The 72,089-nt window shown below is 42.9% G+C and overlaps 1 protein-coding gene across 1 annotated transcript; it reads left to right on the plus strand.

Moving 5' to 3' along the window:
- The first annotated feature begins 5,741 nt into the window (after nt 1–5,741).
- On the plus strand, nt 5,742–50,477 carry LOC121515324 (NT-3 growth factor receptor-like). The gene is made up of 17 exons (XM_041796028.1): nt 5,742–5,816; nt 7,081–7,152; nt 7,450–7,518; nt 10,137–10,291; nt 17,458–17,600; nt 20,373–20,517; nt 21,789–21,901; nt 22,036–22,219; nt 33,347–33,367; nt 34,859–34,905; nt 36,612–36,714; nt 37,069–37,257; nt 37,570–37,700; nt 39,782–39,954; nt 42,381–42,624; nt 47,957–48,115; nt 50,048–50,477. The coding sequence occupies exons 1-17, from the start codon at nt 5,770–5,772 to the stop codon at nt 50,231–50,233; spliced, it is 2,181 nt and encodes a 726-aa protein (XP_041651962.1). The 5' UTR covers nt 5,742–5,769; the 3' UTR covers nt 50,234–50,477.
- Nucleotides 50,478–72,089: the final 21,612 nt, after the last annotated feature.

Here is a 72,089-nt window from a genome sequence, read left to right on the forward strand (position 1 = left end):
AAAAAAGACAAAGAGCAGAACAAAGAGAGATGCTTAGTTCTTACTCATCTTCATTAATGTGGTCATAAAAAAAACACAATGCTTATTAATAAAAGATGATGTCCCATTATAGACGACCACAGAGTGTTTGACTCTAACATGAAGAGCTCAGAGGACACCGCAGAGACACAGAGGGACTCTGCGTTCATCATTGAGGGCTCAGAGGACACCGCAGAGACACAGGAGGACTCTACGTTCATCATTGAGGGCTCAGAGGACACCGCAGAGACACAGGAGGACTCTACGTTCATCATTGAGGGCTCAGAGGACACCGCAGAGACACAGGAGGACTCTACGTTCATCATTGAGGGCTCAGAGGACACCACAGAGACACAGGAGGACTAGATACACCAGGAGGAACTCTAAGAAATGATTCTTGAATCTTAAATACGTGAGTTGGATTCAGAAATCTCTGTTATATTCAGTGAAACCAACAATAGAGGATGCGTAGGATGTGGACTCATTAAGTCTTTGGGTATGTTTGGACCTCATCTTTACATCTTTAGAACATTTAATTGTATGTTGTGTTTGTGTCCACGTTGCTGCTGACCTGAACACATACTGAAGTGAAAGTACCTAGCTGGGTTACAAATGTCTTTAAAAAGATCTGCTGAGGGACTGACAGGAGCCAATGATATTTGTTTCTTTAAACCATGAGAAGGACATGGCAGTCAGCCTCCTGTTTTTGTGGACTTTAGCAGCAGTCATGCTGGGTACATTAACTCTCTGTCATCAGTCAATCACTCATCAATAATGTACTATGGTCAGAGACCACCATCACAGCCATCTGTGGGGGCAAGGCCAATCCTGTCAGCCAATCAGAACAAATTATTAACAAAGGAAAGAGGGTGGGGTTAACAGACCGACATTAACAAGGGGATGAACACTCAAACACAATTCACTCAATTTTTTATCCTTTTCATTTATTTCATTTTAGTTTTTAATGTAATTTTATTTTATTTCTTTTATTTTTTAGATGTATTCAGCACAGAGAGCATGTTAATAAAGGTGGTAAAGGAAGCTGTATGTGAGTCGTGTCTTTAGTGGCCGTGTTAAACAGAAGCTGTTCTCTAACATCTTAGAAAGTCTTCTGGATTCACCAAGCTTAGCAAACTTAGCAGACTCAGACTCCACCCCCATCATGTCTGACAACCTGCAGGTGAGACATCAGAGAGAGAACGCTATCGCCAGATTAACCTGACCATGGGCCGTATGCATGCCGCTCAAGTGATCACTGGGCCCCAAAAAAATCATGAAGTTTTATTGCTCCAGCTTCATGGACGTACCCAGATATAGATATTAGAAGTTTTTTATCAACATTCCTCTCCATCAGTCTGTTTAGTGATTCCTTGGTGATTTAACATCAAGCCTTGGTTGTTTGGATGGAGAGGCTCCTTCTTGGTCTGAGATAACTTGAGTTTTACCAGAGTTACCGAGTTTAGATAGCTTTGTGTGTCGTTTCAGCAGGACTATGCTGTCTGCCAGGATGCCTCTGTGCTTACATTGCTGTTACATCATCAGGATGTCTTCCAACAGAGAGATTTAAATTATCTGTCACTGTTCATCATTGCACTACTAGTCCTGATACAAAGGAACAGAGTTACTGTAGCGTGATGCTTAGCAACTCATTACACTACTAATACCATAAAACACAACAGTTACTGTAGCATAATGCTTAGTAACATATTAACTCCAATACTGTTAAAGGATGGAACAAAAAAGTCTACCAGAGGGCATTTTGATTGTTTTTTACAGAGACACGCAGCAGTTTTAGTCTGAGGTAAAGACATCATCCAACATTCTCATAAGACAAAACAGTCATGGCTATTTGCCCTCTCAGGGCTTCCATACATCAGAGATTTTATTTTTTTTTATTTATTTTTTTTTCAGGAAAAATTCTTGACCCATATAAACAGCTCTGTGACCCCTGGGAGGGCCCTCACCTACTCATTGAGAAGCACTGCTGTAGACAGCTCTCTGAGTTTAATGTAGAAAACAGAAAAAAGTCAAAAATGTGGTCATTTGATCTCTGACCTGTAGGGGGGGCTGAAGCTCAGATCTCAGTATTTCTTTCCTCTCTCTCTAACGTCTCTCACTCTCTCTCCACCATTTTCTATCTCTCTCCCCACCATCCTCTCTCTCTCTCTCCACTATTCCTTCTCTTTCTCTCAACCAACCTCTCTCCCTCTCCCTTGTCCTCCCTCTCTCCCTCTCCCTCGTCCTCCCCCTCTCCCTCTCCCTTGTCCTCCCTCTCTCCCTCTCCCTCGTCCTCCCTCTCTCCCTCTCCCTCGTCCTCCCTCTCTCCCTCTCTCTTCAGCTTCATCTCTCTCAGAAGAGTCAGACGGGTAGAGATGATGTAGAGATGGAGGGATGAAGGGGACGGTGAAGAGGAGGATGATGATGATGAAGAAGATGTTAAACGATACAGACGGAGACTCTGACTGCACACACTCATCTCTTCTCGTGTCTCTCGTGGATTATTTTCTGGATTTTTTCCTTTTTTTTCCTCTGCAGAGGAGCGGGAGATCCGTGACTGGAATCATCAGTGCACGCGTGCAGTGACTAGTGATATGTGTGTTTGGAGGGAAAGGTGAGAGCAGCCTTCGCACTCTCACGTGTGTGCACAGAGGACTTTACTGGGAGGCTGTGAGGGATTTGGGTACAGCTGGCTAAGTTGGAGTCGTGACAGTATGGAGGGCTTCTCCGTGCTTCTCTCCCCTCCCCGCTGCCCGACTGTGGGCAGCCTCGTTCGGCTCGTGCTCGTGCTCAGCAGCCTGTGTTTCCACATCTCCCAGAGCTCCGTGCTGGATTGCCCGCCATCCTGCTCGTGCTCCCCCGCAGAGATCTTCTGTAACCGGTCAGACAGCAGCTCCATCTTCCCCCTGTTCAGCTCGGCCAACAGCAACGGCAGCATCGAGGAGCTGGTCCAGAACATCTCCTCCATGTGAGTCACTCCTCTGTGTGTGCGTGAACAGGTGCTTTACTACAGGGCAAAGGGGCTCACGTGCCCCAGAAAGGCTAGAGAGGTGAGCTAAATGTCAGAAACTTCATATTCCAGACCAGGATTTAGTGTGTAAATCCGGGTCCAAGACTGAAAAGATAGACTTAAATCATTCATAAAGTCCCCGAGGAGGACCCCTGGCCAAAAACACGATACAAGACCCCCATAAAGTCTCACATGTCTTCACTTCAATCTAATGATAGCACAGGAAGTCCCAAAAGACAGACTGGTGGACGACTTACTAGAACTGGACTAGAGCCAAGCTCAGGTATTAGGATGAAGGACTCTGAGACCTGGACTAGAGACACATTCAGATATCAGGATGAAGAAGTCTGAGACCCGGACTAGAGGCATGTTCAGATGTTAGGTTTAGGGAGTCTGAGTTCTGATGAAGAGCTGGTGTTTTGGGATTTTAGATTTACCGTTCTGGTTCGTCGTACTCTGAACAGAGAGAACATTTGGTTATCTCTCAGTGACTGGTTTTAAATTAACAGATGCAGGTCCCTGGTCCATGCTTGGGGTCCTTACTTTTCTAAGACAGCCCTCATGGTAGTGGGGGCGCACACTGAAACTTCTGATCTTCAATTCTGTCTGTCTTTCAGTCCATGGGTTAGGGTTAAAAGGTGGGTCCTTTAGTAGAGAAGGGTTAGGGTTAAAAGGTGGGTCCTTTAGTAGAGAAGGGTTAGGGTTAAAAGGTGGGTCCTTTAGTAGAGAAGGGTTAGGGTTAAAAGGTCGGTCCTTTAGTAGAGAAGGGTTAGGGTTAAAAGGTCGGTCCTTTAGTAGAAAAACTTTTTTTTATTAGACCTTCGTTTCTCTCATGACTTAAACCAGCTAAGAGGACTATAGCACTAGTCTCCTCAGTCAGGACGCTCCTGGTCTGGTTCCTAATCAGACTTGGAGGTTCAGTGTGTATTTATTTGTCCTCTCTCAGTCCAAGAACTTGTGAACAGCACATCTTTCAGTGAGCTCTTCTTTCAGCACTCTTAGTGTTGTTGTCTCAAGTTTTATGGACTAGATCGCACAGGTAAAAACTAACAGTATTTCCACACTCACACATTTTCATACAGTATCTATTCATATTTATTTATATGCTTTTAAATCAAATATTCAATCTTAGTACATCCATGAATCCATGTACAAAACTTTTCTGTACGTAGGGCATAGGGTTCTTCTGATTATTCTGAGCATTCTTTTTATATTATTATTATTAATATAATTATTATCATTGCAGTGTGTTTTATAGTGACGGGATGTTTTGAATGAATCATACCAGATCAGGACTAGACAGTTTAAAAATGCCAGACTGAAATCCCTAGTGGTTTCCAGTGATTCTGTTAAAAGATATTTAAAAAATAAAATAAAATAAAATAAATAAATAAATAAAAGAAAGAAAGAAATCAAACATGAATTTTGATTAATTAAAACTTCACTGCCAGAGTCTTAACAAAAATGCTTCATATATATTTTTCATATAAAACATCGATAAACATGTCCTGTAGATGTTTAAATAACTGGAATTGCATCATTTAAAAATATTTAGAGCAAAAAATGTTATTTTTTAGTATTGGACTGTAATTATGGAATGAAAATCAGGGGTAAATTTTATGTCAAATAAAGTGAATACTGATGTAAAAATAGGTCAGACTCTGAGGTCACCTTCACTGCCATCCCTCACCAAGTTTATATGATCAATAACTTCATCAATAACGTTATCATCCATTATTACCCATTATCAGCCATTATCCACACATTAACGTCATTGTATGCTGATGGTGTGAGGTGATGCATACTGGGACACCCCCATCCCCACCAACCCACCCCATAGTTGGCCAATTTCAGACCGGGAGCGTGTTTTTCTGCTTGCATGTGCCACGCGTGTCTGCTCCTGCTCCTGTCAGTGCGGCTTTCACGCAGGGCGTGAGTTTGCTGTGTGTGCTGCATCTCCCTGCTCTCAAAGCTCTGTCCTTCATAACTTTTACCTGAATAAACCCCCTAAAAGCTACTTGATTCAGTGTATAGAGGAAGTGTGTCGGGAACCTTTCAAAACAAAAGCATTCTGTACAAGTGAAAGGAGTTTCTCTAAAGAAATACTAAACCGAGCTTTTAATTTGAAAAGCACAAACCACAAAAGCACTTAGTGTGTTTAACTTTCCTGTGACATATTCTACTAGTCTGGAGACAGAAACTCTCGCAGATAGTAGATCTTAAGAGAACAACTTTATTGAACAAGTGCATTTAAGCTTGTGGCCTTCCTCATGGTTATCAAGAAACACAGTGTAAACATATTCTATGTGTATATGTGTTAGAACAATGTAAATATGGCTCTCCATTTATCATTTTCCTCTTTGAAGTGGTCCATAGCCGCATGCTGTTCACGGAAAAAAATAAGCGAGATTTTGAATCTCTAAACTCTAAGCGCCTGAGCCACCCTAGGCGTGCGAGACGCTAGCAGTCTGAAAGCCCTGACTTGTTAACATGCAGTCAACCTGAAAATCCAAGTGAGTCGAAACGCACGTGTCACACTCCCAGTCTGAAGCAGGCTTTCTGAACCACATTTCTGTCATGCATGGATCAGAGTCAGGGTTAGGGAAGTAAGGCAAACCAGACAGAAGAATGACTGGGTGATTTCTAACACAATCACTGTAACTGAGCAATTATTGATCACTAATAGATTGATTCCAACATGTGCTCATGAATTCAGATACATCGAGAACTGGACAGGTCTGCAGATGTTACGAGAAATGGACATGGAGCTGTACACGGGGCTGCAAAGACTGTAAGTACCAGAAAAACCTCACATGTATTTAACAGAAACCACAAAAACAGATGGCAAAAACATGTAACAAACATGTAACAAACATGTAACAAACAAATCACAGAAACCTCAAAGACACAGGGAGAGAACATGTAACAAACATGTAACAAACATGTAACAAACATGTAACAAACACTCCACAGAAACCTCAAAGACACAGGGAGAGAACATGTAACAAACATGTAACAAACACTTCACAGAAACCTCTAAAGCACAGATGCAAAACATGCATCTTACATATAGAAAACAGATACATTTGCAATTTTGACAATATGTCTGACCTCAGGTACAGTCGTGGTTATGGAATGATGTCAGACCTTGGGTATAATCGTGGTTATGGCGTGATGTCAGACCTCGGGTATAATCGTGGTTATGGCGTGATGTCAAACCTGGGGTATGATCGTGGTTATGGCGTGACGTCAGACCTGGGGTATAATCATGGTTATGGCGTGACGTCAGACCTGGGGTATAATCGTGGCTATGGCGTGATGTCAGACCTCGGGTATAATCGTGGTTATGGCGTGATGTCAGACCTGGGGTATAATCGTGGTTATGGCGTGATGTCTGACCAGGGGTATAATCGTGGTTATGGCGTGATGTCAGACCTGGGGTATAATCGTGGTTATGGCGTGATGTCTGACCTCGGGTATAATCGTGGTTATGGCGTGATGTCAGACCTCGGGTATAATCGTGGTTATGGCGTGATGTCAGACCTCGGGTATAATCGTGGTTATGGCGTGATGTCAGACCTCGGGTATAATCGTGGTTGTGGCGTGATGTCAGACCTGGGGTATAATCGTGGTTGTGGCGTGATGTCAGACCTCGGGTATAATCGTGGTTGTGGCGTGATGTCAGACCTGGGGTATAATCGTGGTTGTGGCGTGATGTCAGACCTGGGGTATAATCGTGGTTATGGCGTGATGTCAGACCTGAGGTATAATAGTGGTTATGGCGTGATGTCAGACCTGGGGTATAATCGTGGTTATGGCGTGATGTCAGACCTGGGGTATAATCGTGGTTATGGCGTGATGTCAGACCTGGGGTATAATCGTGGTTATGGCGTGATGTCAGACCTCGGGTATAATCGTGGTTATGGCGTGACGTCAGACCTCGGGTATAATCGTGGCTATGGCGTGATGTCTTACCTGGGGTATAATCGTGGAAGATGGTGGGAGTTTGTCTTTACATAAGGAGCAACTTTCTCACCGGTATCTTTCTGTTCCAGGACGATAACCAGGAGTAATGTACAGACGATAGACGATCGCGTTTTCTCCAAGAACCTCCACCTCCGCTACATGTGAGTTTTCAAACACCAACAATCAGGTTATTGATCGTTATTAGGTGATCAGATTTCCTCTGAATGCCTCTTTCAGAGTGGCTTTTTTTTTTTTAACACAATTATACGAAAGACTCTTCATATGTAGAAGTTTGATAATATGAATATGAACACTTTCTGATGACTCTGTGTTGACACCACTGGTTCTTCACTCTTGTTTCCTCTCTATTAATAGATCAACAACGTTATCATTTTATAATTACCAGTATGTTTCCTTTCTATTTCCTACCACAGTCTCTTTGTTTTTCTGTTTGTCAGAAATCTGTCGAAGAACCCGATCAGCTCGCTGTCCTGGCGGATCTTCGAACCCCTGCAGCTCTTTGAACTGTAAGTCTAATGATGAAACATAACTGCACCACATTTATGTAAATGTCCTGGACTCTTCCAGTTGTCAGTAAACATTTTGACTTTTTTAAAATTTGATAAACATGCAGACTACTGCATATTTTCTTCATTTTAGTGACTGACCTCAGAAACACACAGGAACATCAAACTTCAAACTCTGTTTTTATCTAACGTTTGCTCTTTGTCTTAGCCGGTCCTATCCTATCCTATCATGGTTACAGCTCACCGGCGAGGTTGTTCAACACACCAACATGAGAACTAGGTGCACAGAAATATGGTGTAAGGGTTATACCAGTATAAATTTTGATAAGAACATGTTGGTAATTTGTTTTCAAAAGGGGTTTTAACTTACATGTTCCATTTAAATAGGATCATAGGATACATAAATCAGAAACAAGTTTTAATACAGGTCAATAAGCCCTTTGTAGATAACTGTATGAGAGAGATGGTACATAATCAAGAATATTTATTTATTTATTTATTTATTTATTGTTTTTGCTGCTTTTTGTTGATCACTTGAACTGCTGCTGCTCTAAATACAAAAAACGGTGGATTTGTGTATTAATGCAGACACTGCTGTCCATGGCGCTGAATTAGCTCATACCAGATTTTCAGTAGAAAAATCTGACTGTTCATTCTTCTGCATACACTGCCCATTCAGAAATCCAACCATGCTTTCAAACATTCAGTGCATCCCAAGTCCCACACTGGATTGTGCACATGTGGATTTACCTTAGCAGTTTCTCTGTCTCAAGCAAACCACTGTAAGGCCATTCACTCTTGAAGTTGTTAGTATCTTTGTCCATTCACTCACTCACTAAAGAAGTAAAAGGAAAGACATAATACCAGACTTTAAATCTAACAAATTCTCCTGCAGCAGTGTTTGGTCCAAACATCAGGACGGAAAATTGCAGAAACGGGTTCACTATGTGCTGTAGTAGGTCTAATTATTACCAGTCTAATCTTTGTGGCTTTTGTACTGATATTTCAGATTTATCTTTACCCCTGTTTTGGACTGTTCATTACACATTTTGTTTCAGTCTATCAAAAGACAGTAATACACAATTAACAATAAAAACATTGAACAGCAAGCAGAATCAGATCATTAAGAAACATCAGAAACATCATAATGTACATAGTAAACTTAGCAACAGCATCAAAGTCTCAAAGGTATCTTCTCTCTTACAGAATATTATTATCATTCAATAAACTATATATATTGAGTTTATTGTTCAGTTGTTGTGTTGGGATTACCATGGATCTACCATGAGCAGCCATCAATCAATAGCTGACAAACTGCACAAACTTGATCGCTCTAAGTCCCTGACTTTGAGTCTTACTTCCCGCCGGACCAAAGACAAATTATCTGATCTTGCTTATCACAGACAAATTACTTTTAAAATTCTTCCAGAAACCGTTCCCACGGTGAAAGCTCACAGAATAATTCTCTTTGGCCGAGGCCAGATCACCCTAGGGTCTGCCCCAGAATTTCTCCCAAACACATCCAACTCAAACTACAATCCAGTTCCCAATCAGAGTATTTAAATTAATTTAAATATCTGTAATACTGGATTAAGCAGAATTTCAATTTTGCCTAATCCAGAATTTGGAGAATTACCATAAACGCATAGCATTAACAAAATTTGTGGAAAATTGTCAAAGTATCAAAATTGCACTTTGAATTTAACACCAATTTTTTAGAAGTTTATCTACATTTAGCTTTAATTGGGTATAGCCAAATTATAGACTGTTCTTTTGATCTTGTCAGACTCAGACATGGTAAAGGCAAAGGATAAAAATTTTGCACACTTACCAGTCTTTGTTCTGTTGAGATCCTGTCCGTGACGCCAATCTGATAAAGAAATATTTCATAAATACTCCAAAAACTGTGGTGAGAGAAAGACACGAGAGACAAGATGACTTAAGTTGAGCTGTTTACAAGTCTCGGCTGAGGAGAAACAGTGACATCAACACAGTGAGAGGTTGAAGCCAGATTTCCCACGAAGCCCAAAGTAGTTCACACTCTTATACCTTTGGTAAACCTTAATCTTGATCATAACTCAAGATATGATCCACAGACTCTGACATACTGGAGCCAGACTGTCTCTGTCTAAAGTTCACAAACAGACAGGCTGTGAGGAAACAATCCTTGACTATAGGAACAAACAGCATTTTATCTAACTCAAGAATGTGAGTTTAGACTATCAACCCAGGAAGAGAAGAAGAGAGATGCCTAGAGTCTCCACTCCTGACCATACAGTGTGACCTGGGACTTTGAATTAGCTTAACAGAAATCTATGAATCATTAGATATATAAGGAATATTGGAAATTTCCTTATCTGTGCTAAATCTGCTGAATTTACCCGTCACCAGAGTCACATGCCGCTGTCCAGGGTGCTGAATCTGCTTGAATTAGACTGTCAGTAGAATCAGATACTGCTGCCTATGCTGCAGAATGAGCTCAAAGCAAACTGTCAGCCAATTAATTGCTGCTAATTAATTTGACCTTCACCATGACTTACTATCTTTCTGTCTGTAATCAGCTGCTCACTCTGATTCTCTCTGGGATCAACTGATTACCTGTTTCTTTCTCTCTGCAGTCACCTGGAGGATGTGACGTTCACCTGTGGCTGTAAGATTCGCTGGCTGCAAATATGGCAACAGAGAGGGGAGGCAGGGCTTAGCAGCCAGCAGTTATACTGTTCTGATGACATCATGAGGATCCCGCTGCAGGACATGAACGTCAGCAGCTGTGGTGAGACACACATGACCACTTCATTAGGTGCACCATCATTAGTTTCATGCAAGTAGGTACACACAAGGTGATGACTGGTTGAAGGTTACAGCGAGGGTCAGAGGGGAAAGGAAAGGGAGTATTGAAAGTGCTGTGGCCGTTGTTAAATGCCATGAAGATTAAGAAGAACACCAGTTCCTGATACGGTGACCTGGCATCCATGGATGAGTTTTTTGGTGATAAACATTAAGACTGAACAACAGAAACAGGAAACATCAGCGCTGTCGGGGTTTAAACATAGTCTAGCTCAAATGTTAGTTCTACATAATAAGAGAGTTGACTCTACCGACAACCAAAATTAAAGGTATAAGACTAGCTAAGACAGCATCAGCATAGGCTTCGTTGTAATGTCAGTTTTACACCGACGTCCTACTGGGTGTGAAAGTCCCCTGTGAGATACAGGTGTCATGCTAAATGAAGAAACCCATGTATAATGCTACACTGCTCCCTCAAAAGGCTGTGTCCTCGAAAGGCTGTGTCCTGTAAAGGATGTGTCCTCGGAAGGCTGTGTCCTCTAAAGGATGTGTCCTCTGAAGGCTGTGTCCTCGAAAGGCTGTGTCCTCTAAAGACTGTATCCTCCACAGGATGTGTCCTTTAAAGGATGTGTCCTCTAAAGGCTGTGTCCTCTAAAGGCTGTGTCCTCCAAAGGCTGTGTACTCTAAAGGATGTGTTCTCTAAAGGATGTTTCCTCTAGAGGATGTGTCCTCTAAAGGATGTGTCGTCTAATGGCTGTGTCCTCTAATGGCTGTGTCCTCTAAAGGCTGTGTCCTCCAATGGATGTGTTCTCTAAAGGATGTGTCCTCTAAAGGATGTGTCCTCTAAAGGATGTGTCCTCTAATGGCTGTGTCCTCTAAAGGATGTGTCCTCTAATGGCTGTGTTCTCTAAAGGATGTGTCCTCTAAAGGATGTGTCCTCTAAAGGCTGTGTCCTCTAATGGCTGTGTCCTCTAAAGGATGTGTTCTCTAAAGGCTGTGTCCTCTAATGGCTGTGTCCTGTTATGCCTGTGTCCTCTAAAGGATGTTTCCTATAGAGGATATGTCCTCTAAAGTATATGTCCTCTAATGGATGTGTCCTCTAAAGGCTGTGTCCTCTAATTGATTTGTCCTCTAAAGGCTGTCTCCTCTAATCGATGTGTCCTCTAAAGGCTGTGTCCTCTTATGGATGTGTCCTCTAAAGGATGTGTCCTCTAAAGGCTGCGTTCTCTAAAGGATGTGTCCTCTAAGGGCTGCGTCCTCTAAAGGATGTGTTCTCTAATGGCTGTGTCCTCTAATGGCTGTGTCCTCTAATGGCTGTGTTCTCTAAAGGATGTGTCCTCTAAAGGCTGTGTCCTCCAATGGATGTGTTCTCTAAAGGATGTGTTCTCTAAAGGATGTGTCCTCTAAAGGCTGTGTCCTCCAATGGATGTGTTCTCTAAAGGATGTGTCCTCCAATGGATGTGTTCTCTAAAGGATGTGTCCTCTAAAGGATGTATCCTCTAAAGGCTATGTCCTCCAACGGATGTGGCCTCTAATGGATGTGTCCTCTAAAGGCTGTGTCCTCCAATGGATGTGTCCTCTAAAGGATGTGTCCTCTAAAGGATGTGTCCTCAAATGGATGTGTCCTCTAAAGGCTGCGTCCTCTAAAGGTTGTGTCCTCTAAAGGATGTGTCCTCTAAAGGCTGTGTCCTCTAATGGCTGTGTCCTCTAAAGGATGTGTCCTCTAATGGCTGTGTCCTCTAAAGGATGTGTCCTCTGAAGGCTGCGTCCTCTAGAGGATGTGTCCTCTAAGGGCTGTGTCCTCTAAAGGATGTGTCCTCTGATGGCTGTGTCCTCCAATGGTTGTGTCCTCTAATGGCTGTGTTCTCTAAAGGCTGTGTCCTCTAAAGGATGTGTCCTCTAAAGGCTGTGTCCTCTAATGGCTGTGTCCTCTAAAGGATGTGTTCTCTAAAGGATGTGTCCTCTAATGGCTGTGTTCTCTAAAGGATGTGTTCTCTAAAGGATGTGTTCTCTAAAGGATGTGTCCTCTAATGGCTGTGTCCTCTAAAGGATGTGTTCTCTAAAGGATGTGTTCTCTAAAGGCTCTGTCCTCTAATGGCTGTGTCCTCTAAAGGCTGTGTCCTCTAATCGATGTGTCCTCTAAAGGCTGTGTCCTCTTATGGATGTGTCCTCTAAAGGATGTGTCCTCTAATGGCTGCGTTCTCTAAAGGATGTGTCCTCTAAGGGCTGCGTCCTCTAAAGGATGTGTTCTCTAAAGGCTGTGTCCTCTAATGGCTGTGTCCTCTAATGGCTGTGTTCTCTAAAGGATATTTCCTCTAGAGGATGTGTCCTCTAAAGGCTGCGTACTCTAAAGGATGTGTCCTCTAAGGGCTGTGTCCTCTAAAGGATGTGTTCTCTAATGGCTGTCTCCTCTAATGGCTGTGTCCTCTAATGGCTGTGTTCTCTGAAGGATGTGTCCTCTTAAGGATGTGTCCTCTAAAGGATGTGTCCTCTAATGGCTGTGTCCTCTAAAGGATGTGTTCTCTAATGGCTGTGTTCTCTAAAGGATGTGTCCTCTAATGGCTGTGTCCTCTAAAGGATGTGTTCTCTAAAGGATGTGTTCTCTAAAGGATGTGTCCTCTAATGGCTGCGTCCTCTAAAGGATGTGTCCTCTAATGGCTGTGTCCTCTAAAGGATGTGTCCTCTAAAGGATGTGTTCTCAAAAGGATGTGTCCTCTAATGGCTGTGTTCTCTAAAGGATGTGTCCTCTAAAGGATGTGTCCTCTAAAGGCTGTGTCCTCTAATGGCTGTGTCCTCTAAAGGATGTGTTCTCTAAAGGCTGTGTCCTCTAATGGCTGTGTCCTGTTATGCCTGTGTCCTCTAAAGGATGTTTCCTATAGAGGATATGTCCTCTAAAGTATATGTCCTCTAATGGATGTGTCCTCTAAAGGCTGTGTCCTCTAATTGATTTGTCCTCTAAAGGCTGTCTCCTCTAATCGATGTGTCCTCTAAAGGCTGTGTCCTCTTATGGATGTGTCCTCTAAAGGATGTGTCCTCTAAAGGCTGCGTTCTCTAAAGGATGTGTCCTCTAAGGGCTGCGTCCTCTAAAGGATGTGTTCTCTAATGGCTGTGTCCTCTAATGGCTGTGTCCTCTAATGGCTGTGTTCTCTAAAGGATGTGTCCTCTAAAGGCTGTGTCCTCCAATGGATGTGTCCTCTAAAGGATGTGTTCTCTAAAGGATGTGTCCTCTAAAGGCTGTGTCCTCCAATGGATGTGTTCTCTAAAGGATGTGTCCTCCAATGGATGTGTTCTCTAAAGGATGTGTCCTCTAAAGGATGTATCCTCTAAAGGCTATGTCCTCCAACGGATGTGGCCTCTAATGGATGTGTCCTCTAAAGGCTGTGTCCTCCAATGGATGTGTCCTCTAAAGGATGTGTCCTCTAAAGGATGTGTCCTCAAATGGATGTGTCCTCTAAAGGCTGCGTCCTCTAAAGGTTGTGTCCTCTAAAGGATGTGTCCTCTAAAGGCTGTGTCCTCTAATGGCTGTGTCCTCTAAAGGATGTGTCCTCTAATGGCTGTGTCCTCTAAAGGATGTGTCCTCTGAAGGCTGCGTCCTCTAGAGGATGTGTCCTCTAAGGGCTGTGTCCTCTAAAGGATGTGTCCTCTGATGGCTGTGTCCTCCAATGGTTGTGTCCTCTAATGGCTGTGTTCTCTAAAGGATGTGTCCTCTAAAGGATGTGTCCTCTAAAGGCTGTGTCCTCTAATGGCTGTGTCCTCTAAAGGATGTGTTCTCTAAAGGATGTGTCCTCTAATGGCTGTGTCCTCTAAAGGATGTGTTCTCTAAAGGATGTGTTCTCTAATGGCTGTGTTCTCTAAAGGATGTGTTCTCTAAAGGATGTGTTCTCTAAAGGATGTGTCCTCTAATGGCTGTGTCCTCTAAAGGATGTGTTCTCTAAAGGATGTGTTCTCTAAAGGCTCTGTCCTCTAATGGCTGTGTCCTCTAAAGGCTGTGTCCTCTAATCGATGTGTCCTCTAAAGGCTGTGTCCTCTTATGGATGTGTCCTCTAAAGGATGTGTCCTCTAATGGCTGCGTTCTCTAAAGGATGTGTCCTCTAAAGGATGTTTCCTATAGAGGATATGTCCTCTAAAGGATATGTCCTCTAATGGATGTGTCCTCTAAAGGCTGTGTCCTCTAATTGATTTGTCCTCTAAAGGCTGTGTCCTCTAATCGATGTGTCCTCTAAAGGCTGTGTCCTCTTATGGATGTGTCCTCTAAAGGATGTGTCCTCTAAAGGCTGCGTTCTCTAAAGGATGTGTCCTCTAAGGGCTGCGTCCTCTAAAGGATGTGTTCTCTAATGGCTGTGTCCTCTAATGGCTGTGTCCTCTAAAGGCTGTGTCCTCCAATGGATGTGTTCTCTAAAGGATGTGTCCTCCAATGGATGTGTTCTCTAAAGGATGTGTTCTCTAAAGGATGTGTCCTCTAAAGGCTGTGTCCTCCAATGGATGTGTTCTCTAAAGGATGTGTCCTCCAATGGATGTGTCCTCGAAAGGATGTGTCCTCTAAAGGATGTGTCCTCTAAAGGATGTATCCTCTAAAGGCTATGTCCTCCAACGGATGTGGCCTCTAATGGATGTGTCCTCTAAAGGCTGTGTCCTCCAATGGATGTGTCCTCTAAAGGATGTGTCCTCTAAAGGATGTGTCCTCTAATGGATGTGTCCTCTAAAGGCTGCATCCTCTAAAGGTTGTGTCCTCTACAGGATGTGTTCTCTAAAGGATGTGTCCTCTAATGGATGTGTCCTCTAAAGGATGTGTCCTCTAGAGGATGTGTCCTCTAAAGGATGTGTCCTCTAAAGGATGTGTTCTCTAAAGGCTGTGTCCTCTAATGGCTGTGTCCTGTTATGCCTGTGTCCTCTAAAGGATGTGTTCTCTAATGGCTGTGTTCTCTAAAGGATGTGTTCTCTAATGGATGTGTCCTCTAAAGGCTGTGTCCTCTAATTGATTTGTCCTCTAAAGGCTGTGTCCTCTAATCGATGTGTCCTCTAAAGGCTGTGTCCTCTTATGGATGTGTCCTCTAAAGGATGTGTCCTCTAAAGGATGTGTTCTCTAAAGGATGTGTCCTCTAAAGGCTGTGTCCTCTAATGGCTGTGTTCTCTAAAGGATGTGTCCTCTAAAGGCTGCATCCTCCAATGGATGTGTTCTCTAAAGGATGTGTCCTCTAAAGGATGTGTCCTCTAATGGATGTGTCCTCTAAAGGATGTGTCCTCTAAAGGATGTGTCCTCTAATGGCTGCGTCCTCTAAATGATGTGTCCTCTAAAGGCCATGTCCTCTCAAGGATGTGTCCTCTAATGTCTGCGTCCTCTTAAGGCTGTGTCCTCTAATGGCCTTGTTCTCTTATGGCTGTGTCCTCTAAAGGATGTTTCCTCTAGAGGATGTGTCCTCTAAAGGATGTGTCCTTTAAAGGCTGTGTCCTCTAAAGGGTGTGTCCTCTAAAGGCTGTTTCCTCTAATGGCTGCGTCCTCTAAAGGATGTGTCCTCTAAAGTCTGTGTCCTCTTAAGGATGTGTCCTCTAATGGCTATGTTCTCTAAAGGATGTGTACTCTAAAGGATGTGTTCTCTAAAGGATGTGTCCTCTAATGGCTGCGTCCTCTAAAAGATGTGTCCTCTATAGGCCATGTCCTCTCAAGGATGTGTCCTCTAATGTCTGTGTCCTCTAAAGGCTGCGTCCTCTAATGGCTGTTTCCCTTAAAGGATGTGTTCTCTAAAGGATGTGTCCTCTAAAAAGGCTGTGTCCTCTAATGGCTGTGTCCTCTAAAGGATGTGTTCTCTAATGGCTGTGTCCTCTAAAGGATGTGTTCTCTAAAGGATGTGTTCTCTAATGGCTGTGTTCTCTAAAGGATGTGTTCTCTAAAGGATGTGTCCTCTAATGGATGTGTCCTCTAAAGGATGTGTCCTCTAAAGGCTGTGTCCTCTAAAGGCTGTGTCCTCTAATGTCCGTGTCCTCTAAAGGCTGCGTCCTCTAAAGGCTGTGTCCTCTAAAGGCTGTGTCCTCTAAAGGCTGTGTCCTCTAATGTCCGTGTCCTCTAAAGGCTGCGTCCTCTAAAGGCTGTGTCCTCTAAAGGATGTGTCCTCTAATGGCTATGTTCTCTAAAGGATGTGTTCTCTAAAGGATGTGTCCTCTAATGGCTGTGTCCTCTAAAGGATGTGTTCTCTAAAGGATGTGTCCTCTAATGGCTGTGTCCTCTAAAGGATGTGTTCTCTAAAGGATGTGTCCTCTAATGGCTGTGTCCTCTAAAGGATGTGTCCTCTAATGGCTGTGTCCTCTAAAGGATGTGTTCTCTAAAGGATGTGTCCTCTAATGGCTGTGTCCTCTAATGGCTGTGTTCTCTGATGGCTGTGTCCTCTAAAGGATGTGTTCTCTAAAGGATGTGTCCTCTAATGGCTGTGTCCTCTAAAGGATGTGTCCTCTAATGGCTGTGTCCTCTAAAGGATGTGTTCTCTAAAGGATGTGTCCTCTAATGGCTGTGTCCTCTAATGGCTGTGTTCTCTGATGGCTGTGTCCTCTAAAGGATGTGTTCTCTAAAGGATGTGTCCTCTAATGGCTGTGTCCTCTCAAGGATGTGTCCTCTAAAGGATGTGTTCTCTGATGGCTGTGTCCTCTAAAGGATGTGTTCTCTAAAGGATGTGTCCTCTAATGGCTGTGTCCTCTAAAGGATGTGCACTCTAAAGGCGTTTTGAAACCAAGTTGATGTTTGTTTCTTTAAAAGGAAATCTGACTCCCTCTCACTGTTGATTATCAGAACAAAGCAAGGGATGGATCTAAGGCAGGGCTTTTATGGCCTGTTAGCCTTTACCTGTACCTGTATCTGTAGCTAAACCTGAACCTTTACCTTTACCTGTAGCATAACCTGTACATTTACCTCTGCCTGTCTGAATATTTAGCCTGTCTAAACATACGAATCACTTAATAATAATTATTTCTGTTGTAAACACGGACTTTTGAGCATGGATTATGGATGAGAATTAAAAAGTGCCTCTAGTGGACACAAGAGAAACCGTAGCTTTTAATACTTGAGCCCTGACTTTATTATTTATGTACAGAGGGTTGATGGTTAGTACAAAGATGTGAATAAATATAAGCTTACATCTCTCCCTCTTGCTCTCTCCCTCTCAGACCTCCCAGAGATCAGCGTCAGTCACAGTAACCTCACAGTAATCGAGGGTGATCGAGTGACCGCCATCTGCAACGGATCAGGGTCACCTTTACCGGAGGTGGACTGGCCCGTTAAAGGTCTTCACTCCATCAATGCACAAGAGGTACATGCTAATAATAATAATAATAATAATAATAATAATAATAATCTTATTTGTGCAGCACTTTAAAAACATGTTTCAAAGAGTGAAGAAGGGTTAGGGTCAGAGTAAAGTATCAAAACACAGAGACAAAATAAACGACAACCACAAAAAAAGTTTGATTAAAACAACTAACCCAGTAAACACCATGTCAAAAAGTCACACAGGAGATGAATAAAACATGATAACTCAGAGTTTTAGGCTACACACCTTCCAAAGTGCAGTGTACAGGGGTGTGTTGGTCTACATTGTGCTTTCTCGAAGCTGCTGGATGAACCAGACACAGTGGGGATGGATTTAAAAGCTTGATTACAGATGGTGCATTTTACTCTTCGGGGGGGCTACGACAAAACCCCAATTTGATAGGTCATGTAAGTAATGTATATCAAAAGATGTTACTACACCATAAGTTAAGTTATACACTGTGTTCCAAATGATTATGCAAATGATATTTTTCTCTGATTTTCCTAAATAATCAAGGCAAATGACAGTCAGTATAATTTTCAAGTCATCAACTGTTAGAGCATAATTTACATTTTATTGAACAAACCTCCCAATGACAACTTTTATTTTTAGATAAAAACTGAAAATGCACTGTTCCACATTATTAAGCACAACAGAGTTTAAAACATTTTATAGGTTTTAAAGAAGTGAAAATGGTCATGTGTTGAATCTGCAGCATCAGGAGGTCATATTTACTGAAATCAAACCTATTTCAATCAAAAACATCTGAACAGGCCAAGTTCCATGTTAACATAGGAGCCCTTCTCTGATATCACCTTCACTATTCTTCATTCATTGAACTTGTGAGTTTTTGGAGAGTTTCTGCTTGAATTTCTTTGCAGGATGTCAGAATATCCTCCCAGAGCTGCTGTTTTGATGTGAACTGCCTCCCACCCTCATAGATCTTTAGCTTGAGGATGCTCCAAAGGTTCTCAGTAGGGTTAAAGGTCAGGGGAGGATGGGGGCCACACCATGAGCTTCTCTCCTTTTATGCCCATAGCAGCCAATGACACAGAGGGATTCTTTGCAGCATGAGATGGAGCATTGTCATGCATGAAGATCATTTTGCTACAGAAGGCACGGTTCTTCTTTTTGTACCATGGAAGAAAGTGGTCAGTCAGAAACTCTAGATACTTTGCCGAGGTCATTTTCACACCTTCAGGGACCCTAAAGGGGCCTACCAGCTCTCTCCTCATGATTCTGGACCAGAACATGACTCCGCCCCCTCCTTGATGATGTCACAGCCTTGCTGGGACATGGTGGCCATCCACCAACCATCCACTACTCCTCCATCTGGACCATCCAGGGTTGCACGGCACTCATCAGTCAACAAGACTGTTTGAAAATGAGTCTTCATGTATTTCTGGGCCCACTGCAACCGTTTCTGCTTGTGAGCATTGGTTAGGGGGGGCTGAATAGTAGGTTTATACACAACTGCAAGCCTCTGGAGGATCCTACACCTTGAGGTTGGTGGGACTCCAGAGGCACCAGCAGCTTCAAATACCTGTTTGCTGCTTTGTAATGGTATTTTAACATCTGCTCTCTGAATCTGATGAATTAGTCCGTCAGAAACCTTCCTCATTATGTCTTTATCTGCAGGAACCCGTCTGTGCTCTGAGTCAGACACTAATGTCTTCACAGTATGATGATCACGATAAATTTTTCATGAAATATCTCATGTTTTCATTCCTTGTCCAGGACATTTCACTATGTGAGGCTTTTCATCAGAGAGAGATCCTTTTTCTTTCCCAGATTGCTGAAACCTGTGGCCTGATTAATAATGTCGAACATCCTTCTTCAGTAGTTTTCCTTTAATTGGGCTCACCTGGCAGACTAATGATCACAGGTGTCTGAGATTGATTTCAGTGATCCAAAGAGCCCTGAGACACAAAACCATCCATGAGTTAAAATGTAAAACAAAAAAAATGAATGTTTATGAGACTAAAATCCAATTTGCTGAATAATTTGGGATGTGGTGTATTAGAATGCCTTTTTACATCTGCATCTATTTGGTTGGTGAACAAATATCAAAATAAAATTGCTATAATAAGATAACGCTTATCATAGTCAATTTATGTTTTTATTAACACAAATCATAAATCAACTCAATACATGACAATATTATGTTAAAGTGCTGACAGAATGTTTATTTTAAATGGAAATGTTTACGAATAAACTTGAACAAACAAAACCCTTGCGCCCCCTGTTGTCTAGCAGCCATTGCTTGATTATCCATGGGTGTGTACCATAGGTATCATGAATCTAACCAATCAGAACAACTGTGGGAACAAAGTGTGCATGTGGAGAGACATGTTGGTGTTTAAACAGCTCGTTCTAGTTTTTACTGAAGAATAGACTAAACTCCAGCTCAGTCTTTAACCTTCCTAACCTTTTATTTAGCACACAGAGCAAAAGCAGGACACTATGAAATATGAAGAAAGAGGATTTCGCTGAAACATTCCCACAACATCAGAAACCATAAACAGATGTAGTGAAGACTTCTGTTTTCTCAGATCTCTCACTCAGATCAAGCTTCCTGCCTGTCAGCCCTGGGTCGTGTATGCGATGTTGACGGATTGCTGGAGCAAGCGAGCATGGCTATCGACCTTCACCTTTGTCATTGTTGTTCAAAATTCTGCTGGAATGGCCCCCCACTGAGCTTTATGACCTTCTCATTTGTCTTTGCTGGTCGTTGGGTCAGCCTCAGTCATGGTGTTTTGTGCGTGTCTGCAGGATCGACTATACGACAACAACACTATCCACTCCATCAACATCACGCTGGTCAATGTCAGCAGAGATGACAACAACTTCCTGTTGACCTGCAGAGTGACCAACATGGTCGGTATGACCAACGCCTCAGTGCAGCTCACCGTGCATTGTGAGTACACACAGACACTCTTTAATTTCATGTTAAATATTTAAAGGTCACATATGCAAAAATTACTTTATCAGGCTTTTCTAATAAAAATGTGTGCCTGGAGTCTTGTTTTCTTAATTTTGCATTTCTGTGTTTGCAGCATATTTCCTTTGAAATTTCTGAAACTTTTAACAGAATGGTCATTTGTGGCCTTTTTGGATCCAGTAGGAAATATTTAGTTCTTTTATGCTGGCTTTTGTCATAATCATCCACATTTGACTGTTAATATAATAATCCACATTATTGTTGTTTTGTTATTATTATCATTATTATTATTATTGTTGTTATTATTATTATTATTGTTGTTGTTGTTGTTGTTGTTATTATTATTATTGTTGTTGTTGTTGTTGTTGTTGTTGTTATTATTATTATTATTGTTGTTGTTGTTTTTGTTGTTATTATTATTATTGTTGTTGTTGTTGTTGTTGTTGTTATTATTATTATTATTATTGTTGTTGTTGTTGTTGTTGTTATTATTATTATTATTGTTGTTGTTGTTTTTGTTGTTATTATTATTATTGTTGTTGTTGTTGTTGTTGTTATTATTATTGTTGTTGTTGTTGTTGTTATTATTATTGTTGTTATTATTATTATTGTTGTTGTTGTTGTTGTTATTATTATTATTATTATTATTATTATTATTATTGTTGTTGTTGTTGTTGTTGTTATTATTATTATTATTATTATTATTATTATTATTATTGTTGTTGTTTTTGTTGTTATTATTATTATTGTTGTTGTTGTTGTTATTATTATTATTATTATTGTTGTTGTTGTTGTTATTATTATCATTATTATTATTATTATTATTGTTGTTATTATTATTATTATTATTATTGTTTTTATTATTATTATTATTATTATTATTGTTGTTGTTGTTTTTGTTGTTATTATTATTATTGTTGTTGTTGTTGTTATTATTATCATTATTATTATTATTGTTGTTATTATTATTATTATTATTATTATTGTTGTTATTATTATTATTATTATTATTATTATTATTATTGTTGTTGTTGTTATTATCATTATTATTATTATTATTATTGTTGTTATTATTATTATTATTATTATTGTTGTTGTTGTTATTACTGAATTCTTTCATGTTTAATGCAGGCTTATCTTGTGCTCTAGAACTTTGATATCTGGTTGTTTTTACTGACATGATTTAATTATTTCTAATCTTCTTAACAACTCATGATCATGTGACCTTTCATCGGTGGTTGCCTCAGTCCCTCCAACCATCGTGAAGCTTAAAGAGCCTGAACGTCGCCATGACACATGCATCGAGTTCACGGTGAGGGGGTCACCACACCCATCGCTGCGTTGGTTCTACAAAGACAAGGTGACATTCATCAGTTCAGTATTGGTTGACTTATCTCATTGTAATGATTGATCTTATCATATTATTTTTTTATCTTATTGATTTGAATGGATGTTTTGCATTGATTGATCGGTTCTGCTCCTCTCGTCTGTCAGGAGATCAGTCACACAGAGTACGTGCGTCCCGACATGGACATCTATCAGGATTACATCGAGGGCTGCCTCACCTTTAAAAACCCGACTCATCATAATAACGGAAACTACACGCTGGAGGCCACCAACTACCTGGGCTCAGCCAGCAGCACGGTGTACGGCCACTTCCTGGACAAACCGTTTGAAGGTCAGTTTTAGTCAGCGGATGCTTTCATGTTTTACCTGCTGATATGAACCTGTCTATTAAACTTGGTTGCTGAATGGCCTTTCTTTATCAACCTGGTGGAGAAATCAGAAATGATCTTAAGGCAAGGTTATGATTTATCAAACATGTATATCTGGCCAGTCACAGCATGCGAAGGGTGAGTCATTGATAAGTGCAACAACTGAAAATCATCTAAATAACAGACCCTTACAATGTTAAAAGAGGAACTATGACTAGCAAAAATACTTCCATAAAGTCCACTGTATAAATGGCAGTCCAAACTAATGTATTCTGATGCCATTAAAAATCGTTTATTTAACAGGAATAGCTATGTGTGGGCAAAAATGTGAGAAAAATGGTGAAAAAGCAGTAAAAATATGGCAAAAAATAAGTGTAAAAGTGACTAAAATGGGCAAAAATGTGAGAAAAATGGTGAATATATATGTGTATATATATATATATATATATATATATGGGGGGAGATCGTTTAATTCTGGACCTCACTAATTTTGAAACCCTGGCTACAGCCCTGACCATCCCCCCGATTTTCTTTTACAACTTGACTACTGAGTATAATGATAGGACACTATGATGAAAGGACACAATGAATAAAGGACACTATGATGATAGGACACTATGAATATAGGACACTATGATGAAAGGACACTATGAATATAGGACACTATGATGAAAGGACACAATGAATAAAGGACACTATGATGATAGGACACTATGAATATAGGACACTATGATGAAAGGACACTATGAATATAGGACACTATGAATATAGGACACTATGATGAAAGGACACTATGAATAAAGGATACTACGACGATAGGACATTTAGATAATAGAACACTATGAATATAGGACACTAAGATGAAAGGACACTATGAATATAGGACACTATGATGAAAGGACACTATGAATATAGGACACTATGAATATAGGACACTATGATGACAGGACACTATGAATATAGGACACTATGATGAAAGGACACTATGATGATAGTACTCTTTTAATACAGGACACTATGAATATAGGACACCATGATGAAAGGACACTATGATGATAGGACACTATGAATATAGGACACTATGATGATAGGACACTATGATGAAAGGACACTATGATGACAGTACTTTTTTAATACAGGACACTATGAATATAGGACACTATGATGACAGGACACTATGATGATAGTACTCTTTTAATACAGGACACTATGAATATAGGACACTATGATGACAGGACACTATGATGATAGTACTCTTTTAATACAGGACACTATGAATATAGGACACTATGATGACAGGACACTATGATGACAGGACACTATGATGATAGGACACTATGAATATAGGACACTATGATGACAGGACACTATGATGACAGGACACTATGATGATAGGACACTATGAATATAGGACACTATGATGAAAGGACACTATGATGACAGGACACTATGATGATAGTACTCTTTTAATACAGGACACTATGAATATAGGACACTATGATGACAGGACACTATGATGACAGGACACTATGATGATAGGACACTAGGAATATAGGACACTATGATGAAAGGACACTATGATGACAGGGCACTATGATGACAGGACACTATGAATACAGGACACTATGATGAAAGGACACTATGATGACAGGACACTATGATGATAGGACACTAGGAATATAGGACACTATGATGAAAGGACACTATGATGACAGGGCACTATGATGACAGGACACTATGAATATAGGACACTATGATGAAAGGACACTATGAATATAGGACACTATGATGAAAGGACACTATGATGATAGGACACTATGAATATAGGACACTATGAATATAGGACACTATGATGAAAGGACACTATGATGATAGGACACTATGAATATAGGACACTATGATGACAGGACACTATGATGATAGGACACTATGAATATAGGACACTATGATGAAAGGACACTATGAATATAGGACACTATGATGATAGGACACTATGAATATAGGACACTATGACGATAGGAGACTTTAACTATAGAACAGTATGATGACAGGACACAGTGTAATGAAGCTGATGCCATCTCTGACCCTTACTGGTGTCATATCTTTTCAGAAATACTCAAACAAAGATTCGAGACAATGTACCTTTTCTTCTTGCGTCACATTTTGTGAGCAAATTTAACCCGATATTTTAATTTAACAGATTTAGTGTCTATTTTTTTCCTTCCATATACCAGAGTAAGTATTAAAGGTCAAATGCAGAAATACATAGATTTTTCTTTAAGGAAACCTTAGTGATTGAATCTCATCTGTGCTGATGGATTGTTCCTGTGGTTACTCACTTTTGTTTCCATGGTGACTATCGCCTCCATTGATGTCAGCAGCAGCACTGAGCATGTGCAGTGTTTATATTCAGAGTGAACGATGAAGGTGCTCTTAGCGTGTTTCAATGCCAACACACCCCTCATGCTTTAACCCTCCTAGCCTCTTCTTCACTCACTGGTAACCACGCCTATTTCTATGTAGTAGCTACCACGTGTCCTCCATGAGTGTAAGACATGTTGATGTGGATGTCCCCAGAAAGTCATTGTTGCATGGACAGAGGCAGCAGAATGAACTGTTAACCTGAAAAACACCAAGCAGAGCTGAAGAGATGGAAAGAATCCATTACATAGACAGACACGCAGCTGTTAGCTGTTAGCTGTTAATGTAAGCTGTTAGCTGTTAATGTTAGCTGTTAGCTGTTAGCTGTTAGCTGTTAATGTTAGCTGTTAATGTTAATGTTAGCTGTAAATGTTAGCTGTTAGCTGTTAATGTTAGCTGTTAGCTGTTAATGTTAGCTGTTAGCTGTTAATGTTAGCTGTTAGCTGTTAATGTTAGCTGTTAGCTGTTAGCTGTTAATGTAAGCTGTTAGCTGTTAATGTTAGCTGTTAGCTGTTAGCTGTTAATGTTAGCTGTTAGCTGTTAATGTTAGCTGTAAATGTTAGCTGTTAGCTGTTAATGTTAGCTGTTAGCTGTTAATGTTAGCTGTTAGCTGTTAGCTGTTAGCTGTTAATGTTAGCTGTTAATGTTAATGTTAGCTGTAAATGTTAGCTGTTAGCTGTTAATGTTAGCTGTTAGCTGTTAATGTTAGCTGTTAGCTGTTAATGTTAGCTGTTAGCTGTTAGCTGTTAATGTTAGCTGTTAGCTGTTAATGTAAGCTGTTAGCTGTTAATGTTAGCTGTTAGCTGTTAGCTGTTAATGTTAGCTGTTAGCTGTTAATGTTAATGTTAGCTGTAAATGTTAGCTGTTAGCTGTTAATGTTAGCTGTTAGCTGTTAATGTTAGCTGTTAGCTGTTAATGTTAGCTGTTAGCTGTTAGCTGTTAATGTTAGCTGTTAGCTGTTAGCTGTTAGCTGTTAATGTTAGCTGTTAGCTGTTAATGTTAGCTGTTAGCTGTTAATGTTAGCTGTTAGCTGTTAATGTTAGCTGTTAGCTGTTAGCTGTTAGCTGTTAGCTGTTAATGTTAGCTGTTAGCTGTTAGCTGTTAGCTGTTAATGTTAGCTGTTAGCTGTTAATGTTAGCTGTTAATGTTAGCTGTTAGCTGTTAGCTGTTAATGTTAGCTGTTAGATGTTAATGTTAGCTGTTAATGTTAGCTGTTAATGTTAGCTGTTAATGTTAGCTGTTAGCTGTTAGCTGTTAATGTTAGCTGTTAGCTGTTAATGTTAGCTGTTAATGTTAGCTGTTAGCTGTTAGATGTTAATGTTAGCTGTTAGCTGTTAATGTTAGCTGTTAATGTTAGCTGTTAGCTGTTAATGTTAGCTGTTATATGTTAGCTGCTGTATGTTAGCTGTTAGCTGTTAGCTGTTATATGTTAGCTGTTGTATGTTAGCTGTTAGCTGTTAGGTGTTATATGTTAGCTGTTGTATGTTAGCTGTTAGCTGTTAATGTTAGCTGTTAATGTTAGCTGTTAGCTGTTAATGTTAGCTGTTAGATGTTAGATGTTAATGTTAGCTGTTAGCTGTTATATGTTAGCTGTTGTATGTTAGCTGTTAGCTGTTATATGTTAGCTGTTAGGTGTTAGCTGTTATATGTTAGCTGTTAGCTGTTGTATGTTAGGTGTTAGCTGTTGTATGTTAGCTGTTAGCTGTTGTATGTTAGCTGTTAGCTGTTAGCTGTTATATGTTAGCTGTTAGCTGTTAGATGTTAATGTTAGCTGTTAGATGTTAGCTGTTAATGTTAGCTGTTAGCTGTTAATGTTAGCTGTTAATGTTAGCTGTTAGCTGTTAATGTTAGCTGTTAGATGTTAATGTTAGCTGTTAATGTTAGCTGTTAGCTGTTAATGTTACCTGTTATATGTTAATGTTAGCTGTTAATGTTAGCTGTTAATGTTAGCTGTTAGCTGTTAATGTTAGCTGTTAGATGTTAGCTGTTATATGTTAGCTGTTAGCTGTTGTATGTTAGCTGTTAGCTGTTAGCTGTTATATGTTAGCTGTTAGCTGTTAGCTGTTAATGTTAGCTGTTAGCTGTTATATGTTAGCTGTTAGCTGTTGTATGTTAGGTGTTAGCTGTTATATGTTAGCTGTTGTATGTTAGCTGTTAGCTGTTAATGTTAGCTGTTAATGTTAGCTGTTAGATGTTAATGTTAGCTGTTAATGTTAGCTGTTAGCTGTTATATGTTAGCTGTTAATGTTAGCTGTTAGATGTTAGCTGTTAATGTTAGCTGTTAGCTGTTAATGTTAGCTGTTAATGTTAGCTGTTAGATGTTAATGTTAGCTGTTAATGTTAGCTGTTAGCTGTTATATGTTAGCTGTTAGCTGTTGTATGTTAGGTGTTAGCTGTTATATGTTAGCTGTTGTATGTTAGCTGTTAGCTGTTGTATGTTAGCTGTTGTATGTTAGCTGTTAGCTGTTAGCTGTTATATGTTAGCTGTTGTATGTTAGCTGTTAGCTGTTGTATGTTAGCTGTTAGCTGTTGTATGTTAGCTGTTAGCTGTTAATGTTAGCTGTTAGATGTTAGATGTTAATGTTAGCTGTTAGCTGTTGTATGTTAGCTGTTAGCTGTTAGCTGTTATATGTTAGCTGTTAGCTGTTGTATGTTAGGTGTTAGCTGTTGTATGTTAGCTGTTAGCTGTTGTATGTTAGCTGTTAGCTGTTAGCTGTTATATGTTAGCTGTTAGCTGTTAGATGTTAGCTGTTAATGTTAGCTGTTAGCTGTTAATGTTAGCTGTTAATGTTAGCTGTTAGCTGTTAATGTTAGCTGTTAGATGTTAATGTTAGCTGTTAGATGTTAGCTGTTAATGTTAGCTGTTAATGTTAGCTGTTAATGTTAGCTGTTAGCTGTTAATGTTAGCTGTTAGATGTTAATGTTAGCTGTTAATGTTAGCTGTTAGCTGTTAATGTTACCTGTTATATGTTAGCTGTTAGCTGTTAATGTTAGCTGTTAGCTGTTAATGTTACCTGTTAGATGTTAATGTTAGCTGTTAATGTTAGCTGTTAATGTTAGCTGTTAGCTGTTAATGTTAGCTGTTAGATGTTAGCTGTTATATGTTAGCTGTTAGCTGTTGTATGTTAGCTGTTAGCTGTTAGCTGTTATATGTTAGCTGTTAGCTGTTAGCTGTTAGCTGTTAATGTTAGCTGTTAGCTGTTATATGTTAGCTGTTAGCTGTTGTATGTTAGGTGTTAGCTGTTATATGTTAGCTGTTGTATGTTAGCTGTTAGCTGTTAATGTTAGCTGTTAATGTTAGCTGTTAGATGTTAATGTTAGCTGTTAATGTTAGCTGTTAGATGTTAGCTGTTAATGTTAGCTGTTAGCTGTTAATGTTAGCTGTTAATGTTAGCTGTTAGATGTTAATGTTAGCTGTTAATGTTAGCTGTTAGCTGTTATATGTTAGCTGTTAGCTGTTGTATGTTAGGTGTTAGCTGTTATATGTTAGCTGTTGTATGTTAGCTGTTAGCTGTTGTATGTTAGCTGTTGTATGTTAGCTGTTAGCTGTTAGCTGTTATATGTTAGCTGTTGTATGTTAGCTGTTGTATGTTAGCTGTTAGCTGTTGTATGTTAGCTGTTAGCTGTTAATGTTAGCTGTTAGATGTTAGATGTTAATGTTAGCTGTTAGCTGTTGTATGTTAGCTGTTAGCTGTTAGCTGTTATATGTTAGCTGTTAGCTGTTGTATGTTAGGTGTTAGCTGTTGTATGTTAGCTGTTAGCTGTTGTATGTTAGCTGTTAGCTGTTAGCTGTTATATGTTAGCTGTTAGATGTTAGATGTTAGCTGTTAATGTTAGCTGTTAGCTGTTAATGTTAGCTGTTAATGTTAGCTGTTAGCTGTTAATGTTAGCTGTTAGATGTTAATGTTAGCTGTTAATGTTAGCTGTTAGCTGTTAATGTTACAATGTTACAATGTTACAATGTCATTTAGCAGACGCTTTTCTCCAAAGCGACGTACATTTGAGAGCAAGAACAACACAAGCAATGATCTAGACAAGAAGAAACAACATCAGTAAGTGCCATCAAGTGCTTCAGGTTCAATTGGACGCAAGTGCTGCCGTGTAGAGTTTAAGGCAGAGTACCTAAAATATATGTTGTTTATGTAGTTTCTTTTTTTTGTTTTTTTTGTTTTTGTTTGTTTTTTTGTTTTTATGTTTTTTTTTTTTGTTTGTTTTTAGACAGCAACAATGAATCAAGGAAAATGTGGGATCACTAATTGCCATTCATTAGGCTTCACAACAACTATTTACCAAGTACCAAGTGCTGGATCATTCCCAAAGAGCTGGGCAAAGAAATCCCAGAAGTAGAGCAGGACAGTGCGAGCTAACTATAGTTGGGAAACTCATTCAACCACTGGGGGCAGCAGTGGAGAATAGTCTGGCTGAGACTCAATCTACTACTGGGGACAACAGTAGAGAATTGCCTAGCTAAGTGCAAAGTGTTCTCTGAAGAGCTGGGTCTTTAGCCTTCTCTTGAAAGTAGACAGGGAGTCTGTAGATCGAATGGAGTTGGGTAATTCATTCCACCATTTAGGGACAACAGAGGAGAAGAGTCGAGCTAGTGACTTAGGAGCATGATGTGCTGGAAGAACCAGGCTCCTTTCACTGTCTGAGCGTAGTGGGTGAGAAGGATGGAGACCTGGATGAGGGACTCCAGGTAAACAGGAGCAGTTTTAGTTACTGCTTTGTAAGCAATGATTAGAGTTTTGAATTTAATGCGAGCTGCAACTGGAAGCCAGTGTAGAGAGATTAAAAGAGGCGTGACATGAGCTCTCTTGGGTTGGTTGAAGACCAGGACGTGCTGCTGCGTTCTGGATCAACTGCAGAGGTATAACTGTGCATGCAGGTAGGCCTGCCAGTAATGAGTTACAGTAGTCAATACGTGATATTATAAGAGCCTGTACCAGGAGTTGTGTAGCATGCTCTGTCAAGTAGGGTCTGATCCTCTTGATGTTGTAGAGGGCGAAACGGCAGGACCGAGCAATCGAGGCCACATGGAGCTTGAAGGTTAGCTGGTCATCAATCATGACACCCAGATTCCGGGCTGACTTAGTGGGCAAGAGATTATTTGATCCAAGCTGGATACTGATCTGCGGTTCAATAGTGGGACTGGCTGGGATGATAATGAGCTCAGTTTTGGGCAGGTTGAGCTGAAGGTGACGTTCCCTCATCCATTTAGAAATATCAGCAAGGCAGGATGAGATCCGAGCTGAGACAGTTGTGTCATCTGGTGGAAAGGACAGGAATAGCTGTGTGTCGTCTGCATAGCAGTGATAAGAAAAGCCATGGGAGCGGATGATTGCACCAAGTGAGGTGGTGTATATTGAGAAAAGTAGGGGACCAAGCACAGACCCTTGAGGCACCCCTGTTGATAAGCCATGCAGTTTAGACACTCCTCCCTTCCATGATACTCTAAAAGATCTCCCTGTGAGGTAGGACTTAAACCACTGTAGGGCAGATCCTGAGATACCAAGTGAAGAGAGTGTGGAGAGGAGGATTTGGTGGTTTACTGTGTCAAAGGCAGCAGACAGATCCAGCAGTAAGAGAACTGAGGACTGACCAGCTGCTCTGGCCAAGCGAAGTGATTCCGTTACCGACAAAAGTGCAGTTTCAGTAGAGTGGCCCCGCCTAAAGATCAGAGATCAGAAAGCAGCTGGGAAAACACCTGTGGACAGAGAGGAGTTAATGATACAACTCACAGCAGGGCTGATTGTGGGCTCAATCGCCTGCAAGAGATGTGATGGTATCGGATCGAGGGGACAGGTTGTGGGCTTAGAGTCAAGCAGAAGCCTGGTGACCTCGCTCTCACTTAGTGGAGAGAATGAGCTAAGTGATGCATCACTAGCTGGTGGCAGAAAACTGAGTTGGACAGGCTCAGAGAATTGGTTGCTGATGGCAGAAACCTTGTCAGTGAAGTAGGAGGCGAACATGTCTGGAGTCAACATACTGGAGGGTTGTGGGTTTGAAGGAGAGAGGAGCGAGTTAAAAGCAGAGAAGAGTTTGCGTGCATCAGTGGCAGCACAGATCTTTGATTGATAGAACGCCTTCTTAGCAGATTTTAGAGCAGAGGTAAAACAGGACAGTTTTTGCTGATAAGCACTCAAGTCAGTGGTTTGTTTGGATTTACGCCATTTTCTCTCTGCCGCTCTGAGCCCTGCCCTTTGGGTTCTGATGACCTCAGTGAGCCAGGGACAAGGTGGAGTATTACGAATAGGCTTAGACACCAGAGGGCAGAGTTTGTCCAGAGAGGAGGTCAGTGAGGAGCAGAATGTGTCTGTGGCCTCGTTAACAGTGAGTGTGAAGGACTCGTTACATGAGGCTAGTGCAGCTGAGACCTCGTCAGACAGCTGTGTTGGGTCAAGTGACTGAAGGTTTCTGCGGTATGATCTTAATTGAGTAGTAGATTGTGAAGTTCAGGTAAGCCAAGTGAGAACTGAATGAAGTAGTGGTCAGAGAGGTGAAGTGGTGTTACACTCAAATTAGCCGTGGAGCAATTGCGAGTTAGAATCAAATCCAGTGTATTACCAGCCTTGTGTGTAGGAGGCGTTTGAACCAGTTTCAAGTCAAAGGAGGACAGTAGTGAAATAAAATCAGTAGCCTGGGCTCTATCCAAGTGGATGTTCATGTCACCCATGACAACCAATGGTGTGCCATCATCAGGGATGTCTGAGAGTAACATGTCCAGTTCCACAATAAAGTGGTCCAGGTGACCCCAGGTGGGCGTATACCACAACCATGTAATACTTTATTGGGGAAGTGACCTGTACTGCATGATATTCAAATGAGGTGTTATTGTCCAATGGTTTGAACTGTCAGAAGTTCCAGCTATGAGAAAGAATACAGCCTGTGCCACCACCTCGGCCAGAAGAGCGAGGTTTATGAGAGAACACTGCATCAACTGATAGAGCAGTTGGTGTTACAGTGTTCTCAGGACGGACAAGTTTCTGTCAGGGCTAGGACCTGAATGTTAGACAGTTTAGTGAGGGAATTGATGAATTCTGCTTTGTTAACTGCAGACTGGCAGTTCCAGAGGCCAACTGTGATAAAAGGTTGTGGAAAAGAGGCATTCTGCAAAGTGGATAGATTATGCAGGTTTCGTTTTCTGTAACTATTGTGCTTCTTTCTGTTCCCATATATGACTTGTATTTTTTGGTTGCACATGTTGCGTTACACTGCTGGGGTGCGTTAGACTGTTATGAGGCAGTGCTGCCTGTCGGTGGCCTTGCTCGGTGGACTCGCACAGATAGACTCGCTGGTCTTTACCCAATGTGGTCTTCACACAATTGGGCTTCCACAAGGGCTGACGCTTACGCTGACGCTTCAGCGCAGTCTGTGTACTTATATAGAGAGATATGCCACAGATGTGCACAATTGAGTTGATTGTGCACAGCCGCTAACCGCCCCAGCTGGCAAATTTAGATTCAAACTCTCTTAAAGCTTGGGCTACGGTGAAACTCCGCCCCGGCAGTTTACACTTTTAGCAATCAATAGAGGGAGCCACACGCGTCAACTGCCTCACCTATTGTTGCAGAGAGAGTGAAACTAACACGTTCAGCCTAAGCAAAACTGCCAACAACCTACTTCCAACTGAAACAACCAAAAGCAGATTCCTCTTACCAAGTAGCTTCTCCCTTCCTATCTCAAAGATCAGAGCTTGTTCTGCTGGCAAATTTAGATTCAAACTCTCTTAAAGCTTGGGCTACAGTGAAACTCCGCCCCGGCAGTTTACACTTTTAGCAATCAATAGAGGGAGCCACACGCGTCAACTGCCTCACCTATTGTTGCAGAGAGAGTGAAACTAACACGTTCAGCCTAAGCAAAACTGCCAACAACCTACTTCCAACTGAAACAACCAAAAGCAGATTCCTCTTACCAAGTAGCTTCTCCCTTCCTATCTCTGTTAGCTGTTAGATGTTAATGTTAGCTGTTAATGTTAGCTGTTAATGTTTGCTGTTAGCTGTTAATGTTAGCTGTTGTATGTTAGCTGTTAGCTGTTAATGTTAGCTGTTAGATGTTAGCTGTTAATGTTAGCTGTTAGCTGTTAATGTTAGCTGTTAGATGTTAGATGTTAATGTTAGCTGTTAGCTGTTAATGTTAGCTGTTAGATGTTAGATGTTAATGTTAGCTGTTAGCTGTTATATGTTAGCTGTTGTATGTTAGCTGTTAGCTGTTAGCTGTTATATGTTAGCTGTTGTATGTTAGCTGTTAGCTGTTAGCTGTTATATGTTAGCTGTTGTATGTTAGCTGTTAGCTGTTGTATGTTAGCTGTTAGCTGTTGTATGTTAGCTGTTAGCTGTTAGCTGTTATATGTTAGCTGTTGTATGTTAGCTTTTAGCTGTTAGCTGTTATATGTTAGCTGTTAGCTGTTGTATGTTAGGTGTTAGCTGTTATATGTTAGCTGTTGTATGTTAGCTGTTAGCTGTTGTATGTTAGCTGTTAGCTGTTAGCTGTTATATGTTAGCTGTTAGCTGTTATATGTTAGCTCTTGTATGTTAGCTGTTAGCTGTTAGCTGTTAGCCCTTTAGTGCGACATGTACATGGTGCTTCAGGCTAACCAGCATCTTAGTCCTAATCAGTCTGTGCTCTTTGTCAGCCATCAGTGTTTCTAACATCGCTTCTCTGTCTCTCAGGTCCAGAAGATTACGATTATGGTGAGTAGTTTATTGCATATTTGTTAAAAATTACTGATGTGATTGATTCGTCATCCTTGTTCAAAGTATTCTAAACTAACTAGTATTCTAAAATCCAGCTCATATTGTTCTAAACACGTTTGCACACCCACGCTGAAATTCCGTCATATTTGTTTCTGATCAGGTTTGATTTTATGTGAAATTTTGCATCAGTTCAAGTCCCTTAAATTCAAAACAGCGCCCACTGCTTCCTCCTCGTTTGCTCACCTCTTTCTCTCTCCCACTGAAACCTCACTTCAAACACCAAAGATTGCTCATTTCTTGTGTGGATATCAACCATGGAAAGATAGCAGACAGATGGGTGACTGATGGGTTAGTACTGCACCCACCCCCATAACAAAACAGAATTAGAAAGTTGTTCTCCACCTGTCCAACTTGGCTCAGTGCTATGATGCATGAGCGTGTGCTGAATGAAGCTCTGTCAGGATGCATCAGCGGGCTTTTAAAGAGGTGACAGAGCCACAGTCTCACGGTACCAAACAACTTGCCACATTCTACTAATTTTCACAGTGAAGGCAAATAAAAACGCATCTGAAAATAACGGACCCAGTATGTTAAGACCTTTACTCTGATGTTGGTGATGACATCAAGATTCTCAAACCTTCCATCATTCACACCAAATACACTACGTTCCACATTATTATGCACATTAGATTTGAGTGTCACAAATATTCAGTGTTTTTTCAGTTAAACTCAGGGCTCTTTGGATCACTGAAATCAATCTCAGACACCTGTGATCATTAGTCTGCCAGGTGAGCCCAATTAAAGGAAAACTACTGAAGAAGGATGTTCCACATTATTAATCAGGCCACAGGTTTCAGCAGTCTGGGAAAGAAAAAGGATCTCTCTCTGATGAAAAGCCTCACATAGTGAAATGTCCTGGACAAGGAATGAAAACATGAGATATTTCATGAAAAATTTATCATGATCATCATACTGTGAAGACATTAGTGTCTGACTCAGAGCACAGAGGGGTTCCTGCAGATAAAGATAAGGTTTCTGACGGACTAATTCATCAGATTCAGAGAGCAGATGCTAAAATACCATTACAAAGCAGCAAACAGGTATTTGAAGCTGCTGGTGCCTCTGGAGTCCCACCAATCTCAAGGTGTAGGATCCTCCAGAGGCTTGCTGTCGTGTATAAACCTACTATTTTTTCTGTTGGACAGGGGGTTAGTAATGATCCTCACATAATTTTAACATAGCCAGAGGATGCTGACGGTTACTGTAAACTGTAATCTCTTAGCTGTTACCTGTTAGCTTTTAACTGTTAGCCTTCATATGCTAGCTGTTTTATGTTAGCTGTTAGATGTTAGCTGCTAGCTCTTGTGTCGTAGCTGTTATCTGTTTCCTGTCAGGGTTAGGGGTTAGGGCCTACTCTCCTAGTGACCCTTTGTGCCTCAGCAGTGACCTTTCTCTTGGACTGATGATGGTCTTTCTGTTTCTTCTCAGTGACTCCACCCATAGAGACTCACAGACGTGAAGACGAACCAATAGGGGTGAGACTCTCAGATTAAAAGATTAATTTTTAAACTTTGTCATATTTGTCAAGGAGAGTTCCAACAATAAAAGTGGAGATGATTAAATCTCATGTGAACTAAATCATGAAGTGACGAGAAAGAATTTAAATTAAAAAATGAAGAGAAGAATTATTGTTTGATTTCCTTCATTTTAAATTTGATGAAAATAGTAAGAGGTTTGATGTTTCGGTAGTTTTCATTCATCATGTACCATTAAAAGCTCTAACATTTTCATTTATCATTTATTTCATTTATTAAGAAAAGAGGCCCTAAAGGGGGAAAAAACAAACGGTGATGATGAAATAAAGGAGGTAAGACTGAATGTGGTTTAAATCATGATGCACAAAAATGCACTTACAATATAAGGCATGATGGCCGTTACAGCGATGCTCCAGAAAACTTTTTTAAATCTTTTTTCAGTGACATGCTGCAAATAGAAATTGGCTATTTTAATCACTGGATTATCACTTTACATTTTATTACTCACCTCTTCAGGGTCATCAGGATTGTCCTCAATTGTGGATACTCTCATCCCTCTATCAGGGATGTTCCTCTATCAGGGATGTTCCTCTATCAGGGATGTTCCTCTGTCAGGGATGTTCTTCTGTCAGGGATGTTCTTCTGTCAGGGATGTTCCTCTATCAGGGATGTTCTTCTGTCAGGGATGTTCCTCTATCAGGGATGTTCCTCTGTCAGGGATGTTCCTCTATCAGGGATGTTCTTCTGTCAGGGATGTTCCTCTATCAGGGATGTTCTTCTGTCAGGGATGTTCCTCTATCAGGGATGTTCTTCTGTCAGGGATGTTCCTCTATCAGGGATGTTCTTCTGTCAGGGATGTTCCTCTGTCAGGGATGTTCCTCTATCAGGGATGTTCTTCTGTCAGGGATGTTCCTCTATCAGGGATGTTCTTCTGTCAGGGATGTTCCTCTGTCAGGGATGTTCCTCTGTCAGGGATGTTCCTCTGTCAGGGATGTTCTTCTGTCAGGGATGTTCTTCTGTCAGGGATGTTCTTCTGTCAGGGATGTTCTTCTGTCAGGGATGTTCCTCTGTCAGGGATGTTCCTCTATCAGGGATGTTCTTCTGTCAGGGATGTTCCTCTATCAGGGATGTTCTTCTGTCAGGGATGTTCCTCTGTCAGGGATGTTCTTCTGTCAGGGATGTTCTTCTGTCAGGGATGTTCTTCTGTCAGGGATGTTCCTCTGTCAGGGATGTTCCTCTATCAGGGATGTTCTTCTGTCAGGGATGTTCCTCTATCAGGGATGTTCTTCTGTCAGGGATGTTCCTCTGTCAGGGATGTTCCTCTATCAGGGATGTTCTTCTGTCAGGGATGTTCCTCTATCAGGGATGTTCTTCTGTCAGGGATGTTCCTCTGTCAGGGATGTTCCTCTGTCAGGGATGTTCCTCTGTCAGGGATGTCCTTCTGTCAGGGATGTCCTTCTGTCAGGGATGTTACTCTGTCAGGGATGTCCTTCTGTCAGGGATGTTCCTCTATCAGGGATGTTCCTCTATCAGGGATGTTCCTCTGTCAGGGTCATGTCCCATCTAAGAATGAGAACAAAATCTCTGGTCAGGTCTTGATTTTGGTTCATTGTGACTTTGGAAAGAAAGGAAATTATCAATTTCAGCCCACTCCTCTGAGTTCGTGTTTGTGTCACACACATCTTCCCTCCCCTTCCTGTCTCCAGGTCTCTCTCGCCGTGGGTCTGGCGGGCGTTGGCTGTGTGATGTTGGTCGTTCTCTTCTTACTCTTGAGCAAATATGGCCGACACTCCAAGTTTGGGATGAAAGGTAAGCTGAAGATTTCTGAGCTAAAAGTCACGTGAATGCGTGGGAGGGTACAAACACGAGGCGTGTTTGAGCTTCTTCTTTACTTTCTAACCCTCTGACCCTAACCTGACACATCAGACAGCCTGTCCTTCATCCACCTGGGCAACACCCTGTCAGCACACCCTTGCAAAATAAAGCTCAGAGGTACTGTGGATGAATGCTCCAGAACACCTCCATGTGAGGAAGATAAAGTCAGGGATTAGGGTTAACCTACAAATAACCCTAGCAGGCTCAAAGGTCAAAGGTCACTCTTTTCTGACTTTAGTCAGATGTTGATTACTGTGACATTTCTTTGTCCCCCATGTTGGTGTTTAGGTCCAGTGGCAGTTATCAGTGGTGAGGAAGACTCTGCCTCTCCGCTTCATCATGTCAACCATGGGATCATCAGTCCGTGTACCCTGGACGGGGGAGCAGACACCGTGGTCATCGGGATGACGAGGATCCCCGTCATCGAGAACCCGCAGTACTTCAGACATGGACACACCTGCACCAAGCCCACCACATGTAAGAGAGACCACAACCAAAAACACCACACACACCTGTACCAAATGCATATTTTGAAGACCACTCTCCCAATCACACACTTCTACCTTCAAAGTTCATCAAACACGTCTGGGGTCAAAGATCAGTCGCATCTGGGTGTTCATGTTTTTATTGGCTGGTTGTAATTCTAGGAGTTTTTCTGACACCTGGGATCATCTACAGCTGCCTTTCAGTGAAAAAGGATGAATATGATGAACAGATGGTGAAATGATGCTAACAGTGTTTCTCTCTCCATTCTCCCACTTGCTCTCTCTCTCTCTCTCGCTCTCTCAGACGTTCAGCACATAAAGCGCAGAGACATCATCCTGAAGAGAGAGCTGGGCGAGGGAGCGTTTGGAAAGGTGTTCTTGGCCGAGTGTTACAACCTGAGCCCCACCAAGGACAAGATGCTGGTGGCTGTGAAGGTGAGAGACTCTGGGTAGATTTCTGAACCTTCAACCACGAACAGCAAACCCTCGATTCCTGATCAGGCTGTGTCTGACAGGATAACGACAACGGGCAAAGACGGACCAGCACCAAAACAATGTCCTGGATGGTCTAGAGTGGTCTCAGAGTCTGGATGGTCTAGAGTGGTCTCAGAGTCTGGATGGCCTAGAGTGGTCTCAGAGTCTGGATGGTCTAGAGTGGTCTCAGAGTCTGGATGGTCTAGAGTGGTCTCAGAGTCTGGATGGTCTAGAGTGGTCTCAGAGTCTGGATGGTCTAGAGTGGTCTCAGAGTCTGGATGGTCTAGAGTGGTCTCAGAGTCTGGATGGTCTAGAGTGGTCTCAGAGATTAGTGTAAGTAAAGATAATCCATGGCAGGTGGTCTATCATCTTCCTGCTATAGGGTTAGGGTGTCTGTCTTGATTTGCAAACCTCCCTGTTGCTCCAGGTCTCATTCCTTCCTCTCAGAGGACTTCTTGGGTGTACTGGGTTGAAACTAGAACCATCACATCAAAAAAACGTCATAATTTGTTATGAAACTCCAAAATTACATTTGTTACGCTTCATCCCCCCTCAGGTCCCCATCCAGCGCTACGGCTGACGTGCTGACACTCAGTGAGCGTGTTGCGTCGCTTCCTTAGCACAGCTGTTGTTTTCCTCTGTCTCTCTCTGCCGACTGCTGTTACACCCGCCGACAGAGAAGCTGTGTTTTCCTACGTTTCAACCGTGCTGACGTTAATGTTTTTGTACTGTTTCTACTGCTCATCATTACTGTTTCATAGCTGTTGTGCATTTACGCGTACATACTCTTAACAACAAGCACCCTCGCAGTTTAGCTCTTCTTCTACCACAACGTAGCCTAGCTTAGCCTAGTTTAGCCTCAGCTTCTGTGTCTGCCTCAGGCTGCTCGCTGTGCCAGATATTAAACTCTCCTCGTCTCCTTCACTGATAACGCTACGTCTACATAATGTAGTTTATTTGGAGGTCTAGAGGACGGGGTGACGCTTTTGGAAACGCCGCTCCACGCCACTGAATCCAAACCTTGATTTTCTGCTATTGCTAGCCGGCCCCCAGCCACCAGATTTTACCCACGCAGCGGTTTGGGCACCTTTACATAAGATCAGATCCTTTCATTCATTTTATTTGTGCTAAATGTGCACATAAGGTGAGGGAGCCCTCTCACAGTATCTGAGTTACAGTGAAAATATTTATTACTCCAGCATCTGAGCACAGCACTGCCTACAACAGAAGACATGATTTCCATCTGGACCAAGCAAACGTCTAACTACTTTGTTACTGTTTTCCAGTACAGACAGATCTGTGTGTACTGATAGCATGGCTGCAAGATGTGTTAAAGGTGCTAGACTGCTGACTACACATGATCTGAAGGCTGTGCACAACTTTACATGACATAACGTTCATTTTATTCATGTTAAATGTGCGTATGAGGTGAGGGAGCATTCTCACAGTATCTGAGTTACAATGATGATATTCATTACTTCAGCACATAAATTACATTACTAATTACATGGTTTGGTTGGTATTATTTCTAGTCATGTTTATGCTTGGTCTGTCTTGTGTCAAAAATATTAAAAAGTACTTAAAAAAAATGTTTTCTACCTCGGATCATGAAGGCCGGGTGTTCACTGTGTGAGTTGAATCCTGTTCAGACATGATTTTTGGGTCATGACTCTCTCAAATGTTGCTCTGGCATTCAGTCACAATGAGGGCAGAACCACAAGCAGAATCCTCAACTTTGTGGTATCTTTACTAAAAACTGTCACAAAGGATCTTCAGTCACCATGACAACAGCAGGAATGACTTTCTAATGGCCCCGTCCCCCGCCATCATAAAGTAAATAATAGGCTTCCAGCAGGGATGGGGATGATGTTTGTGTGAGCTGACATCCAGCCACGACTGTCCTAGAGTGAGTTTTCACACAGATCTGACCAGTCAGGGTTAGTGCAGTACTGCTGGGGGGGCATCTGTTCATGCGGCTGGTGTTTTTGTGAAACTTTCTAATGCTTAAGATAATACTGTGTTGTTTTCTGCTAATGTCTTAGACTCTCAAAGATCCAACTCTGGCGGCAAGGAAGGATTTCCAGCGAGAGGCGGAGCTTCTGACCAACCTGCAGCATGAACACATCGTTAAGTTCTACGGCGTCTGTGTGGATGGAGACCCACTCATCATGGTGTTTGAGTACATGAAACATGGAGACCTTAACAAGTTCCTCAGGTCAGTCCAGTTCAGGATAAACATGATCAACAAACCGCTCTGTTCTGGAATTTTATTTTGAAAGAACTAAAGGGGCTTCTGATCGGTAATGACTTCCCCTTAAATGCGCTGATGATGTTAAAGTCAGATATGTGATAGATATGTGATTGTGGGGTCACCACTGTGCGAAATACGGGGGGTCTAGGGGGGTCTGAGACCCCTTAATTGACACAAGAGACCCCTTGAAACCCTCAACTGCAAAATTTTGGGGGGTCTCTTGAGAAGTATTTATAACGTCATTTTTTTTTACTTGCTATTGTCACTGCTAATGCCATTTGAAACCACGTCATGTTGGTTTTAATGAAGTTCACTGTAAAGAACTTATTCTCATATAAGAAAACAGAAGAATAACGTCTCTGATAAAGCTTCCAAACGTGGGGGGCGCTGTTTCAAATGCTCCGCAACAATGACCTCACGTAACCCTGCCATACAGCTTGTGTGTTTCTCACCGCTTTGGTTACTCTCCTGAAATTGTGGACTCAGTGAGCTTAAATTCAGCGAAATATGTCAAAGAGAAAGCAAAGTTCTTTGCTTGAAAACTTTGGATTCACATCTAAAAGACTAAACCGAAACAGTGATGAAGATGGAGCAGAGACATCCCGAGCTAATTCTGGCGAGGCAGCTGCTAGCACGTCTACCGGTGAGTTGGGGTCTCCAGAAAAATCTATTAAACCCAGACTTAATTAACTGATTGTGATAGGCCTGCTGTGCTTTATATGGAAATATATATTTCGCCATACGTCGGTTGGCTGGGTTCATATGTGCATGTATGCGTGTGTACGTGTGAGTGCGCGCCCGCTCGAGAGGGACACGCGAGTGTCCTATTTGGTCACAGAGCAGAGTTGCTCTGTGGTCCTGCAGCTGTGTGCAGCTTTGTTGATGATGATGCTAGACTGGGTGATGTGTGTGTTTCATGTGCATGTATGCATTACTTGTGGTCCTGTATACTGCATGCTGTGTAAGACTTCAGCCTGATAGTTAGGGTGGACCCCTCGATTGTGGCCGGGTATTTCGCACACTGGGGATCACCTTAGGATGCGCTCACACTAGGCCATCCATACCGTGCCGTAGTCTAATTCTGCTAAAGCCCATTTGACCCCTTGTCCCGCCTTTGGCCTGCACTTACACTGTGCAATGCATCCAGGCCTGGGCATGGATACGTCACGCACCAATGTCATCACACAGAGCGTCCATCATTGATGAACTTATAGGCTAACTATTGTTTGTTGGCTGTAAAAGAGTAAGTAGTAGCTACGTTAACTATACAGAGCCCAGTGAGAAGAGAGAAAGCAGTTCATAGCGTTATCACTCACAGCATATAATCTTGAGCCTGATCAGAGTTCCAAGCACTTCTGCTGAATGAAACCCAGACTTTGTAACTCGTAGAGTCCTTACAGTCGCTCCGCTGCGTGTCCGTGTTTTATCTGAACCCCTCTGGCATTCCTTTATGTGCCGTGAAGTGTTCCATCTCTCTGCATATTTCTGGATGCCTGCTGCACCAAACAAGCTCTCCTGTCCTAGGACAGCCTGTGTCCAGAGCAGGATTACATGTTTGGTTAAAGTTTTTTTTACCTAGACGACTGTGTTTTAACCATCTGATGAGAGCTGGAGGTGAAAACGCCACGGGATTAATAAACGATGTTCCATTGAAATGTCAGCGACCAAGACCACAATTTCACTTCTTGTTGACATGAAATAGAACTAAAGGTAAAGTTATTTCAGTGGATGATAATTTGGCATTATAATTTTATAATCAGAGAGGTTAAATCAGCCGTGTGATTAACCCCGGCACACACTTGTCCACATGTTTGGCACTCTCCTTTACGCATGGAGGATGAGAGGTGTTTGTTATCCTGTGAGCTGCTGTTTGTGGATCAATCAATGGAAGAAGCTTTATTTCACAAACCAGAAAATCCTCTCACAGTCGTTGAAGCCTGACTTTGTTAGAAACTGGTCAAAAATGTGGACTGGACTGGGATCCATTAGAACCAGGTCGTAGTGGAGCTGTTCGAAGTTAAATTCTTCAGCTCTGATAAAATCTTTGTAACTTGTTGAAATACAGTGAAACAAAATATCTAGTTCTCTCTTCTAGAAAAAATCCTGCTGTCTCTGTCATGCAGCTGCTGCCTGGTTGCTCTCTGCACTCTGAGGCAGGTCCTTTTGTTGTTACTTCATGCTACGTCACATTCCAGCGCTTGTGGTCCTTCATTTAATATCCGTGCCATGCCTGGGCCCACCTCGTCCTTCTGTGCCAGGGCCATGAAGCGTGCCGCATCGAAGCACGAAATGATTGAGGATTTATCAAACAATCCTGCTTGAAAATGTGAAAGCGTCTTTTTAAAAAAACAGGTATCTTTTTATTAAATGTTTTATCTGTCCCTCCTCAGAGCCCATGGGCCAGACGCCATGATCCTGGTGGACGGCCAGCCCCTGCAGACCAATGGAGAGCTGGGTTTGTCTCAGATGCTGCACATAGCCAGTCAGATCGCAGCAGGGATGATCTACCTGTCCTCTCAGCACTTTGTCCACCGAGATCTGGCCACCAGGAACTGCCTGGTAGGAAACGGGCTTTTGGTGAAGATCGGGGACTTCGGGATGTCCCGGGACATTTACAGCACCGACTACTACAGGGTAAGTCTATTGATTATTGGGGCCCAGGCACCGAGGGTCCAAGAACATATTTGTAATCCTTAGGATTCAGGTTAGGGTTAGGGTTAGTAGCTAAACGTGTGTTAAAAGTCCTGTACTTTGGTGTGTGCATCAGGTCTGGTGAAAAGTTCAAGTTTTTATGGGACTTCTTAAAAAAAATTGGAGGAATTGTGTCAGTAGCTACCATCCCCCCCACCCCCCCTTTGACTTTGTTGTAGATGGGTGAAGTTTTTTTGTGCTGATGCAGCTTGGGGAGATCTACAAAAAAGCCTCTTGGGTCCCTCCCCTATCTCCAACAGGAAATCTGCCATTTTAAGGGAATTAGCAAATTTAGGTATTTTTTGGTCATACCTAGGGGCCCTTTGAAGATTTCTCCTCCAACAGCGTTCATCCAACCAAGCTAAATATTGGTTTACTGCTGGAAGGGACATGAATGATCAAAAGTTTTTAAGAACTTTCAAATAAGTCTTAAGGCGTGGCCATGGCGAGCCCTCAAATTTGCATATTTTTCAAGAAACAGGAAGTTGTTAATAACTCAGCCGTGCATAGTCCAATCTGATTCAAACTTCCTGTGTGGAATGAGGGACCGGCCTTGTACACATTCACATGGCCATACTTTGTATAGATGATAGCACCTCCTTGTGGTGATAATAAATACCATGTTTTACATTAGAAACTACTGTTCTTAAACAACATAAGGTATTCACCTCAAATTAGTGTCAGGAAGGCGTTAAGATGTCGCTGCAGCACTGTACAAAACTCTGAGTTTCAGAAAGTGGCTTTTATGGGATGGCAAACATCAAAGATGATATTTTTTTGTCACAAATTTTGAAGAGCCATACTCAGCTGAATTTCACCATGCCTGAACAAGATTTCATGTGCTTGATGAGAGCATGCACCCAAACACCTTAGCAATTGTCAGAAAGTAAATTTCTTCTGGTTTATCATTTCCAGTTTCACTCTGGTGATCAAATCCCAACATGTTGGCCTTAAACATGTTTGAAGTTCACAAGTCTACATGAAAAGGCATGGCCATGGTGATTTTTTTTTTTTTTTTTTTTTTTTTTTTTGTGGTCACCATGACACAGGAAGTAATTAATTTCATATGCTTTATATACTTGCATTCAGACCCTGGTAGTTCTAAAGGGGGTCATCATGTAGACCTGGTAGTTCTAAAGGGGGTCATCCTGTAGACCTGGTAGTTCTAAAGGGGGTCATCCTGTAGACCTGGTAGTTCTAAAGGGGGTCATCCTGTAGACCCTGGTAGTTCTAAAGGGGGTCATCATGTAGACATTGGTAGTTCTAAAGGGGGTCATCATGTAGACCTGGTAGTTCTAAAGGGGGTCATCCTGTAGACCTGGTAGTTCTAAAGGGGGTCATCATGTAGACATTGGTAGTTCTAAAGGGGGTCATCATGTAGACCTGGTAGTTCTAAAGGGGGTCGTCATGTAGACCCTGGTAGTTCTAAAGGGGGTCATCCTGTAGACCTGGTAGTTCTAAAGGGGGTCATCATGTAGACATTGGTAGTTCTAAAGGGGGTCATCCTGTAGACCCTGGTAGTTCTAAAGGGGGTCATCCTGTAGACCCTGGTAGTTCTAAAGGGGGTCATCCTGTAGACCTGGTAGTTCTAAAGGGGGTCATCCTGTAGACATTGGTAGTTCTAAAGGGGGTCATCCTGTAGACCCTGGTAGTTCTAAAGGGGGTCATCCTGTAGACATTGGTAGTTCTAAAGGGGGTCATCATGTAGACCCTGGTAGTTCTAAAGGGGGTCATCCTGTAGACATTGGTAGTTCTAAAGGGGGTCATCCTGTAGACCCTGGTAGTTCTAAAGGGGGTCATCCTGTAGACATTGGTAGTTCTAAAGGGGGTCATCCTGTAGACCCTGGTAGTTCTAAAGGGGGCCATCCTGTAGACATTGGTAGTTCTAAAGGGGGTCATCCTGTAGATATTGGTAGCTCTAAAGGGGGTCATCATGTAGACCCTGGTAGTTCTAAAGGGGGTCATCCTGTAGACATTGTTAGTTCTAAAGGGGGTCATCCTGTAGACATTGGTAGTTCTAAAGGGGGTCATCCTGTAGACCCTGGTAGTTCTAAAGGGGGTCATCCTGTAGACATTGGTAGTTCTAAAGGGGGTCATCCTGTAGACATTGGTAGTTCTAAAGGGGGTCATCCTGTAGACATTGGTAGTTCTAAAGGGGGTCATCCTGTAGACCCTGGTAGTTCTAAAGGGGGTCATCCTGTAGACATTGGTAGTTCTAAAGGGGGTCATCCTGTAGACCCTGGTAGTTCTAAAGGGGGTCATCCTGTAGACATTGGTAGTTCTAAAGGGGGTCATCATGTAGACATTGGTAGTTCTAAAGGGGGTCATCCTGTAGACCCTGGTAGTTCTAAAGGGGGTCATCCTGTAGACATTGTTAGTTCTAAAGGGGGTCATCCTGTAGACCTGGTAGTTCTAAAGGGGGTCATCCTGTAGACCCTGGTAGTTCTAAAGGGGGTCATCCTGTAGACATTGGTAGTTCTAAAGGGGGTCATCATGTAGACCCTGGTAGTTCTAAAAGGGGTCATCCTGTAGACCTGGTAGTTCTAAAGGGGGTCATCCTGTAGACCTGGTAGTTCTAAAGGGGGTCATCCTGTAGACCCTGGTAGTTCTAAAGGGGGTCATCCTGTAGACATTGGTAGTTCTAAAGGGGGTCATCATGTAGACCCTGGTAGTTCTAAAAGGGGTCATCCTGTAGACCTGGTAGTTCTAAAGGGGGTCATCCTGTAGACCTGGTAGTTCTAAAGGGGGTCATCCTGTAGACCCTGGTAGTTCTAAAGGGGGTCATCCTGTAGACATTGGTAGTTCTAAAGGGGGTCATCATGTAGACCCTGGTAGTTCTAAAGGGGGTCATCCTGTAGACATTGGTAGTTCTAAAGGGGGTCATCATGTAGACCCTGGTAGTTCTAAAGGGGGTCATCATGTAGACATTCGTAGTTCTAAAGGGGGTCATCATGTAGACCCTGGTAGTTCTAAAAGGGGTCATCCTGTAGACCTGGTAGTTCTAAAGGGGGTCATCCTGTAGACCTGGTAGTTCTAAAGGGGGTCATCCTGTAGACCCTGGTAGTTCTAAAGGGGGTCATCCTGTAGACATTGGTAGTTCTAAAGGGGGTCATCATGTAGACCCTGGTAGTTCTAAAAGGGGTCATCCTGTAGACCTGGTAGTTCTAAAGGGGGTCATCCTGTAGACCTGGTAGTTCTAAAGGGGGTCATCCTGTAGACCCTGGTAGTTCTAAAGGGGGTCATCCTGTAGACATTGGTAGTTCTAAAGGGGGTCATCATGTAGACCCTGGTAGTTCTAAAGGGGGTCATCCTGTAGACATTGGTAGTTCTAAAGGGGGTCATCATGTAGACCCTGGTAGTTCTAAAGGGGGTCATCATGTAGACCCTGGTAGTTCTAAAGGGGGTCATCCTGTAGACATTGGTAGTTCTAAAGGGGGTCATCATGTAGACCCTGGTAGTTCTAAAGGGGGTCATCCTGTAGACATTGGTAGTTCTAAAGGGGGTCATCCTGTAGACCTGGTAGTTCTAAAGGGGGTCATCCTGTAGACCTGGTAGTTCTAAAGGGGGTCATCCTGTAGACATTGTTAGTTCTAAAGGGGGTCATCCTGTAGACCCTGGTAGTTCTAAAGGGGGTCATCCTGTAGACATTGGTAGTTCTAAAGGGGGTCATCCTGTAGACCCTGGTAGTTCTAAAGGGGGTCATCCTGTAGACATTGGTAGTTCTAAAGGGGGTCATCCTGTAGACCCTGGTAGTTCTAAAGGGGGTCATCCTGTAGACATTGGTAGTTCTAAAGGGGGTCATCCTGTAGACCCTGGTAGTTCTAAAGGGGGCCATCCTGTAGACATTGGTAGTTCTAAAGGGGGTCATCCTGTAGATATTGGTAGCTCTAAAGGGGGTCATCATGTAGACCCTGGTAGTTCTAAAGGGGGTCATCCTGTAGACATTGTTAGTTCTAAAGGGGGTCATCCTGTAGACATTGGTAGTTCTAAAGGGGGTCATCCTGTAGACCCTGGTAGTTCTAAAGGGGGTCATCCTGTAGACATTGGTAGTTCTAAAGGGGGTCATCCTGTAGACATTGGTAGTTCTAAAGGGGGTCATCCTGTAGACATTGGTAGTTCTAAAGGGGGTCATCCTGTAGACATTGTTAGTTCTAAAGGGGGTCATCCTGTAGACATTGGTAGTTCTAAAGGGGGTCATCCTGTAGACCCTGGTAGTTCTAAAGGGGGTCATCCTGTAGACATTGGTAGTTCTAAAGGGGGTCATCCTGTAGACATTGGTAGTTCTAAAGGGGGTCATCCTGTAGACATTGGTAGTTCTAAAGGGGGTCATCCTGTAGACCCTGGTAGTTCTAAAGGGGGTCATCCTGTAGACATTGGTAGTTCTAAAGGGGGTCATCCTGTAGACCCTGGTAGTTCTAAAGGGGGTCATCCTGTAGACATTGGTAGTTCTAAAGGGGGTCATCATGTAGACATTGGTAGTTCTAAAGGGGGTCATCCTGTAGACCCTGGTAGTTCTAAAGGGGGTCATCCTGTAGACATTGTTAGTTCTAAAGGGGGTCATCCTGTAGACCTGGTAGTTCTAAAGGGGGTCATCCTGTAGACCCTGGTAGTTCTAAAGGGGGTCATCCTGTAGACATTGGTAGTTCTAAAGGGGGTCATCCTGTAGACATTGGTAGTTCTAAAGGGGGTCATCATGTAGACCCTGGTAGTTCTAAAGGGGGTCATCATGTAGACATTCGTAGTTCTAAAGGGGGTCATCATGTAGACCCTGGTAGTTCTAAAGGGGGTCATCCTGTAGACATTGGTAGTTCTAAAGGGGGTCATCATGTAGACCCTGGTAGTTCTAAAGGGGGTCATCCTGTAGACATTGGTAGTTCTAAAGGGGGTCATCCTGTAGACCTGGTAGTTCTAAAGGGGGTCATCCTGTAGACCCTGGTAGTTCTAAAGGGGGTCATCATGTAGACCCTGGTAGTTTTAAAGGGGGTCATCATGTAGACCCTGGTAGTACTAAAGGGGGTCATCATGTAGACCTGGTGTGTGTAATGAAGAGGATTTTAAATGTGGGTGATGAGAACAGAGATGAGGTGAACTTTACTGGTCCAGAGTCAGAGCAGCAGCTGTTTCAGTGTCGATGTTCTCCTTCATCACAAACACTGAGACTGTCCCAACAATGGTCTGCCTCTCCTCTGATTCTGTCTCTTTGAACGCTCCTGTTCCATGGTGGGACGATGTGAGTGCTGAGTAACATACATGCATCCTGTCTGTGTTTCTTCAGGTGGGGGGTCACACCATGCTGCCAATACGCTGGATGCCTCCAGAGAGCATCATGTACAGGAAGTTCACCACAGAGAGTGACGTGTGGAGCTTTGGAGTCATCCTGTGGGAGATCTTCACATACGGAAAACAGCCATGGTTCCAGCTCGCCAACAACGAGGTGAGACCAACAACGTGAAGAACCACAATCAACAAACTACCTACATTGTAATTATAAATTAATAAATATATCTACACCTCTAACTAAAGTTATTCTTCCTCTCAGTGAAAAAAATCAAGCAAAAGGAAGTGAAATACATCATCACATCGAATGTTCACAAGGTTTTTCCCCATTTTCAACTAAAAATGCCACTTTTAATAACTTCTCTGGCCTCGACCCCCAAACAGAATCAAATATGTAAACCAGTGTTGTTCGGGCAGTCCTGATGAACCAATCAGGGCTTCATTAGTGTCAGCAGGTCTACCTGACTGCATGTTAGAAATATGGCAGTCAAAAGAATGGTCCAGAAAGTTCAGGGATCATTGCCCTGCACAAATAAGGAACAGGATACAGAATGACAGCAAAGGCTCTGAATGTTCTAGAGACACCACTGGAAGCAGAGTTCACAGGTTCAGAGTTCCAGGAACTGTAGATCCACTACCTGGATGGGGCAGGAAAGCAAAGCTTTCAATGGCTGCAACCAGATATCTCAGAAGGCAGGTTGGGAAAAAACCCTCGAGTGCCTGCTAAAGACCTCCAGCAAAACCTGGTGCCAACAGGGACTGAGGTTTCAGTCAGTCCAGTAAGCAGTACTGAACATAGACAGCTACAATACCAGAACTCTGAGACATCCACCACTACTGACCCTAAAGGCCAAGAAAAGTCGGCTCCTGTCTGCTCAGAATCATATAAATAAGCCACAGAGGTTCGGGATTCTGTTCTGAGGAGCCATAAAACTAAACTGGAACTGGTGCTGATGGATCAGCGGTCTGTCTGGAGGAAGAAGAATGAAGCAGATGCTGAGAAGAACACTGAGCCCACAGTTCAGCATGGCAGTGGATCGCTGATGCTCTGGGGCTGCTCTGCATCCTCTGGCACTGGAAAACTGCAGTGTGTGGAAGGACAGACGGATTCCCTTGAGAATCAGGAAATCCTGTGAGGAAACTGAAGCTTGGGCTTCATTGGACCTTCCAACAGGACCATGATCCCAAGCAGACCTCAGATTCCACCAAGGCTTGACTGCAGAAGAATTCCTGGAAGATTCCACAATGGCGATCAGGGTCGCCTGACTGGAACCCCAGAGAAAGTCTCTGGTGGGATTTGAAGAAGGTGCTTGCAGCATGCTGACCCAAGGCTATGACTGAAGTGGGTAACTCTGGCAAAAATTCACCAACTTCACAGGTGCATGGAGGATGGAGAGAGTCTTGAAGAGAACAGAAATCTCCAGCAACACTTGAGTCTCCAAGAACATGACTGAACTGGAGGTTTGCACATGAGAAATGGGCTAAGAATCTTCAGGAACTCTGCCAGAAACTGGAGTCTGGATATGCATCTGGTTTACAGCAGGGCATAGAAGCAAAAGGTGCTCTGCTAAGGACTAAAAATGCTGACAGGAAGGGGTTGAATCATTTTGAGACTGGAGAAGTCATTATAAGTTCAGTTAATTTTGGGGAAACCACTTGAAGCATTCATTGTGTTGCTCTTTTATAGTTCCTTTAGTTTGATTTGTTCGTTGCATAAAGCAGAAAGTCTTCAAATTTCACCACAAACCAATGGGGATTAATAATTTTGATAGCAAATGTCTATATGGTTTCCTATCGCCCTCCTACTCTTTGTATAACTGCAAATGGCCTTTGCTTCTACCTGACCTGAGCCTAGGGTCAGATTTAAACTTGTGCTACCCACTTTAGGACAAAAACTTCTGTACATGGCTGACACAGACACAACCACTAGGCTACCATGGCCCCAGCAGCCATATTTAAACCTGGGCCTCAGCATATAAATAAAGTAATTCTTCTTCTAAGGTCATCCATCCTTGCTTTCATCCAAACCCAGCTGGTTTGCTCTCTCTGGGTGTGAGTCTTATTGTCCTTCCATGTTTGTGTTCCTCAGGTGATTGAGTGTATAACTCAGGGCCGGGTCCTGGAGCGTCCCAGATTATGTCCCAAAGAAGTCTACGACATGATGCTGGGCTGCTGGCAGAGAGAGCCCCAACAGCGCCTCAATATCAAGGACATCCAGAAGATGCTCTTCACGCTAATGAAGGCCACGCCAGTTTACCTGGACATACTGGGATAGAGACCTGGAGACCAGCTCCTCTACCTGCACATACTGGGATAGAGACCTGGAGAAAAGCTGGTTAACCTGGACATACTGGGATAGAGACCTGGACAGCAGCTGGTTTACCTGGACATACTGGGATAGAGACCTGGAGACCAGCTGGTTTACCTGGACATACTGGGATAGAGACCTGGAGAGCAGCTGGTTTACCTGGACATACTGGGATAGAGACCTGGAGGAGCAACTGGTTTACCTGGACATACTGGGATGGAGACCTGGAGACCAGCTCCTCTACCTGGACATATCAGAATAGAGGGGTGAGGTCTTTGTTGGTCTAACCACGATAGTTGTGCACATGTGATTTTGGACCCACGTGACCTAAAGTGGGTAATTGTTGCCTATCTTTAAATACCAATGTGAATTAGGATTGTAGCCTGTCATACTGCCTGAAACAAGACTTTCAATGATCTTACTGACAGGGAGTGATGGACTTAAAGGGACTGGAATAACTTGTGCTGTTTTTCTCTAGATCTAGAAGACGTGTCCCAGGACTAAATGGCTGTCTGATGGCTAAGGTTGGGTTAGGGTTAGGATCAGGAGCAGTCCTCTTCTTTAGGGTTAGCGGGGGGTTAGGGTTAGGGTTAGAGCCATCCTCTTCCTCTCAAGGAGTGGACTCGGACTAAATGACTGACACACCGATGTCTGAGGTTGGTTGTTTTTCCCACTGAGCCTGATCTACAGAAAGAGTGTATGTAGAGGACATGTGGACAACCAGAGCTCAGGAGGACACCACTGTAGTTTTAGTGCACCTGTGAGCACATGTATACTGACTGGAATCATAATGAGCATGTGCAGAAAGTCCCTGTTTTCAGATGAATTTAATAGAAAAGTGGGATGCTTGCCTATGACCAACAGTGTTTTTGGACCTGGTGTGGTCTGTCTGACAGTAGAACATGAGGGGTTTGTGTAGGAAAGTCCAGACTACAGTAATGGCTTGGTACACCTGAGATACATCCAGGTGTGCTACAGGTACTCCTTACACCTGTTAAAGGAGCTACTGCCTCTGGATGTGGCTCTGCTGTACTTTCGGTTCAATCGTAGGTGTGTGTTGGGCTAAATGTTAGAAAACCACTGCACTAGCAGGAAGCCAGTGGAACCAGATCCAGCTGGTCCATATGAAGTGTTGATAGTTCCTGATTCCTGAAGCACTAGACTTTGGCCTCCAGGAGTCTCTGGTCTGGTCCTGAAGAGATTCCTCCCCATAGTTTTAGTCCTGGCTGTTGCTGGACATTCAAACTAGGACTGTCAGAGGATTTTAGTGTGATCACTCACAGTATTGATCACCAGGATTATGATGATCATTCTAACTTTCTAAAGTGCCTCCTTCCTCTCTACAAAATAAGAGCACCTTTACATTTTGTTTACCTGCCGATAAAAATGTGAACTAGCTGTGAATTTTCCCTTGACTTTTTCTTAGAAATGACCTTTTCTCAGCGCTTTGTGTACCACAAAAACAGTAAAACATGCAGAGGAAAAAATAAACCTCTGGGGAGAAAAAAGAAAAAAAAAAAAAAACTTTTTTACCCTTTGCAGCAAAGAGGTGACCTCCCAGAGTTTAACTGTCATTTTCAATAAAGGTTCATGACACCTATATTTAGTGGCTTTTAACAAAGATGGACCTTTACCATGATCCAAAGCCATCAGAGTCACACTGATCTGTGTCAGGATGGATGAACCTGGTCACAGCCTCCATGCTGCCAACTGCACACATCCACACAACAACAGTGTGAGCCGTAAACAGCAGACAACCAGACCATCAGCGGTTTGACCTGAGATAAAGGTGCCTTCAGAAGGCTCAGGGTCACGGTGTTCAAGAGAACACCCTGAGAACGGCGTCCTTAAACGCATTCATGAGTCCAGTATTTCTAAAAGTGAGTCCATGACAGTCTCATGGTCAGCAGTGGGACATGTGAAGGCGTGAGGTTTAGGACATAGCCTCTGAGCTCATACATGTTCACAGGTGTGGAACTAACAGATCTGTCTTTAATGAATGTACATACTGTAAATGTGCTAACTTATTCTTTCTTCTTTAGTTTCTATGGTCAGAGATATTTTCATAAGGCTTTTAGCTGTGATATGCTTTCCTTTAGTCATAAATGATCTTTTAAACATCATCTTATTTCGCTTTATTGTATTTTAGTTGACTCATGTCTAACCATGTTTGGACTGTAGCGATAAAGAAGATGCAGCGTGCTGAGGGTTAAAGTGCTGATCAAACATCAGACCGTGATCCAAAGATGGATGACTCCTCGCCATCTTCTCACTTAAATCTCCGTCACCAATGTCTGACTACAGGGTAACCATAAAGACCCTTCTTAACATGAAGGAGGTGGAGCTTATAACCATGTCCTGTCTGTTGACATGGAGGAGGCGGAGCTTTAATCCATGACCTATGCTGCAGTCAGTCAGCAGGGGGAGCTCTAAAGGTGTCGTCCATCTTTAGTCCAGTCTGACAGATGGATCCATTACTCAGTGTTAAAGGAACAATTCAGAGTTTTTGTGATGTCAGTATCACCCCTATGTGATTAGCTTAGCCTAGCATACAGACTTTAAATGGCTTAAACTGCTAGCCTAGCTAACACTAAATCAAAGGCACAGCTTCAGTTATTCCGACTGACTCTAAAGGTCATCATTTCATGGTTAGGAGAGCTGAATCCCAACTGTTTAGTGGAGAAATTGAGGGGCAATTCACGGGCTGGTGCATGCTGGGTAAGAATGCGTAGGGTTAGTGAAAGGCCTACCCTAACCCTTTTTGATGTATGTATTTAGATAAACCCAGTTTAATGCAGTACTTTAATCCTGAGGAGTCGTCATTGTAGCACGCTCCCATGTGTGACTGTAATCAAACGTACATTTATACTCCATGACTGTCTCATGCTCATACTCCCATGTATGAATGTATTAATTCACATATGTATACTCCATGTATGTCTGTATTATTCTCATATACTTCTGTGAATGACTGTATTTATTCTCATGTTTATACTCCCATGTACAGTGCTTAACAAATGTATTAGATCACCTGTCTCAGAGACCATCCAGCATCATGAAGTGCTTTAATGCGGACTCTTTCATTTTCAGTCAGCTCTCCAACTAACTACTGGATAACAATAATAATTCTATTTTAGCATTAAAAGTATCATTTGGGTTAAAGAGCTTCTACATATTGGTGTATTAACCATTAGAGAAACATAAAAAAATGACTTTAGTTTTACCAACTTTTACAAATGCTGTTAATTTAGGGCAGCCGTGGCATAAGCCTTACTTTGGGTGGTGGTCTAATAAATCTGTTAAGCTCTGTAGGTAAGTATTTATATTTGTCCTAGAGACTCTTAAAGGTAACCGTTAGTGACGGCTGTTTCAGGATCAGCTCCTGTAGTAAAGCTTTTTATATTCAGAATGTGTGATTATTGAACGTTTATTTAGAGACACTCCTCAGCCAGCATTCTCTCCACACCCTCGTAAGTCAGGACTGTTCTCACTGGGAATGTGAGATGAGTCTCACTGGGAATGTTAGATTAGTCACACTGGGAATGTTAGATTGGTCTCACTAAGAATGCTAGATTAGTCACACTGGGAATGTTAGATTGGTCTCACTAAGAATGCTAGATTGGTCTCACTGGGAATTTTAGATAAGTCTCACTGGGAACGTTAGATCGGTCTCACTGGGAATGTTAGATAAGTCTCACTGGGAACGTTAGATGAGTCTCACTGGGAATGTTAGATAAGTCTCACTGGGAACGTTAGATGAGTCTCACTGGGAAGGTTAGATTAGTCACACTGGGAATGTTAGATTGGTCTCACTAAGAATGCTAGACTGGTCTCACTGGGAATGTTAGATTCGTCTCATTTGGAATGTTTGGATAGTCTTACTGGGAATGTTAGATAAGTCTCACTGGGAAAGTTAGATCGGTCTCACTGGGAATGTTAGATTAGTCTCACTGGGAATGTGAGATTAGTCTCACTGGGAATGTTAGATTGGTCTCACTGGGAATGTTAGATTAGTCTCACTGGGAATATTACATTGGTCTCACTGGGAATGTTAGATTAGTCTCACTGGGAATGTAAGATTGGTCTCACTGGGAATGTTAGATTGCTCTCACTGGGAATTTTAGATTGGTCTCACTGGGAATGTTAGATTCGTCTCACTAGGAAATATTGCATTGGTCTCACTGGGAATGTTACATTGGTCTAACTGGGAATGCTAGATGGGTCTCACTGGGAATGTTAGATTCCTCTCACTGGAATGTTAGATTAGTCTTAATGGAAACGTTAGATTGGTCTCACTGGGAATGTTAGATTAGTCTCACTGGGAATGTTAGATTAGTCACACTGGGAATGTTACATTGTTCTCACTAAGAATGCTAGATTGGTCTCACTGGGAATGTTAGATTGGTCTCACTTGGAATGTTAGATTCATCTCATTTGGAATGTTTGGATAGTCTTACTGGGAATGTTAGATAAGTCTCACTGGGAACGTTAGATCGGTCTCACTGGGAATGTTAGATTAGTCTCATTGGGAATGTTAGATTAGTCTCACTGGGAATTTTAGGTGAGTCTCACTGGGAATGTTAGATTAGTCTCACTGGGAAATTTAGGTGAGTCTCACTGGGAATGTTAGATGAGTCCAACTGGGAATGCTAGATTGGTCTCACTGGGAATGTTTCATTGGTCTCACTTAGACTCCTAGATTGGTCTCACTGGGAATGTTAGATTAGTCTCACTGGGAATATTACATTGGTCTCACTGGGAATGTTAGATTAGTCTCACTGGGAATGTTAGATTAGTCTCACTGGGAATGTTAGATTGTCTCACTGGGAATGTTAGATGAGTCTCACTGGGAATGTTAGATTGGTCTCACTGGGAATGTTAGATTAGTCACATTGGGATGATAGATGAGTCTCACTGGGAATGTTAGATGAGTCTCACTGGGAATGTTACATTGTTCTCACTGGGAATGTTACATTGGTCTCACTGAGACTCCTAGATTGGTCTCACTGGGAATGTTGGCTTCGTCTCACTGGGAATATTACATTGGTCTCACTGGGAATGTTACATTGGTCTAACTGGGAATGCTAGATGGGTCTCACTGGGAATGTTAGGTTAGTCTCAGTGGGAATGTTACATGGGTCTCACTGGGAATGTTAGATTGGTCTCACTGGGAATGTTACATTGGTCTCACTGGGAATGTTAGATTAGTCTCATTGGGAATGTTAGATTAGTCTCACTGGGAATTTTAGGTGACTCTCACTGGGAATGTTAGATTGGTCTCACTGAGAATATTACATTGGTCTCACTGGGAATGTTACATTGGTTTTACTGGGAATGTTAGGTTAGTCTAACCGGGGATGTTAGATTCGTCACATTGGGAATTTTAGATTGTCTCACTGGGAATGTTAATTTAGTCTCACTGAGAATGTTAGATTGGTCTCACTGGGAATGTTAGATTGGTCTCAGTGGGAATGTTAGATTAGTCTCATTGGGAATGTTAGATTCATCCCATTTGGAATGTATGGATAGTCTCACTGGGAATGTTAGTTTAGTCTCACTGAGAATGTTAGATTGGTCTCACTGGGAATGTTACATTGGTCCCACTGGGAATGTTACATTGGTCTAACTGGGAATGCTAGATTGGTCTCACTGGGAATGTTTGGTTAGTCTCACTGGCAATGTTAGGTTAGTCTCTATGAGAATGTTAGATTAGTCACACTGGGAATGTTTGGATAGTCTTACGGGGAATGTTAGATAAGTCTCAATGGGAACGTTAGATCGGTCTCACTGGGAATGTTAGATTAGTCTCACTGGGAATGTGAGGTTAGTCTCAGTGGGAATGTTAGATTGGTCTCATTGGGAATGCTAGATTAGTCTCACTGGGAATATTACATTGGTCTCACTGGGCAGGTTAGATTAGTCTCACTGGTAAAGTAAGATTGGTCTCACTGGAAATGTTAGATTGGTCTCACTGGGAATGTTAGATTGGTCTCACTGGGAATGTTAGATTGGTCTCACTGGGAATGTTAGATTGGTCTCACTGGGAATATTGCATTGGTCTCACTGGGAATGTTACATTGGTCTAACTGGGAATGCTAGATGGGTCTCACTGGGAATGTTAGATTCCTCTCACTGGGAATGTTACATTAGTCTTAATGGAAACGTTAGATTGGTCTCACTGGGAATGTTAGATTCGTCTCACTGGGAATGTTAGGTTAGTCTCACTGGGAATGTTAGATTAGTCACACTGGGAATGTTACATTGTTCTCACTAGGAATGCTAGATTGGTCTCACTGGGAATGTTAGATTCGTCTCATTTGGATGTTTGGATAGTCTTACTGGGAATGTTAGATTGGTCTCACTGGGAATGTGAGATTAGTCTCACTGGGAATGTTAGATTAGTCTCACTGGGAATGTGAGATTAGTCTCACTGGGAATGTTAGATTGGTCTCACTGGGAATGTTACATTGGTCTCACTGGGAATATTACATTGGTCTCACTGGGAATGTTACATTGGTTTTACTGGGAATGTTAGGTTAGTCTAACCGGGGATGTTAGATTCGTCACATTGGGAATTTTAGATTGTCTCACTGGGAATGTTAATTTAGTCTCACTGAGAATGTTAGATTGGTCTCACTGGGAATGTTAGATTGGTCTCAGTGGGAATGTTAGATTAGTCTCATTGGGAATGTTAGATTCATCCCATTTGGAATGTATGGATAGTCTCACTGGGAATGTTAGTTTAGTCTCACTGAGAATGTTAGATTGGTCTCACTGGGAATGTTACATTGGTCCCACTGGGAATGTTACATTGGTCTAACTGGGAATGCTAGATTGGTCTCACTGGGAATGTTAGATTCGTCTCACTGGGAATGTTAGGTTAGTCTCACTGGGAATGTTAGATTAGTCACACTGGGAATGTTACATTGTTCTCACTAGGAATGCTAGATTGGTCTCACTGGGAATGTTAGATTCCTCTCACTGGGAATGTTACATTAGTCTTAATGGAAACGTTAGATTGGTCTCACTGGGAATGTTAGATTGGTCTCACTGGGAATGTTAGGTTAGTCTCACTGGGAATGTTAGATTAGTCACACTGGGAATGTTACATTGTTCTCACTAGGAATGCTAGATTGGTCTCACTGGGAATGTTAGATTCGTCTCATTTGGAATGTTTGGATAGTCTTACTGGGAATGTTAGATTGGTCTCACTGGGAAAGTTAGATCGGTCTCACTGGGAATGTTAGATTAGTCTCACTGGGAATGTGAGATTAGTCTCACTGGGAATGTTAGATTGGTCTCACTGGGAATGTTACATTGGTCTCACTGGGAATATTACATTGGTCTCACTGGGAATGTTAGATTAGTCTCACTGGGAATGTTAGATTCGTCTCATTTGGAATGTTTGGATAGTCTTACTGGGAACGTTAGATCGGTCTCACTGGGAATGTTAGATTCGTCTCACTGGGAATGTTAGATTGTCTCACTGGGAATGTTAGATGAGTCTCACTGGGAATGTTAGATTGGTCTCATTGGGAATGTTAGATTAGTCTCATTGGGAATGTTAGATTAGTCATACTGGGAATTTTAGGTGAGTCTCACTGGGAATGTTAGATTGGTCTCACTGGGATGTTAGATGAGTATCACTGGGAATGTTAGATGAGTCTAACTGGGAATGTTACATTGTTCTCACTGGGAATGTTACATTGGTATCACTGAGACTCCTAGATTGGTCTCACTGGGAATATTACATTGGTCTCACTGGGAATGTTAGATTAGTCTCACTGGGAATGTTAGATTAGTCTCACTGGGAATGTTAGATTGGTCTCATTTGGAATGTTAGATTAGTCTCACTGGGAATTTTAGGTGAGTCTCACGCGGAATGTTAGATTAGTCTCACTTGGAATGTTAGATTAGTCACACTGGGAATGTAAAATTGGTCTCACTAAGAATGCTAGATTGGTCTCACTGGGAATGTTAGATTAGTCACACTGGGAATGTTAGATTGGTCTCACTAAAAAATGCTAGATTGGTCTCACTGGGAATGTTAGATTCATCTCATTTGGAATGTTTGGATAGTCTTACTGGGAATGTTAGATAAGTCTCACTGGGAACGTTAGATCGGTCTCACTGGGAATGTTAGATTAGTCTTACTGAGAATGTTAGATTAGTCACACTGGGAATGTTAGATTGGTCTCACTGGGAATTTTAGATTGGTCTCACTGGGAATGTTAGATTCGTCTCACTAGGAAATATTGCATTGGTCTCACTGGGAATGTTACATTGGTCTAACAGGGAATGCTAGATGGGTCTCACTGGGAATGTTAGATTCCTCTCACTGGGAATGTTACATTAGTCTTAATGGAAACGTTAGATTGGTCTCACTGGGAATGTTAGATTAGTCTCACTGGGAATGTTAGATTAGTCACACTGGGAATGTTACATTGTTCTCACTAAGAATGCTAGATTGGTCTCACTGGGAATATTAGATTGGTCTCACTAGGAATGTTAGATTCGTCTCACTGGGAATGTTAGATTCGTCTCATTTGGAATGTTTGGATAGTCTTACTGGGAACGTTAGATCGGTCTCACTGGGAATGTTAGATTCGTCTCACTGGGAATGTTAGATTGTCTCACTGGGAATGTTAGATGAGTCTCACTGGGAATGTTAGATTGGTCTCATTGGGAATGTTAGATTAGTCTCATTGGGAATGTTAGATTAGTCATACTGGGAATTTTAGGTGAGTCTCACTGGGAATGTTAGATTGGTCTCACTGGGATGTTAGATGAGTATCACTGGGAATGTTAGATGAGTCTAACTGGGAATGTTACATTGTTCTCCCTGGGAATGTTACATTGGTATCACTGAGACTCCTAGATTGGTCTCACTGGGAATATTACATTGGTCTCACTGGGAATGTTAGATTAGTCTCACTGGGAATGTTAGATTAGTCTCACTGGGAATGTTAGATTGGTCTCATTTGGAATGTTAGATTAGTCTCACTGGGAATTTTAGGTGAGTCTGACGCGGAATGTTAGATTAGTCTCACTTGGAATGTTAGATTAGTCACACTGGGAATGTAAAATTGGTCTCACTAAGAATGCTAGATTGGTCTCACTGGGAATGTTAGATTAGTCACACTGGGAATGTTAGATTGGTCTCACTAAAAAATGCTAGATTGGTCTCACTGGGAATGTTAGATTCATCTCATTTGGAATGTTTGGATAGTCTTACTGGGAATGTTAGATAAGTCTCACTGGGAACGTTAGATCGGTCTCACTGGGAATGTTAGATTAGTCTTACTGAGAATGTTAGATTAGTCACACTGGGAATGTTAGATTGGTCTCACTGGGAATTTTAGATTGGTCTCACTGGGAATGTTAGATTCGTCTCACTAGGAAATATTGCATTGGTCTCACTGGGAATGTTACATTGGTCTAACTGGGAATGCTAGATGGGTCTCACTGGGAATGTTAGATTCCTCTCACTGGGAATGTTACATTAGTCTTAATGGAAACGTTAGATTGGTCTCACTGGGAATGTTAGATTAGTCTCACTGGGAATGTTAGATTAGTCACACTGGGAATGTTACATTGTTCTCACTAAGAATGCTAGATTGGTCTCACTGGGAATATTAGATTGGTCTCACTAGGAATGTTAGATTCGTCTCATTTGGAATGTTTGGATAGTCTTACTGGGAATGTTAGATAAGTCTCACTGGGAACGTTAGATCGGTCTCACTGGGAATGTTAGATTAGTCTCACTGGGAATGTTAGATTAGTCTCACTGGGAATGTTAGATTAGTCTCACTGGGAATTTTAGGTGAGTCTCACTGGGAATGTTAGATTAGTCTCACTGGGAAATTTAGGTGAGTCTCACTGGGAATGTTAGATTGGTCTCACTGGGATGTTAGATGAGTCTCACTGGGAATGTTAGATTAGTCCAACTGGGAATGTTACATTGTTCTCACTGGGAATGTTACATTGGTCTCACTTAGACTCCTAGATTGGTCTCACTGGGAATGTTAGATTAGTCTCACTGGGAATATTACATTGGTCTCACTGGGAATGTTAGATTAGTCTCACTGGGAATGTTAGATTGTCTCACTGGGAATGTTAGATGAGTCTCACTGGGAATGTTAGATTGGTCTCACTGGGAATGTTAGATTAGTCACATTGGGATGATAGATGAGTCTCACTGGGAATGTTAGATGAGTCTCACTGGGAATGTTACATTGTTCTCACTGGGAATGTTACATTGGTCTCACTGAGACTCCTAGATTGGTCTCACTGGGAATGTTAGATTCGTCTCACTGGGAATATTACATTGGTCTCACTGGGAATGTTACATTGGTCTAACTGGGAATGTTAGATTGGTCTCACTGGGAATGTTAGGTTAGTCTCAGTGGGAATGTTACATTGGTCTCACTGGGAATGTTAGATTGGTCTCACTGGGAATGTTACATTGGTCTCACTGGGAATGTTAGATGAGTCTCACTGGGAATGTTAGATTAGTCTCACTGGGAATTTTAGGTGACTCTCACTGGGAATGTTAGATTGGTCTCACTGAGAATATTACATTGGTCTCACTGGGAATGTTACATTGGTTTTACTGGGAATGTTAGGTTAGTCTAACCGGGGATGTTAGATTCATCACATTGGGAATTTTAGATTGTCTCACTGGGAATGTTAATTTAGTCTCACTGAGAATGTTAGATTGGTCTCACTGGGAATGTTAGATTGGTCTCAGTGGGAATGTTAGATTAGTCTCATTGGGAATGTTAGATTAGTCTCACTGGGAATGTTAGTTTAGTCTCACTGAGAATGTTACATTGGTCTCATTGGGAATGTTAGATTAGTCTCACTGGGAATATTACATTGGTCTCACTGGGCAGGTTAGATTAGTCTCACTGGGAATGTTACATTGGTCTCACTGGAAATGTTAGATTGGTCTCACTGGGAATGTTAGATTGGTCTCACTGGGAATGTTAGATTGGTCTCACTGGGAATATTGCATTGGTCTCACTGGGAATATTGCATTGGTCTCACTGGGAATGTTACATTGGTCTAACTGGGAATGCTAGATGGGTCTCACTGGGAATGTTAGATTCCTCTGACTGGGAATGTTACATTAGTCTTTATGGAAACGTTAGATTGGTCTCACTGGGAATGTTAGATTAGTCTCACTGGGAATGTTAGGTTAGTCTCACTGGGAATGTTAGATTCGTCTCATTTGGAATGTTTGGATAGTCTTACTGGGAACGTTAGATCGGTCTCACTGGGAATGTTAGATTCGTCTCACTGGGAATGTTAGATTGGTCTCATTGGGAATGTTGGCTTCGTCTCATTGGGAATGTTAGATTGGTCTCACTGGGAATTTTAGGTGAGTCTCACTGGGAATGTTAGATTAGTCTCACTGGGATGTTAGATGAGTATCACTGGGAATGTTAGATGAGTCTAACTGGGAATGTTACATTGTTCTCACTGGGAATGTTACATTGGTCTCACTGAGACTCCTAGATTGGTCTCACTGGGAATATTACATTGGTCTCACTGGGAATGTTAGATTAGTCTCACTGGGAATGTTAGATTAGTCTCACTGGGAATGTTAGATTGGTCTCATTTGGAATGTTAGATTAGTCTCACTGGGAACTTTAGGTGAGTCTCACTGGAAATGTTAGATTAGTCTCACTTGGAATGTTAGATTAGTCACACTGGGAATGTAAAATTGGTCTCACTAAGAATGCTAGATTGGTCTGACTGGGAATGTTAGATGAGTCTCACTGGGAATGTTAGATTAGTCACACTGGGAATGTAAGATTGGTCTCACTAAGAATGCTAGATTGGTCTCACTGGGAATGTTAGATTCGTCTCATTTGGAATGTTTGGAAAGTCTTACTGGGAATGTTAGATAAGTCTCACTGGGACCGTTAGATCGGTCTCACTGGGAATGTTAGATTAGTCTTACTGGGAATGTTAGATTAGTCAAACTGGGAATGTTAGATTGGTCTCACTGGGAATGTTAGATTGGTCTCACTGGGAATGTGAGATTAGTCTCACTGGGAATGTTAGATTGGTCTCACTGGGAATGTTAGATTAGTCTCACTGGGAATATTACATTGGTCTCACTGGGAATGTTAGATTAGTCTCACTGGGAATTTTAGATTGGTCTCACTGGGAATGTTAGATTAGTCTCAGTGGGAATGTTAGATTAGTCTCACTGGGAATGTTAGATTGGTCTCATTTGGAATGTTAGATTGGTCTCACTGGGAATTTTTGATTGGTCTCACTGGGAATGTTAGATTCGTCTCACTGGGAATGTAAGATTGGTCTCACTGGGAATGTTAGATTGGTCTCACTGGGAATGTTAGATTGGTCTCACTGGGAATGTTAGATTCGTCTCACTGGGAATATTGCATTGGTCTCACTGGGAATGTAACATTGGTCTAACTGGGAATGCTAGATGGGTCTCACTGGGAATGTTAGATTCCTCTCACTGGGAATGTTACATTAGTCTTAATGGAAACGTTAGATTGGTCTCACTGGGAATGTTAGATTAGTCTCACTGGGAATGTTAGGTTAGTCTCACTGGGAATGTTAGATTAGTCACACTGGGAATGTTACATTGTTCTCACTAAGAATGCTAGATTGGTCTCACTGGGAATGTTAGATTGGTCTCACTGGGAATGTTAGATTCGTCTCATTTGGAATGTTTGGATAGTCTTACTGGGAATGTTAGATAAGTCTCACTGGGAACGTTAGATCGGTCTAACTGGGAATGTTAGATTAGTCTCACTGGGATGGTTAGATTAGTCTCACTGGGAATGTTAGATTCGTCTTATTTTGAATGTTTGGATAGTCTTACTGGGAATGTTAGATTGGTCTCACTGGGATGTTAGATGAGTCTCACTGGGAATGTTAGATTATTCTCACTGGGAAATTTAGGTGAGTCTCACTGGGAATGTTAGATAGGTCTCACTGGGAATGTTAGATTGGTCTCACTGAGACTCCTAGATTGGTCTCACTGGGAATGTTAGATTAGTCTCACTGAGACTCCTAGATTGGTCTCACTGGGAATGTTAGATTAGTCTCACTGGGAATGTTAGATTAGTCTCACTGGGAATGTTAGATTGTCTCACTGGGAATGTTAGATCAGTCTCACTGGGAATGTTAGATTGGTCTCACTGGGAATGTTAGATTAGTCACATTGGGAATGTTAGATTAGTCTCACTGGGAATTTTAGGTGAGTCTCACTGGGAATGTTAGATTAGTCTCACTGGGATATTTAGGTGAGTCTCACTGGGAATGTTAGATTGGTCTCACTGGGATGATAGATGAGTCTCACTGGGAATTTTAGATGAGTCTCACTGGGAATGTTACATTGTTCTTACTGGGAATGTAAGATTGGTCTCACTGGGAATGTTAGATTAGTCTTACTGGTAATGTAAGATAAGTCTCAAAGGGAATGCTAGATTAGTCCCACTGGGAATGTTAGACTCTATTTAAAGTCAGAAACTCAGAGACGATCGATCGTCCGACGCCAAGGTTAAGGTATGACGTTGAATGTTTGGGACCACTGCCTTTAACTTTCACCTCCTCTGATGTTAACTTCAGTCACTCCCATGTTTTCAGGGCAGCTCTAAATTATAGATTATAGATTATAGTTTATTGATTTTAGATTATAGATTCAGATTTTTTTTCTAGCTTAGCCTGACTCTGACTTTGACCCCTGTCCCTCAGTGTCTCTTTCAGAGGTACAGGTATAAGAACTAGGTCTAGAATGAGTGCACTAGTGGAGGAAACAGGATCCTGGTGTAGGTTCCTGCTGAGTCCAGATGCTGGAGGATGAAGTGGAGGCCAGGTTGACAGCATCATCTACAGATCTGTTGGCTCTGTCCAGGAGAGGCTCTGTGATTGTTTTCAGGTGAGACAGCACAAGGCGCTCAATGGAACCCAAAGGTCAAGGGAGACTGGTCTAAAGTCATTAAGTCCTGTAGTCCTTGTTTTTTTGGGACAGGATGATGGTGGTGGCTTTGAAGGAAGCCAGCACGTGGCGTTTCTCCAGCGAGGTGTTAAAAATGTCTAACTGGAGACAGCTGATCAGTGCAGTGCTTCAGGGTGGAGGGGGGGACAGAGTCCAGTCCAGCTGCTTTGCGCGGGTTCTGCCTCCTGAAGATCCTGTTGACATCTCCCCCCAGGATGGAGAACGCTGCTGCTAAGGTGTTAGGGGAGGGAGTTGCAGGGCTGGATGGTCCCTCTGAGTCCTGGACCCCTGCTGTGATGAACGAGGTGGGGGGGTGAATGGTGGGGTGGAGTCGACAGGGGGGATGGTTTCATGACTGTCCCGTTGTCTTTCAAAGTGACAGTAAAAGTCGTTCAGGTGGTTGTCCAGGCCCCGGTAACTCAGAGAGTGGGGGGGTTTGGGGCTTGTAACTGGAGAGCTGTCTGACCCAGCATCTCTCTCTAAGAACTGCTTCTGCAGTTTCTCAGAGTAAAGGCGCTCTGTTAAAAGTATTTTTTAGCTTTTTTATATATCTCCCTATCCCTACTCCTGAATGCCTCCTCCTTTTCCTGCCTTAACCTCCTGAGTTGAGCTGTGGACCAGGGCTTGTCATTGTGTGATGTTACTGGCAGAAGCTGATGTACGACATCTCAGCCTCCGTGTACTCATCCAGACTGTTTGTGGCAGTCAGTCGAAGCACGTCTTTAAATCCTCCACAGCTGCACTGCTCCATGGCTTACAGAGCTTTAACATCTATGCAGGAATCAAACACACCATATCGTGGTCTGAGTGGCCCAGTGCAGCACGGGGGGGTGGCGTGATAGACATTGCTGATGGCGGAGAGACAGTAAAACACTCCCGAAACACTACCCTCTCTGGTTGGACATTTGCTAAACTGTTTTCATTTTATACATTATATATACAGCCCAAACCGATGTAAATATACACTGCTCGATTTTCTGTGTAGCGCCACCTACTGCTCAACCTGTCCTAGTAGTCACACAACTGTTGTGGATGGAAAGATGCATAAAGTCTGCTTCTCTTTCTCAGACTCTCTATGATGACGTATCTGGATATAAACTCCACAACAGTAACCAGGGACAGACGTGGTTCTCCAGGAGGAACCCTGATGGGCAGGTGGAGGTCTCAGGTGTCAGAGCTCAGAGTAATGGATCCTTCTAATCAGGATCCAGATCAGCTCCTCTCAGTCATGGAGCACAGGGACGCTGATCCTGATATCTGTCCTCTCCTGAGAGAAGAGCTGTGAAGTGACGACATCCTAAGAGCTCCTTGCTTAGAATCAAAAAATCTGAAAGCGGCGGACATTGAGGATGAGAAAGTGGCTGACACTGAGGATGAGCCTCACTCTCACGTATCCCCGTCGAGGTTTCTCTGGTCCTGATACCTCTCCAGCTCTACCGAGGACAAGCTGAATCCTCAACCAAGGTGGACCATGGGCCATTAAAAACAGGTGTGACTGACGAGACAGAGGTGTGACTAGCGAGACACAGGTGTGACTAACGTGACAGAGGTGTGACTAACAAGACACAGGTGTGCCTAAAGAGACAGAGGTGTGACTGACGAGACGCAGGTGTGACTAACGAGACACAGGTGTGGCTGACGAGACAGAGGTGTGACTAAGGAGACACAGGTGTGACTAATGAGACACAGGTGTGACTAATGAGACGCAGGTGTGACTGACGAGACACAGGTGTGACTAAGGAGACACAGGTGTGACAAATGAGACACAGGTGTGACTAACCAGACACAGGTGTGACTGACGAGACAGAGGTGTGACTAACAAGACACAGGTGTGAATAACTAGACACAGGTGTGACTTACGAGACACAGGTGTGACTAACGAGACACAGGTGTTACTAACAAGACACAGGTGTGACTAACGAGACACAGGTGTGACTAACGAGACACAGGTGTGATTAACAAGACACAGGTGTGACTGACGAGACAGAGGTGTGACTAATGAGACACAGGTGTTACTAACAAGACACAGGTGTGACTAACGAGACACAGGTGTGACTAACGAGACACAGGTGTGATTAACGAGACACAGGTGTGACTGACGAGACACAGGTGTGACTAATGAGACACAGGTGTGGCTAACGAGACACAGGTGTGACTAACAAGACACAGGTGTGACTAACGAGACACAGGTGTGACTAACGAGACACAGGTGTGACTAACAAGACACAGGTGTGACTGACGAGACACAGGTGTGACTGACGAGACAGAGGTGTGACTAATGAGACAGAGGTGTGACTAACGAGACACAGGTGGGACTAACGAGACAGAGGTGTGACTAACGAGACAGAGGTGTGACTAACGAGACACAGGTGTGACTAACGAGACAGAGGTGTGAATAACAAGACACAGGTGTGACTAACGAGACACAGGTGTGACTAAGGAGACACAGGTGTGACTAACGAGACAAAGGTGTGACTGACGAGACAGAGGTGTGACTAACGAGACACAGGTGTGACTGACGAGACAGAGGAGTGACTAACAAGACACAGGTGTGACTAATGAGACACAGGTGTGACTAACGAGACACAGGTGTGACTAATGAGACACAGGTGTGACTAAGGAGACACAGGTGTGACTAAGGAGACACGTGGGACTGACGAGACAAAGCTGTGACTGACGAGACACAGGTGTGACTAATGAGACACAGGTGTGACTAACAAGACACAGGTGTGACTGACGAGAAAGAGGTGTGACTAACAAGACACAGGTGTGACTAATGAGACACAGGTGTGACTAACGAGACATGGGGGGGCTGACGAGACACAGGTGTGACTAAGGAGACACAGGTGTGACTAATGAGACACGGTGTGACTAACGAGACACAGGTGTGACTAACGAGACACAGGTGTGACTAACGAGACAGAGGTGTGACTAACGAGACAGAGGTATGACTAATGAGACAAAGGTGTCTCACGAGACACAGGTGTGACTAACAAGACACAGGTGTGACTAATAAGACACAGGTGTGACTGACGAGACAGAGGTGTGACTAACGAGACACAGGTGTGACTGACGAGACAGAGGTGTGACTAACGAGAGACAAGTGTGACTAACGAGATACAGGTGTGACTGACAAGACACAGGTGTGACTGACGAGACAGAGGTGTGACTAAGGAGACACAGGTGTCTAACGAGACACAGGTGTGACTAACAAGACACAGGTGTGACTGACAAAACACAGGTGTGACTGACAAGACACAGGTGTGACTGACGAGACAGAGGTGTGACTAACAAGACAGAGGTGTGACTGACGAGACAGAGGTGTGACTAACGAGAAACAGGTGTGACTAACAAGACAGAGGTGTGACTGACGAGACAGAGGTGTGACTAACAAGACAGAGGTGTGACTGACGAGACATAGGGGGTGCTGACGAGACACAGGTGTGACTAAGGAGACACAGGTGTGACTAATGAGACACAGGTGTGACTAACAAGACACAGGTGTGACTAAGGAGACACAGGTGTGACTAATAAGACACAGGTGTGACTAACAAGACAGAGGTGTGACTAACGAGACAGGTGTGACTAATGAGACAGAGGTGTGACTGACAAGAAACAGGTGTGACTAACGAGACACAGCTGTGACTGACGAGACAGAGGTGTGACTAACGAGACACAGGTGTGACTGACGAGACAGAGGTGTGACTGACGAGACAGAGGTGTGACTGAAGAGACAGAAGTGTGACTAACGAGACACAGGTGTGACTGACGAGACAGAGGTGTGACTGACGAGACAGAGGTGTGACTGACGAGACAGAGGTGTGACTAACGAGACAGAGGTGTGACTGACGAGACAGAGGTGTGACTAACGAGACAGAAGTGTGACTGACGAGACACAGGTGTGACTGATGAGACACAGGTGTGACTAACGAGACACAGGTGTGGCTAACAAGACACAGGTGTGACTAACGAGACACAGGTGTGGCTAACAAGACACAGGTGTGACTGACGAGACACAGGTGTGACTAATAGGACACAGGTGTGACTAACAAGACACAGGTGTGACTAACGAGACAGGTGTGACTAATGAGACACAGCTGTGACTGACGAGACACAGGTGTGACTGACGAGACAGAGGTGTGACTAACGAGACAGGGGTGTGACTGACGAGACAGAGGTGTGACTAACGAGACAGAGGTGTGACTGACGAGACAGAGGTGTGACTTACGAGACAGAGGTGTGACTGACGAGACAGAGGTGTGACTGACGAAACAGAGGTGTGACTGACGAGACAGAGGTGTGACTAACGAGACACAGGTGTGACTAATGAGACAGAGGTGTGAATAACAAGACACAGGTGTGACTAACGAGACACAGGTGTGGCTAACAAGACAGAAGTGTGACTGACGATACAGAAGTGTGACTGACAAGACACAGGCGTAACTGATGAGACACAGGTGTGACTAACGAGACACAGGTGTGACTGACGAGACAGAGGTGTGACTAACGAGACTCAGGTGTGACTGATGATACAGAGGTGTGCCTAACGAGACACAGGTGTGACTGACGAGACACAGGTGTGACTAACGAGACACACATGTGACTAATGAGACAGAGGTGTATAACAAGACACAGGTGTGACTGACGAGACACAGGTGTGGCTAACAGGACACAGGTGTGACTAATGAGACACAGGTGTGACTAACAAGACACAGGTGTGACTAACAAGACACAGGTGTGACTGACGAGACACAGGTGTGACTGACGAGACACAGGTGTGACTAATGAGACAGAGGTGTGAATAACAAGACACAGGTGTGACTAACGAGACACAGGTGTGGCTAACAAGACAGAGGTGTGACTGACGAGACAGAAGTGTGACTGACGAGACACAGGTGTAACCGATGAGACACAGGTGTGACTAACGAGACACAGGTGTGACTAACGAGACACAGGTGTGACTGACGAGACAGAGGTGTGACTAACGAGACACAGGTGTGACTAAAAAGACAGAGGTGTGACTGACGAGACAGAGGTGTGGCTAACAAGACACAGGTGTGACTAATGAGACACAGGTGTGACTGACGAGACAGAGGTGTGAATAACAAGACACAGGTGTGACTAACGAGACACAGGTGTGACTAATAAGACACAGGTGTGACTAACAAGACACAGGTGTGACTAACGAGACAGGTGTGACTAATGAGACACAGCTGTGACTGACGAGACACAGGTGTGACTGACGAGACAGAGGTGTGACTAACGAGACAGGGGTGTGACTGACGAGACAGAGGTGTGACTAACGAGACAGAGGTGTGACTAACGAGACACAGGTGTGACTAATGAGACAGAGGTGTGAATAACAAGACACAGGTGTGACTAACGAGACACAGGTGTGGCTAACAAGAGAGAAGTGTGACTGACGATACAGAAGTGTGACTGACGAGACACAGGCGTAACTGATGAGACACAGGTGTGACTAACGAGACACAGGTGTGACTGACGAGACAGAGGTGTGACTAACGAGACTCAGGTGTGACTGATGAGACAGAGGTGTGCCTAACGAGACACAGGTGTGACTGACGAGACACAGGTGTGACTAACGAGACACACATGTGACTAATGAGACAGAGGTGTATAACAAGACACAGGTGTGACTGACGAGACACAGGTGTGACTAAAAGGACACAGGTGTGACTAATGAGACACAGGTGTGACTAACAAGACACAGGTGTGACTAACAAGACACAGGTGTGACTGACGAGACACAGGTATGACTGACGAGACAGAGGTCTGACTGACGAGACAGAAGTGTGACTGACGAGACACATGTGTGACTGACGAGACAGAGGTGTGACTAATGAGACAGCGGTGTGAATAACAAGACACAGGTGTGACTAACGAGACACAGGTGTGGCTAACAAGACAGAGGTGTGACTGACGAGACAGAAGTGTGACTAACGAGACACAGGTGTAACCGATGAGACACAGGTGTGACTAACGAGACACAGGTGTGACTAACGAGACACAGGTGTGACTGACGAGACAGAGGTGTGACTAACGAGACACATGTGTGACTAACAAGACAGAGGTGTGACTGACGAGACAGAGGTGTGGCTAACAAGACACAGGTGTGACTAATGAGACAGGTGTGACTAATGAGACACAGGTGTGACTGAGAGACAGAGGTGTGACTGACGAGACAAAGGTGTGACTAACAAGACAGAGGTGTGACTGACGAGACAGAGGTGTGACTAACAAGACAGAGGTGTGACTGACGAGACATAGGGGGTGCTGACGAGACACAGGTGTGACTAAGGAGACACAGGTGTGACTAATGAGACACAGGTGTGACTAACGAGACACAGGTGTGACTAACGAGACACAGGTGTGACTAATAAGACACAGGTGTGACTAACAAGACACAGGTGTGACTAACGAGACAGGTGTGACTAATGAGACAGAGGTGTGACTGACAAGAAACAGGTGTGACTAACGAGACACAGCTGTGACTGACGAGACAGAGGTGTGACTAACGAGACACAGGTGTGACTGACGAGACACAGGTGTGACTGACGAGACAGAGGTGTGACTGACGAGACAGAGGTTTGACTGACGAGACAGAGGTTTGACTGACGAGACAGAAGTGTGACTGACGAGACATAGGTGTGACTGACGAGACAGAGGTGTGAATAACAAGACACAGGTGTGACTAACGACACACAGGTGTGGCTAACAAGACACAGGTGTGACTGACGAGACACAGGTGTGACTAATAAGACACAGGTGTGACTAACAAGACACAGGTGTGACTAACGAGACACAGGTGTGACTAACGAGACACAGGTGTGACTGACGAGACACAGGTGTGACTAACGAGACACAGGTGTGACTAACAAGACAGAGGTGTGACTGACGAGACAGAGGTGTGACTAACGAGACAGAGGTGTGACTGACGAGACAGAGGTGTGACTAACGAGACACAGGTGTGACTAACAAGACAGAGGTGTGACTGACGAGACAGAGGTGACTAACAAGACAGAGGTGTGACTGACGAGACAGAGGTGTGACTAACGAGACACAGGTGTGACTAACAAGACAGAGGTGTGACTGACGAGACAGAGGTGTGACTAACAAGACAGAGGTGTGACTGACGAGACACAGGTGTGACTAAGGAGACAGAGGTGTGACTAATGAGACACAGGTGTGACTAACAAGACACAGGTGTGACTAACGAGACAGGTGTGACTAATGAGACAGAGGTGTGACTGACAAGAAACAGGTGTGACTAACGAGACACAGCTGTGACTAACGAGACAGAGGTGTGACTGACGAGACAGAGGTGTGACTGACGAGACAGAAGTGTGACTAACGAGACACAGGTGTGACTGACGAGACAGAGGTGTGACTGACGAGACACAGGTGTGACTGATGAGACACAGGTGTGCCTAACGAGACAGAGGTGTGACTGACGAGACACAGGTGTGACTAACGAGACACAGGTGTGACTAACAAGACAGAGGTGTGACTGACGAGACAGAGGTGTGGCTAACAAGACACAGGTGTGACTAATGAGATAGGTGTGACTAATGAGACACAGGTGTGACTGACGAGACAGAGGTGTGACTGACGAGACAGAAGTGTGACTGAGGAGACACAGGTGTGACTGACGAGACACAGGTGTGACTAATGAGACAGAGGTGTGAATAACAAGACACAGGTGTGACTAACAAGACACAGGTGTGGCTAACAAGACAGAGGTGTGACTGACGAGACAGAAGTGTGACTGACGAGACACAGGTGTAACCGATGAGACACAGGTGTGACTAACGAGACACA

Source organism: Cheilinus undulatus, linkage group 9 (assembly GCF_018320785.1).
Source record: "Cheilinus undulatus linkage group 9, ASM1832078v1, whole genome shotgun sequence".
Lineage (NCBI taxonomy): Eukaryota > Metazoa > Chordata > Actinopteri > Labriformes > Labridae > Cheilinus > Cheilinus undulatus.

Coding starts and splice junctions, on each gene's coding strand:
- LOC121515324 (XM_041796028.1), top strand. CDS start 5,770: ATGTTACGAGAAATGGACATGGAGCTGTACACGGGGCTGCAAAGACT. Junction 20,518..21,788: donor AGTGCAGCTCACCGTGCATT/GTGAGTACACAC, acceptor TGGTTGCCTCAG/TCCCTCCAACCATCGTGAAG. Junction 39,955..42,380: donor GACCTTAACAAGTTCCTCAG/GTCAGTCCAGTT, acceptor GTCCCTCCTCAG/AGCCCATGGGCCAGACGCCA.